The 72,089-nt window shown below is 40.2% G+C and overlaps 1 pseudogene across 1 annotated transcript; it reads left to right on the top strand.

The window, feature by feature from the left end:
- The first annotated feature begins 39,167 nt into the window (after nt 1-39,167).
- Nucleotides 39,168-48,932, top strand: LOC308279044 (glutaredoxin-3-like; annotated as a pseudogene). Its single transcript has 4 exons — nt 39,168-39,216; nt 47,267-47,342; nt 47,417-48,311; nt 48,796-48,932. The product of its transcript is annotated as a glutaredoxin-3-like (transcript).
- The last annotated feature ends 23,157 nt before the right edge of the window (nt 48,933-72,089 follow it).

The following is a 72,089-nucleotide window of genomic DNA, read 5'->3' as shown; positions in this document are numbered from 1 at the left end:
CATGGGTACACCACCACGCCCAATATTTATTTTTCTTTTTTGAAACAGGGTCTCACTAATTTGCTGAGTGTCTCACTAAATTTCTGAAGCTGGTCTCAAACCTGGGATCTTCCTGTCTCATTCTCCCCAGTACTGAAATTCCATGTGTGTACCACCATGCCCAACTACCACTGTGTATTTTTATACCATTGTCAAAGTTCAATTGACTGCATATATATGTAGGTTTATTTTGGGATTCTCTATTCTATTCCACTGATCTATATTTTTGTCTTTATGTCAATAACATATCCTATTTTAATTATTGTTCATTTTTATTTATTTATTTTTGCAAGTCTGGGGATGGAACCCAGGGGCATTCTACCTCTGAACTACAGCCCCTGCCCTATTTTTTATTCTTTATTTTAAAACAGGCTCTCACTAAGTTGCAGAGGGCCTCACTAAGTAGCTGAGGCTGTCCATGAAATGCGATCCTCCAGTCTCAGCCTCCAGAATGCTGGGAGTATTACAAGTGTACACCACCATGCCCGGCTAACTACTGTTCATTTTTAATACTGTTCATATATCTCCAGGTTTATTCCTCTTTTTCAAGATCACTTTGGGTATTCAAAGTCATTTTGTTGCATATGATTTTTTAGGATGTTTTTTTCATTTCTATAAAATGACATTGAAATTTTAATGGGAACAGCATTTCATGTGTAGAGCACATTGGACAGTATGGACATTTTCAAAATATTAAATCTTCCAATCCATTCACACAGAATTGACTGATTGATTTTTGGTACCGAAGGCGTAACCCAGGGTCATTCTACCTCCAACCTACGCCAGCACACCTATTTATTTTTATTATTTGTTTTGAAACAGGGTCTCACTAAATTCCTGAGGTTGATCACAAAGCTGTGATCCATCCTTCTGTCTCAGTCTCCCAAGTACTCAGATTAAAAGTATGTACCATTGTGCCCTAATCAGGAAGTCTTTCTATTTGTTAGTGTCTCTTAATTTTTTTCATCCATTTTTAAAACTTCCAATGTACAAGCATTTCACCTTTATGTTTATGTTTTTCTTAAGTATTTTATTCTTTTTGATCTTATTATCAATGTAATTATTTACATGAATCCCTTTTTGGAATGGTTCATGTTTTACGGTAATTGGGATTGAACCCAGGGGTGCTCTACCACGTAGCTACACCCTCAGTCATATTTTTTTATTTTGAAGTAGATTCTTGCTACATTATGACACACTGGCCTCAAACCTACGATCTTCCTGTCTCAGCCTCCCCAGATTCTACCTCTTTCTTTCATGATTTTTTGAGGGTACTGGGTATTGATTGAATCCAACAGCATTCCGCCTCTGAATTACACTCATCACTTTTTATTTGTTATTATTTTTTGTCCTGGGGATTGAACCCAGGGGCATTCTCCTCTAAATACCACCCTTAACCCTTTTTAATTTATATTTTGAGATAGGTTTTCACTAAGTTGCTGAGGCTGATCTCAAACCGTGATCCTTCTTTCAGAACCTCCCAACTACTGGGATTATAAGTGTAAAGCATCATGCCTGGCTGAAATAGTTTGTTTTTAAGGGGTAAATTAACAACTGATTTTGTACCTTACAATTTCACTTAATTTGTTTACTAGTTTTAACAATGTTTCTTATTGCTTTGTTTTCTTTTGATCTGTTTTTGTGGCATCTTTTTGGTTTTCAACATAACAAAATAAGATGTACCCACGCCAGATAAATAAAATGGCCCTCCTTTTCTATTTTAGATATTTCCATTGATCTACTTTAAGTTTACTGATTTCTTTCTTCAGCTGTGCCTTATTTATTTATTTATTTATTTATTTTGAAAGAGTCTATTGCTGAGAATCTATCTAAATTGTTGAAGCTAGCCTGAAATCTGTAATCTCTCCAAGTACTAGAATTATAGGTATGAGTCAACAGGCCATGCCACCAAACTTTTTAAAAGGGATTAACACCAATTTTTCTCAAACTAATCCAAATATTTGAAAGGGAGGAATCCCAACAAAATTCAACTTATGCAGCATTATCATTATACCAATAACAGACAAGGACCAAAAAAATGAACAGTAGAGACCAAACTCTGTAGTGAACCTAGGTGCTAAAACTCTCAATGAAATACTAGCAAATCAAGTCCAACAGCACCTCATAAAATTATTCACCATGATCAAATTAGATATATCCTAGGAATTCAAAATGGTTTAAAATCAGTAAGTATAATATATCACATGAACAGAACAAAGGGTAGTTTGGGTGTGGTGGCACACATTTGTAATTCCAGTTTTGGGGAGGCCAAAACAGTTGATCAAAAGTTGTAGGCCAGCCTGGGCAACTTAATGAGACTCTGTTTCAAAATAAAAATTAAAAGGGGCTGGGAGGCCAGGCATGATGGCACATGCTTGCAATCCCAGTACTTGGAAGGCTGAGACAGGAAGATAGTAGGTTCAAAGCCAGTCTTGATAACTTAGTGAGGCCCTTTGCAACTTAGTGAGACTCTGTTTCCAAATAAGAAATAAAATAGAACTGGGAGTTTAGCTCAGAGTGTCTCTGTCTCTAATGCTACAAAAAATAAAAAAATAAAAAGAGCTGGGAGTATAGCTCAGTGGTAGAACACCAGTGGGTCTAATCCCCAGTACAACAAAAAAAAATAAAATAAAAAGGAAAATAATAAGGGTGTCAGGCATGGTGGCGCACACTTGTAATCCCAGCATTTGGAAGGCTGAGACAGAAGGATTACGGTTTGCAGATAACCTCTGCTACTTAATGAGGCCCTCAGCAACTTAGTGAGACCTTGTTACAAAATAAAGAATAAAAATAGGGCTGGGGGTATAGCTCTGAGGTAGAATATCCCTGGGTTCCATCCCCAGTACTGCAAATAAATAAATAAATAAATAAATAAATAAATAAATAAATAAATGTAAAAATCAATCCAGGCATGGTGGCGCACACACCTGTAATCCCAGTACTTGGCAGGCCAAAACAGGAGAATCACAGATTCATGGCCAGTCTCAGCTACTTAGTGATGCCCTTTGCAACTCAGTGAGACCCTGTTTCAAAACAAAAAATTAAAAATAGGGGTGTATCTTAAAGGTAGAATGACCCTGGGTTCTACTCCCAGTACTGCAAAATAAAAAGAAAAATGAGGATAAAAATCAAATGATCATCTCAAGAGGCATAGAAAAAATATTTAATGAAGTCCAATAATTCTGCATGATAAAAGATCCACTAGAAAATAACCCACACAATATGTATATTATAAAAGGGGATTTGTTGAATTGGCTTGCACTCAGAAACTACTTCCAAAATGGCTGCTGGCATGCCAGAGAGCCAGGGAAAACAGCAGGTACTCAGTTCAAGGAGATAAAACCTCTGAATATGAGGAACCAATGATGCAGCCCTAGTCCAAGAAGAAAAGGCCTAGAAACTCCCTGGAGGATCACTGGGGAGAGTCCAGGTTATAAGAGTGGACCCCACTATTTTCACACCAGAGCAACAGCGGCTGGCACTCCTGCTCTGGAAAAGTCGAGTTTACCTCCTAGCTGCTTCCTCCTCCTTCTTCTGCCCTTTGTTCCACCAGAACCCAAGACCTACTGGATGGTGCCGCCCACACTGAGGACAGGACTCAATATACTGTCTCAAATGCTAATTGTCTCATCAACACACCCCCAAATCTGTTAATCCTACGTGTCTCTCAGTCACATTGAGTTGATAATCCAGATTAACCATCACTAATCTACTCCTTATCAACTTGACACTCAACCACAGGAAAACAAATACTCATATTCGTGGCAGTTATAAGTTCTTGTTTCTGTAAGTGGTCTGTGGTCATAGTTGGTATTTATAACTACCTTCTCCAGTTACCTGGTCTGTATTCCCTCTGCCTTTAGCAAGCACCACATCGGATCTTGGTTCTTTACCTGGAGGAGTGTCCCACAATGCCTGGAGGGTCTGGATTTGCTATCCTTCCTAGATTAGGATCTCCCATTTACCAGGCATACTTCTCATTACCTACATTGTGGAATAATTGTCCAATTTCCCTTTGGTAATCTGAATAAATCTCCCAACACCATACCTTCTTTCTTAGCTTGTTGACTCAGAGGCATGAGGAACCTAAAGGGGCCAGGGGCAAGACTTAACTTCCAATTCAATGGAATCATTGTTGTGCCTCCTGTAGAAGCATTCACCCCTCTAGAACTGAGACTTCTAGGCAATCAGGGTATAAGGTTGCAGGGACAGGAAGCAAAAATTTTGCTAGTAGGTCACTAGGGGTAACGGTAAGTGGAATGATTCTGGATTTTACTCTTTTATTTCCTGGACCCATGAATTCTGGGTATAGAAAAAGCAGAACATAGAGTGGATGCTGACTCAGAGAATATACAGCCTTCTGCATACCATCATTAACATCATCCCAAACCTGAAAGGCACTGCCACCTAGCTGGTACTGTAACTGTGTCTTTAAAAGGCCAATCTAAGCCGGGCATGGTAGTGCATGCTTGTAATCCCTGCACTTGGGAGGCTGAGACAGGAGGATGGCACAGGTTCAAAGCCAGCCTCAGGCACTGAGTGAGGCTCTCAGGAACTTAGTGAGACCCTGTTTACAAATAAAATATAAAAAATAGGACTGGGAGTATAGCCTGGAGGTAGAAAGCCCATGGGTTCCACCCCCAGTACCACAAAAAATAAATAAATAAAAATAAATAAAAGGCCAATCTATCATACCAAGTTCTTCAGGATAATGGGGAACATGGTAAGACCAATGGGTCAAATTAGATATAAAGAGAACATACATCAATAATTAAGGCTTTATATAAAAAAACATAGCCAACATCATACTGAATAGGGAAATGTTTACAATATTTCCTCTAAGATCTAGATTACAAGAGTATCTCTTCTTACCACCACAGATTCAATCAAATACTGGAAGTTTTAGCCAAAGAAATTAGAGAAGAGAAAGAAAGAAAATCTGGGCATGGTAGTACTTTCCTGTAACCTCAATTCTTAGAAGGCTTAGAAAAAAGGATCTCAGGTTTGAGACCAGCCTCAGCAATTTAGTGTGCCTCAGCAACCTAGTAAGACCATGTTCAAAAAATAATAATAATAAATAAATAAAAAGGGCTGGGGACGTATGTTCAATCCCTAGTACCATGATGAAATAATAAAATAAACACAAATACAAAAGGAGGAATAAAATTTCCCTTGTTTGCAGATATGATACCATATATAGAAAATCCAAAAGATTCAACAAAAAGTTTATTAGAAATGATAAATTCAGTAAAGTTTGAGGATACAAAATCAACATATGAAAATCAGTAGCATTTTAGTACACCAGTAACAATATTGCTGGGAAAAAATTAATGAAACCAATTCCATTCATAAGAGCTACAAAAGATAAAATAAAATACCAAGAAATAAATTTAACCAAAAAGTGAAATACCTTCACAATGCAAATTATAAAACACTGGTGTATTAAAACAAAAAAATACACAAAACAGTAAAAAGACTTCCAATGTTGCTGGATAGGAGCATTAATGTCATTCAAATGTTATAGTAGCAAAAGAAATTTACAGATTCAATGTCATCCCCATCAAAATGCCAATGACATTCTTCAGAGAATTATAAAAGACAATCCTAAAATTCACGTGGAAACACAAAAGGCCCTTGATAGGCAAAGCAATCTTGAACAAAAAGAACACTTCTACAGGCATCACATACCAGAATTCAAGATGTACTTCGAGCTATATTAACCAAAACAACAGGGTACCGGCATAAAAACTAACACATAGACCAAAGAAACGAAAGAGAGATCCCAGAAATAAACCTGTATATATACACAGCTGTCAAATTCAATCAACTCAAAATGAATCAAAAAACTAAATGTATGAGCCCAAACAACGACAAGTCAAGGAGAAAACAAGGGCAAACACTTTAAGACATAAGTATAGCAATGATTTTTGGACAGCCACAAAAGCACATGCCACAAAAAAGCAAAAATAAAAAAGTAGGTTATATCTAACTAAAAAGCTCTGGGCACCAAAGGAAACATTGAAGTAACAATATACATAACAGGGAAAATATTTGCAAAGTATTCATCCGACAAAGGATTAATATCTAGAATAGGTAAGAAACTTTAAAAACCCTCAACAACATAAAAAGCAAACGGGTAATCTGAATATAGGCATCTCAAAAAATAACAAGTACAAATGGTCAATAATATTTTTGCAATTTTCAGTAGTATTAACTACCAGAGAAATGCAAGTCAAAACAATAAGCCAGGCACACACCTATAATTGAAGAATTTGGAAGGCCAAGACAGGAGGGTCACAGGTTTGAGGCCGGCCTCAGCAACTGGGAGATCTTGTTTCAAAGGAAAAAATAAAATGGTGCTAGGAGTATAGCTTCAGGGTAGAATGGCCCTGGGTTCAATCTCCAGTACCAAAACAAACAAAAAAAAATCAAATCAAAACAGAAAGAACTGCAGTGAAATAACATTTCTCCTCACTTTTAATGGCTATCATGAACAGTAATGCATGCTGGTGAGGAGGCACAGAGGAAAAAAAAACCTCTTATATAATATTGTCAGGAATATAAATTCTATAGCCATTATGAATAACAGTATGGCTGTCCCTTGGAGAACTGAAAATAGATGTATCATATGATCCAGCTCTTCTGCTTCTGGGAATACATCCAATGAAATGAAAGCAGTATAAGGAAGACATATCTGTACTCCCATGTTTATTGTAGCACTCTTCACAATAGCCAAGATTTGGAATCAACCTAGGTGGCTATGAATGGATCAATAAATAAAGCAAACAAATACACACATATATGCACACATATATGCACACACATATATGTATACATGTGCTATATATGTGTACACACAAATATATACATATACATATATGTGTGTACATATATATGATGAGATATTATACTGCTAGAAAAGTGGATGATAGAACTTGCAGACATTAAGTTAAACGAAATAATCTAGACACAAAATAGACAAAAACCTTATTTTCCTTCATATGTGGAAACAAAGAAAAGTCGATCTGGCTGTAGAATAAGGGATACTATAAGTTAAGAAAGATGAAGACAGAGTGGATAGAAGTGTAATGGGGGCCTTTTTCTGACCCTGGAAGCTAATACATGGCCAATCTTAAAGCTAATAATTTTCTGCCTCTTCCTCCTGTCCCTCTCCTTCTCCCCTTGTTAACAAAAAAACATGTTCTTGTCAGTTTACTGACCAAAGGGCTGAAGACCTATGTCTGTGAGTCTGAGAAAGAGCCAACTCAAGGACAACTTAGACACGAACTGTGTCCCTTCTGACAAGCTCACATGCCACGGAAGAGCTAACTCTTGAAAGGGACTTGATTCCTTTGTTTGGGAAGAACCCAGGGTTTGGTTCTGAACTCTTAAGTTCACTAACTTCTCTGATTTGGTAGCAAATCAATAAATTTCTTTTTCCTTCTTCCTGAAGACTTTTTCCAATTTTTTCATTTGGCAAATTGGGGCAAGTAGCAGAATTCAGTTTCAAAGGAAGGATAGAAGCAGTACCAAAATACTGTTCAATGGAAGGTATGGATTCTAGTGTTCTATGAAATACTGTAATGAATAAAGTTCACAGTGTCTTGCTGAATGTTTTATGAAGAACTAGATGAAAGCTTGAAGCCTCAAAACATAAAGAAGTTATGAGTTGGAAATACTGACTACCATAATTTGATCACTACATGCTGAATACATGTATATACCTTTGGTCTTTTTTGAGTTGTTTATGTGTTAGCTTTTCATTTCAGTGACAATACCTGACATAGACAACTTAAATGGAGGAAAGACTGATTTGAGCTCACAGTTTCAGAGATTTTGTATTTATTTATTTATTTATGGTGCTGGGGATTGAACCCAGTCATTCTACCTCCAAGCTACACCCCCAGCCCTATTTTATGGTTTATTTGGAAAAGGGTCCTGCTAAGTTGCTGTGAGCCTCACTAAATTACTGAGGCTGCCTTTGAACCTGTGATCCTCCTGTCTCAGCCTCCCAAGTACAGGAATTACAGACATGTGCCACCACAACTGGCTACAATTTCAGAGGTTTTAAACCAGAAAATGGGGCTCCATTGTCATAGATCTATGGTGTGGCAGAACATCATGGCAGAGAGGCCAGGGTTAGTAGAGCATAGCTGCTCATCTAATTATGGTCAGGAAAGAGAGAGAGAGAGAGAGAGAGAGAGAGAGAGAGAGAGAGAGAGGGAGGAAGAAGAAGAAGAAGAAGAAGAAGAAGAAGAAGAAGAAGAAGAAGAAGAAGAAGAAGAAGAGGAAGAAGAGAAAAGAGAAGAGAAAGAAGGAGGAGGAGGAGGAGGAGGAGGAGGAGGAGAAGAAGAAGAAGAAGAAGAAGAAGAAGAAGAAGAAGAAGAAGAAGAAGAAGAAGAAGAGGGGGAGGGGGAGGGGAGAGGGGAGAGGGGAGAGAGGAGAGGGGAGAGGGGAGAGAGAAGAGAGGAGAAGAGAGAGAAGAAGAAGAAGAAGAAGAAGAAGAAGAAGAAGAAGAAGAAGAAGAAGAAGAAGAAGAAGAAGAAGAAGAAGAGAAAAGAGAAGAGAAAGGAGGAGGAGGAGGAGGAGAAGAAGAAGAAGAAGAAGAAGAAGAAGAAGAAGAAGAAGAAGAAGAAGAAGAAGAAGAAGAAGAGGAGGAGGAGGAGGAGGAGGGGGAGGGGGAGGGGGAGGGGAGAGGGGAGAGAGGAGAGGGGAGAGAGAAGAGAGAAGAGAGGAGAAGAGAGAGCTCCCACAAACCTCCTATTTCTTCCAACTATGTCCTACTTTCTATAGTTTCCACAGCCTCCCAGTAATCCATCCAGCCATCAGCAGATTAATCCAATTATGAGTTCAGACCCTTTATGATCCAATAGCTTCCCCAAATCCCCACCTCTGAATATTGCTGCATTGGAAATCAATGTTTCTGCACATAAGCCTTTTCAGGACATTCTATAACCAAATCAAATGATAACATCGTGTGTATTCTGGTGCCTTAAGTTTTCACATGAATTTTGCAAACACTTTGTTGATATCTGCAAAAACATTGTCAACTTGGATTTTGATAGAGGTCATCTGTAGGTCATTTGGGGGTTATTCTAATTTTAATAATGTCAACTATTCTGCTACATGGAAGTGGGATATTTTTCCATTTAGTTCTTTCAGTGGTGATTTGTAGTTTTTCATGTAAAAGTTTGAAGATATATTCTTATTTATTTATTTATTTATTTATTTATTTATTTGTGGTACTGAGGATGGAACCCAGGGGCATTATATCTCTGAGCTACAATCCTTTTTGGGTTTTTTTTTTTTTTTTTTTTTTGCGGTACTGGGGATGGAACCCAGGGGCGTTCTACCTCCGAGTCACATCCCCAGCCCTATTTTTTATCCTTCATTTTGAAACAGGGTCTTACTGAGTTGCAGAGGGCCTCACTAAGTACCTGAGGCTGTCTGCGAACTACAACCCTCAGGTCTCAGCCTCCTGAATGCCGGGATTACAATACTGCACCACCATGCCCGGCTATTACATATTCTCTTTTATATACACTTTTATTGGTGCATTGTAGTCTCATATCATAAAAGTGATAGTGACATACATTCACACAGCACTTGGGCTCCCTCCCCAATTTCTCCAACTGTGTCCTACTCCCTATAGTGTCCTCCCTCCCTTCCCTACACAGGATATTGAGATTGGCATTGATATCCTCACATGTGTGCATAATGTCAATTGAAGTATATTAATTCTCACTACCCTCCCCTAGACCACCTCCCTTGCTCCACTGGGATTTCTCCTTCATTATCTAAAGTCCCTCTTATACCCTGATTACTCACTGGCTTCTGCATTTGAGAAAAAACATATGACCCTTCACTTTCTGTGACTGGCTAATCTCACCTAGCGTAATGTTCTCCAGGTCCATCCATTTTCCTGCAGGTTTATTCTTTTTGATGCTATTGTCAGTGGAAATATTTTCTTAACTCTATGTTGACTTGCTCATTTCGATTGTATAGAAAATTGATTTGCACACTGATCATCCATCCTGAAAACTGGCTGAATGTGTATGTGTGTGTGTGTGTGTGTGTATGTGTGTGTGTGTGTGTGTGGTGTGGTACTGGGATGGAACCCAGGGGCTTTCTACCTCAGGGCTACACTCCCAGACCTATTTTCTATTTTACTTGGAAACAGGGTCTCACTAAGTTGCTGAGAACCTCACTAAGTAGCTGAGGCTGGCTTCAAACCTGCGCGATCCTCCTGTCTCAGCCTCCCAAGTGCTAGGATTACAAGAGTGCGCCACCACACCCAGCTTGAATTTTTTATTATCACTAGTATTGTTGTGTGCAATTTTCTGTACACACTATTATGTCACTATAGCAACACAATTCACAACAGCTGAATTATGAAACCAAATTAGGTGTCAGTCAACAGATGAATGGATAATGAAAATGTGGTACATAGACACAATGTCATTTTACTCGGTCATAAAGAAGAACAAAATTATGTCTTTTGTGGAACAGATGAATAGAACTAGAGAACATTATGCTGAGTGAGATCAGCTAGTCTAAGAAAGTCAAGGATTATACGTTTTCTCTCATATACAGAAGCTAGAGAGAAAATAGGAAACAAAATAGACTTCAGATAAACAAGGAGAGAGAGACCAGTAGAATAGTGGCAGGGAGTGGGGGATAGAGGTGGCACAAAGGATTGCTGATGAAGGGAAAAAATAATATCATGCCTATATATGAACACATCACTACCACTCTCTCTAACATGTCTGGGGAAGAGGAAAGTGGGGTGAGAGCCAAGAAAGCCAAAGGTACATACCAAGTCCTGTGTTCATGTATGTTTATCACGTTGAACCTTACTATAATATACAATTACAATGCATCAATAAAATTATATTTTAAAATGAGGAAAGTGAATATCCTTGTCTTTTTTCCGTATCTTGGAAGGAAAGCTTCTTTCAGTACTGAGTGTATGAGCTATGAGTATGTCATAAACACTCTTTATTACATTAATACATTTCTCTTATATTTACTGTTTGTTTAGAGTTTTATCTTTAAAGACTACTGAATTTTGTCCATTGATTTTTCTGTGTCTATTGAGAATATCATGGTATTTATGCTATTAGTATGGTGAATTATTTTATTGATTTTTGTCTGTCAAATCCAGCTTATATTCCTGGGATAAATATCACTTGGCTGAAATTAGATAACCTAAATTAAATGGATAAATCACAGAAACACACTATCTGTGGAATTTTTATGTGCACTTAAAAAGAATTTATGTTCTGCTATTGCTGGGTTGAGTGCCTGTTTGGTCCAGCTGGATTGTACCATTTTTGAAATAATTATTCTTCTCCTCTCCTTCTTATTCTTCTTTATCTTCCTTCTCCTCCTCCTCCTCCTCCAACAGCAGCTGCTTCTCTTCTTCTTCTTCTTCTTCTTCTTCTTCTTCTTCTTCTTCTTCTTCTTCCTTCCTTCCTTCCTTCCTTCCTTCTCCACTGGCCCTTTGTTTCTGCTTGAGCTCCCATTTGACATTGATTTTTGGAGGTGTCAGTATCACCCAATATCTGATGGACTCTAATTGGATCCAAGCAAAGAATGAGCCAGTGTGGGCTACCTTCTGTTTCTAGGTCATGAATAAACCAGTACTAGGTCTAGATCATCTTTTTCTGTTGAGTTGTAGGACGGTGGAACCAGTTCACCTTCTTTTTCCCATCATTCATAGATCTCTTCTGATTTTCTTTTGGGCCATTTCCAAGATTTATAATTTTTAGCAAGGAGAAGAAAATGGATATATATATATATATACATATATATGTATATATATACATGTATATATATACATATATATGTATATATATGTATATATACATATATATACATGTATATATACATGTATATATATACATGTATATATATACATGTATATATATACATATATATATATATTCTTGATAGGAAATATATATATATATATTCTTGATAGGAAATATCCATTTATTGTCAATAAGAAAAATATTTGCGGAAACAGAAAAAGTAGCATACACAGAGTGGTAATATTAATAATAACACTGATATTATTTCTATAAAAGTAAAATTGAAACTACAAAATCAGTCATCATTGCAATAATAAGCAGGATACTTGATTCCTGGGTTTGATTTCCAGCCTCTTAGCTGGTGACACTGGGCAAGTGACTTGAATTCTGTTAGGCTCACTCTCCTAGACTTAAAATCAATATTCTATTATTTTAGTATTTGTAATCAGATAATATAAATTTTATATTTAGTACAGTGTCTGATCAGTTCTCAATAGATAGGAGTTATCAAACTATTTAGGTCTTTTTTGGAACAGGGCCTCAGTAAGTTTTTGAAGCTGACCTCGAACTTGTGACCTTCCTGTTTCAGCCTACCAAGTACTGAGATTCCAGGCATCCCCCACTATGCCCAACAACTCCTTATATACTAACATTGGAGTTGTTCTAGTACTCCATTCCCTTCTATGTCAAAGGTCAACCTCTTGGCCACTAATTTTTTGAGTACTTTCTCCACTCTTGAAGTAAACTTTAGTTTCTTCCTTCTAAAGACGACCAATTTCCAGTCTGTGGGCTGATGTTGGCAAAGACTGTGCATGCCATACTGTACGCAGCTGTACAAGTGCTTTTTCTCTCCTTTGTCTGTTGAAAGTGGGGCTCCCTATTTCAGAGTGCCAGCAGATGTTTCTTTATTTAAACTGTATTCAGGGAGAGGAAGGAAAGAGAGACAGACACACACAAGGAGGAAAGAGGTCTGGGTCATAACACCACATTTATTCAGAGGCCACTGTGCCAGGAAAAATGTGCACAGCAATTGTAATTTGTTTTTTCCGTTTTATTTGATTTTTTTTTCAAACAGGAATTTCTTGTTTCCTTAGATACTAATTAAATCTCAGTTGCTGAGAACTGGCCAGCCAGTAGACATTCAATGTGATGGTGGATGACCAAATACTGTATTTATTGTAGGTCTGTAGCAGGAAATTTTGGTCTCAATGTAGTGGCTGGTTTTGCCTTCAAATGTATGTGCCTGTGTTGTATGCAAAGAATTCAAAAACATATACCATAGGAAAGATTAAGTTTAAGGTAGTGGTTTATTCCTGAATTTGGGTCTTTTATAAGCTTCTACTTACCAAATTGATTAGCATACAAGTTGGATTTGGAGAATCGTCATCTTTTTATTTTTTTAATTTTTTAATATTTTTTAAATTTTTTATTGGTGCATTATATTCATACATCATATTGGGGTAAACAACTTGTGTGAACATACATGTACACATCACCCATTTAGCCCCTACCCAATTCCCATCCTCATCTTTTTAAACATATACGTTATTCTATCTAACTCACTATCTTAAGAGATGGCCTTTGTTTAGATTCTTATTTGCTCAGTGTTCTCAACCACAAGTTTTAACTTTAGATTCTTTAGCACAATGCTTGACAACACTGGTTGAAATAAGGAAAGCTCTGTTAAACCAGCGATTGTGTATCAAATAGAACAAAAATGTATCCCAAAAGTCAGACTAGAATGAATGTTTGTAACTAAATTCAGTCACTTTGATTGTTAGGAGAATGTTAAGTCTCAAGAGGGGGAATGTACAGAGGAAAATTCCTGGAGAGCTAACCAGAACGATAACTCTAGCAAGCTCTCGATTACAGGCTCATTCTCTTGGAGTATTTGGACTTTGCATGAGGCCAAGAATAAAATGGACCAACCTGGTTAGCAAAAACAGCTACGTGGCTTAAGCATGCCTGAAGATAACGGATTGTGGGAGTACCACTAATCAGGAAGACAAGTGTTCAGTTGTCTAGCAAATACCATTATCTTTTTTTGTGGGGCAGGGTACTAGGGATTGAACCCAGAGGCATTTGACCTCCGAGCTACACCCCCAGCCCCATTTTTTATTCTTTATTTTGAAACAGAGTCTCACTAAGTTGTAGAGGGCCTCATTAAGTAGCTGAGGCTGGCCACGAACCTGTGATTCTCTTGTTTCAGCCTCTCAAATGCTGCCCAGCTACTATTATCTTTAAAGGCAACAGGACATGGTAGAAAGGACAGGCCTTTGGAGTTAGGCAGACCTGACTTTGAATAATATAACTCTGTCTTTGATGAGGTTACATAATCACTCTAAATCTGTCTCTTCTCTGCAAAATGGAGCTAATCAAACCTATCTTAAGGCAGATGTGGTGGTTTATGCCTGTAATTCCAGAAATTGGGAGACTAAGGCAAAATGTTTTCAGATTTGAGGCAGCTTCAGCAACACAGTGAGGCCCTCATCAGCCTAGACTCTATTTAAAAATTTACAAAATCATAAAATAGGGCTGGAGTAGCTGTGTATAAAGCTGTTCAGACATAGAAAATATCACAAACTTGGTGTCCTAAAATAACAAAAATGAATTATTTCATAGTACTGGAGGTTAGAAGTCTGGAATCAAGATCAAGATTGGTTCTTTTTTTTCAGTACTGGGGATGGAACCCAGGGGCATTCTAACTCCAAGCTGCACCCTCAGCCCTATTTCTTATTATTTATTTTTAAACAGGGTCTCACTGACTTGCAAAGGGCCTCACTAAGTAGCTGAGGCTGTCTGTGAACTGTGATCCTCCTATCTCAGCCTCCTGAATGCTGGGATTACAAGCATGTGTCACCATGCCCCGCTCCAAGATTGTTCTTGATTGGGTTCTCTAAAGGAGAATCTGCTCTATTTCTTCTCTTGGGTTTGAGTGGTTGCTAGCAATCCTTGGTGTTACTTGGCCTATAGACTCAAGCAGTTGCCTCATATTCCCATGATATTATCCAGTTGGGTCCCTGCCTCTGTGTCCATAGATCATTCTTCCTATAAGGGCACCGGTCACATTAGATTCAGGGCCCGTTCTACTCTATTATGACCTCATCTTAACTGCAGATTACAACTACAAAGTTCTCAGGTAAGTTTACATTCAAAGGTTTTAATAGTTAAGGCTTCAGCATATCTTCTGGAAGTACCCAGTTTCATCCATAACGATAACTAGGAGGGAGGATAATGACCAAGGGCTAAAAAGCTTTCTGGGGGAGGCAAGACCAGAAGTCTTGATTTGAGCAGGTAAAGAGGAATATGTAAAGGAAGGAGAATTATGGCTATGAACATAGGAATAATCAGAAATGGTATCTGATAAACAAGTGTACTTATTCATATTCTTCTTTATCTCTATGTAAATTTAGTGTCTGGGACTCACATTAGACCTGTATTAACCTGTATGCTCCTTATTAGATTGAAAGCTTTTGATGGGTGGAGATATTTATTTCTTAACCTGTCTGTCTCCCCTACATCACCTTCCTTGGGGCATGGTATAAAACATGTACACAATAATGGCTTTCTGAATTGAACTTGTTTGGCTGCCAAAAAGTTGGCAACTGAAATAGTCTCACACATAATGCCATGACCTTTTTCTCTATATATAAGAGCTTCCCAAAGTAAATCTTTTTCAGAGATCAGATTCAAATATTATGCCTTTCTTAAAGATCTAAGACACTGAATCCCTATCAGATGATAAGTTCTCTCTACCATCAGTGGCTGCCAAATGTAGCTTGGATGCCTTCAAGAACTTAAAGCCAGGAATGTTGGTGCATGCCTATAAACCTAGTACTTCGGAAACTGAGACAGGAGGATTGCAGGTTCAAGGCCAGCCTCAGCAACTTATCAGGACTCTTGACAACATAGCAAGACCCTGTTCCAAAACAAAAATTTAAAAAAGGGCTGGGGATGTAACTCAGATGTAGAATGCCCTTGGGTTCAATCCCCAATACTGAAAAAAAAGAATAGACAATTTAGTATGCCCCATAATTCTAATTGTTAGGTTTTGTTTACATATTTTTATTTTTGTGGTCCTGGGGTGGAACTCAGGGACCTTCTATTTCCAAGATTTTTTTTTTAATTTGGAAATAGAGTCTCACTAAGTTCCTGAGATCCACACTAAGTTGCTGAGGCTGCCTCTGAACCTGTGATCCTCCCATCTTAGCCTCCCAAGTACTGGGTTTGTAGGTGTGTGCCACCATGCCTGGCTTATATATTTTTTCATACTTTTATTGGTTCGTTATAATGATACATCATAGTGAGGTTCAAAGTGGTACATGTGTACAGGCACACAACACTTGGCATATTTCCCTCCACATTCCACCCTGCCCATCTTCTTCCTTCCTGGTATCTGGTAGTGTGTTTGATAGTGTCACCTTCAAATTAGGACATATTACTTGAATTGTTTCCTTCCTCAATTCTCCTTTTCTCCCCTCCCCAACCCCCTTCAACTATTTTATTGATATTTATCCTTGTTGATCTGAAGTCCCTTTTATCTTCTATGTTCTCTCCAGCTTCCACATACAAAAAATCATGCAACCCTTGACTTTCTGAGATTGGCTGATCTCATTTAGCATAATATGTTTATAGCAGCACAGTTCACAATAGCTCAATTATAGAACCAACCTAGGTGTCCATCACAGATGAATGGATAAAGAAAGTGTGGTATATATACACACAAGAAAATTTTACTCAGCCATAAAGAACAATATTATGTCATTTGCAGGGAAATGGTTGGAACTAGAAAATAATCGTTAAGTTTTGTTGTTGTTTTCCTTGTTTGTTTGCTTATTTGCTTGCTTACTTGTTGAAATTCTTAGGTCAAATGTCTTTTTCTGTAATTAAGATATACATTGGCCTTAGCCCTGCCTTGTGGAAATACACAAATTAAGTTCTGTTATGAAACCACAGGTCAAGAGCTCAAATTCAGTGCTAAAATCTAAGGTAGAAAAAAAGCAATGATACCATCAGCATTCCCAGAGTAAATAATTTCTTTTTATATATCTGATTGCTGAATACATGCATTTTACCTACCCTGCCCTTGTGGTTTCTTTGAATTTGATTTGGAAGACCAAACAGACAAAATTTCTGTTTGAATCAAGTCCAGGACATATGCTGCATGAATATATTTTTAAACATAATATGTTTAAACTAGGTCAGTGGTCTAGCATTGGAAAATGCCTGCTTCTCTCTTCCTCTCTCTCAGTGCCCCTGCACACTGAATATGGCAGGAAACAGGTTTCAGTTCCTTCCTGGGGGGGTGTAAATCATGTCATTTCTTTCCAGGGGAGACAAAATAGCCCTATTTACCCATTACATTTTATGATTACATGTTACAGATGAAGATATTGAGGCACAAATGAGTTAAGGTACTCAGGTCACAAACTGGAATAGTAGAGTCTATAACTATGTACTGTGAACTGAAGAATACACAGAAATCCTATTACACTAGCAAAGAAATTTAAATGAGCAATTTTACAGTGAACTGACTATCATTAGAAAATTACTTGTGATAGCCAGGCATGGTGGCACACACTTGTAATCCCAGCATTTGGGAGGCTGAGACAGGAGGATTGTGTAGGTTCAAAGCCAGCCTCAGCTACTTAGTGAGGCCCTTTGCAACTCAGTGAGATCTTTTTTTCAAAATAAAGAATAAAAAATAGGGCTGGGGGGTTTGCTCAGAGGTATAATGCCCCTGGGTTCCATTTCCAGTACCACAAAAAGAAGAAAATTATTTGTGATAGAAAAAAGACATTATTGGTGTTATTTTTACTACTGGGGATTTAACCCAGGAGCATTCTACTTTTTTTTAAATTGGTATATTGTAGTCATACATCTTAATGGAGTAAAAGATGATGGAGGTATACATGCACACATCACCCAATTAGCCCTTACACAATTCCCAACCCACTCCCTCCCCCTCCATCCTTCTCATACTTGGCTTAGTGATTGACATTGATATATTTGTTAATGTACATCATAAACATTAGAGAATTTTCCTTTTCCCCCCTCCCACCCCCTTAGGTCACCTTACTTGCTCATCTATAGTATCTCCTTCATCTAGAGTCCTCCTATGACCCATTTCTCCCTAGCTTTCACATATTAGGGAAAGCATCCGATTTCTTATTTTTTGTGACTGACTAATCTCACTTTCATAATGTTCTCTAGTTCCATTTATTTCCCTGTAAATGATGTAATTGTGTTTTTCTTTATGACTGAGCAAAATTTCATTGTGTGCATATCCCATAGTTTTGTAATCCATTCATCTGTTGATGGACATCTTGGCTGGTTCCATAGTTTAGCAATTGTGAATTGTGCAGCTATGAACATAGATACACATGCATTAGTTTGGTAGTTTGGTTTCCATTCTTTGGGGTAGATACTCAGAAGTGGTATTGCTGGATCATATGGTAATGAGCAACACAACCAGCTCTATATTTTTAACCTTGAAACAGGATCTCTTTAAGTTCCTGAGGGCCTTGCTAAATTGCTGAGGCTGGCCTCAAACTTACAATGGTTCTGTCTCTGTCTCTCAAGTACTGGAATTAGAAGTGTGCACCACCACACCTGGCTAAAAGACATTATGTCTTAAAAAATTATCCCAGCAAGTTTTTCCAGTCCCTGGGATTTAATTTTTTTAGATCTCTGTTACCTTTGAGAAAGAATGGAGTCTCAACCAAAATAACATTAGACATATCCCTCCTCTTCAGCATTTTTTTCAAGATCTACCATCCTTCAGATAGCACCCTCTGGATGCCCACCTCAGAGGTTATGCGTTCTGTGCTTTATGCCTATCTCAGAGTACCAGTCACCATATTCCTTTTCTTCAACAAGTATTGTATCATGAAGAGAATTGAAGGTCTGCTTCTTTGGTCAACTGTTTTTTTGCAGTCATGGTGACCACTAACAGAGTCTCAGTCTACTAGGCCTCCTTGCTGTCCAATCCACCTTGGTCATTTCCTTTAAAAAGAGGAAGCATGATTTTTATCACATAGCAATACTTTGTTTCCATGACAACATAATAGTTGGCTGTGGCTTTGAATAGAAATGCAATACTGTAATCACATTTCTAGTGAAATTTTTTAAAAACTTGATTCTTGCCTTGGTATCAAATAAAGTAAGTGATTAACAAGATTTTATTGTTACCCTCAGGAAGGAAGTCTTAGATCTTGCTTCCTATTAGAAATTATTCTTCTCCTTCCCTAGTTACATTTCCATTTAACTTATACATTCTCTGTGGACTTTGCCAACACATTGTAAAGAACAGGCTTTTTAAAAATCAATATTGTATTTTGTCTGAGAAGAATTTGTTTAATAATAATAGATCAACAATAAGTTTTGTATAATACATCTCATTTGAAGTTATATGAAATCCATTTCATTACTTTATGTAATCCCAGAGAGGGAAGAATTACCAGAAAATTCATCCAAGGAACGATGACACACAAAATCAGGGCACTAGAGCTTCATTTTTAAGATGGCTTGATTGGACTTCAAGAAAATAATTCGATGAGGAAAATTCTGGTGCTAAGAGTTACACCATAATGCATTGACTGAAATTTTAACAGTAGAAAGAAGAATAAGATACGCTTAACACCTCAGGTGTTGGATTGCTCTCTTGGAAGAATTTTTTGGGTTGATGACATGTTGCATCACTTAAATGTTCAACTCAATTGTCTCAGTTTCTTCAAATCAGTCCTCTTAAGTAGTGGGTAGTAATTCAGTATGGTGGTGTGCATGTAATCTCAGTATGTGAGAGGTTGAAGCAGGAGAATTATAGGTTTGAGGATAGCCTCAACAACTTTGTGAGATCCTTAGCAACTTAGCAAGTCCCTGTTTCAAAATAAAAAATAAAATATAAACTGGGTATGGTGACACATACCTGTAATCCCAGAACTTGAGAGACTGAAATTGGAAGATCACAGGTTTGAGAACAGCTTCAGCAACTTCGTGACACCCTCATCAACTTAGCAAGATCCTGTTTCAAAATTAAAAAAAAAATTAGAAGTGAGGTGTGGTGGTGTGCACCTGTAATCCCAGTACTTGGGAAGCTGAGACAGAAAGATGGCAGGCTCAAGCTGGATTCGGTACCTTATGGAGACCCTGAGAAATTCAGTGTAATTCTGTTTCAAAAAAGAAGAAAACTATAGGGTTTTGTAGGTAGCTCAGAAATAAAATGATCTTGGGTTCAATCCCAAGTACCAAAATAATTAATAAATAAGGTTCGAGGTGTAACCCAGAGTTAAATTTTGCTGTTACTTATTTGTCTATAATTTGAGAAAGTTTGCTTAATCATTCTGTGCCTCGATTTGCTTTTTCAAAAATTGAGATGAGAAGTATTCATTATACACACAATGGAATTCTACTCAGCACTCAAGAGCAAAATGACGTTACTTGTAGGAAAATGGATGGATCTGGAGAACACTGCGTTAAGTGAGATGAGCCAGAAAGCGAAGGGTCATCTGTTTTTTCACACATGCAAAAGCTAGGGAATAATGAGAATACCAGAGAAACTTCACATAATTGAGGAGGAACTTCACTGGAGCCAGGGAGGTGGTCTAAGGAAGGAGGAAGGAAGACGGAAGATCGATGAAGGAATCACTGCCATCGACATTATGTTCATATGTGAGCATACCAATGTCAATCTCAATACCCTGTATGGAGAAGGGGGAGGTGGGGAGGGAGCCTGGGAAAGCCCACGGAGTGCAGTGCGCATGTCTTTCACTACCACTGTGAACTGCATTATGATGTGAGACGATAACGCACCAATAAAAGTATATACTTATTTTTTGCGGTTTGAGGATGGAACCAAGGGACGTTCTACCTTCAAGCTGCATCCCCAGCCCTATTTTTTTATTCTTTTATTTTGAAATCGGGTCTCAGTGAGTTGCAAAGGGCTTCACTAAGTAGCCGAGGCTATCTGCAAACTGCGATCCTCCGGTCTTAGCCTCCTGAATGCTGGGATTGCAAGAGGGTGCCACCACCAGACGTGGTGGCACACGCTTGTAATCCTGGTACTTGGGAGGCTGAGACAGGAGGATCGCACAGGTTCGAAGCCAGCCTCAGTTACTTACTGAGGCTCTCAGCAACTTAGTGAGACCCTGTTTCCAAATATAATATGAAAAAATAGGTCTGGAATGTAGCCCAGAGGTAGAAAGCCTCTGTGTTCCATCCCCAGCACCACAAAAACAAAATAAAAAACAAGAGTGCACCACCAATACCGGCTTTAAATTTTTTAAAAAGAATTGCTATTGTGAGAAAAATGAATCATATTAACTGATCCCCATATTAACCTCTCAATAAATCATAGTTATCACTTTTAGTCCCGTTTCTTACCATACAGTTTATAGGCCTTAAATATTTCCTTTAATGAAGTTGTGATAAATAATATAATGGGTTAAGAAGCTGTATACTGAAGGCTGGGGTGTGGCGTCCAGCATGCTCAGTTCCCTGCATTTGAATCCCAGCACCAAAAAGCAAAAGAAAGAAGCAAAGAAACAAACAAACAAAAAAGAAAGTGTAAACTATCACACAAAGATTAATTGGTTGGTAAAGAATAGGATGTTAAATTCAATATAACCAAAAAAGACAATATCTATAAATGTCTACAAGTCTGGCAACATAGTAGTGTGAAATCAATTATCATATAGGTCCAATTTTGATGACAGATATAATTCTTTAAAGAAAGTATCATCTGAAACATCTGCTGTTTTGTGTGTGGTACTATGGGTTGGACACACATGGGTATTCTGCTTCTGAGGCTCACCCCTAGTCCTATTATTTCTTTTTTTTAAACAAGTTCTCACTGCCGGGCGTGGTGGTGCACTCTTATAATCCCCGCGCTTGGGAGGCGGAGACAGGAGGATCGCGCTGGTTCAAAAATGTAAAATAGGTCTGGGAGTGTAGCCCGGAGGTAGAAGGGCTTCCAGGAACCCCAGTACCACCAAACAAAAAAAAACGTTCTCACTAAGTTGTTGAGAGTCTTACTATTTTACTGAGGCTGGCCTCAAACGTACAATCCTCCTGTCTCAGGCTCCCAAGTACTGGGATTACACGTGTGTGTCACAATTCCTTGCTTGTTCAAACTGCTTTTGAAAAGTTTCAAACTAAAAATTACATTCTGAAGCCAGGGGTGGTGGCACACACTTGTAATCTCTGCATCTGGATCTCAGTTCATGGACAGCCTCAGCTACTACTTAGTGAGGCCCTTTGCAACTCAGTGAGACCCTGTTTCAAAATAGATAATAAAAAATAAGGCTGGTGATGTCGCTCCGAGGTAGAATGCCTCTGGGTTTTATCCCCAGTACCACAAAAAATTAAATAAGTAAATAATAAACTAAAAATTACATTCTGATTATATAGACGATGGTATGTGAAATCTTTTCGTTGGATGGGTGTGGAATGTAGAACTCTTTGGAAGTATTTCTGAGTAAGAGAAAGACATAGGTAAAACCTTCAAATGAGTAACAGATATGCAAAAACCATGTCCCAATAATTTTCGGAACCAGCCGCATGTAATCTTGGTAGCCCTGAACTTCCCTTGCCCATAACTTCCTGCCTTTTTTTGATCTTCAATTTATTCAAAGATTTCAAATCTTAGCCTCATATACTTATGATCAAAGTTTATGCATTCACTTATGAATTTAATAAGCATTTAATAGGCATTATATGCCATACAGTGCAATACAAAGACCTACAAGATTCAATTATTGCCAAGTGGAAAAGAAGTAGGAAAGAGAATTCTGAATACAAACACTAGAACATAAAAAGACTCAGAGACTTACAAACTGTAACTTTTATGAAAGGCCGAATGATGCAGGAGAGCCAGACAGAGGCCTGTGTAAGCCCCAATGTAGAGCTGGAGTCTATGGCTATACAAAGTTGTCAAGCAACGCATGATGGTACTCCCCTGTAATCCCAGGATTTAGGAGGCTGAGACAAGGGAATCACAGGTTCACAGCTAACCTCAGGAACTTAGTGAGGTCCTCTGCAACTTAGTGAGACCCTCTTTCCAAAAATAAAAAATAACATAGGGCTGAGGGTGTAGCTCAGAGGCAAAATACCCCTGGGTTCAATCCCTAGTAACACACACACACACACACACACACACACACACACACACTTGTCAAGGAATCTTTTTTTGCTGAATAAGGTAAATGTGTTTATTCACAAGCTAAGTGCATATAACAGTATTAGATTAAAAATAAAATTATAAACTAGACATGGTGGTGCATGCCTGTAATTCCAGAACCTGAGTTACTGAGACAGAAGAATTACATGTTGGAGGCCAGTCTCAGCAACTTAGTGACATCCTGCTTTTAAAATAAAAAAAATAGGGTTGAATGTAGCTCAGAGTTTAAATGTCCCTGAGCTCAATCCCTAGTACCAAAAATTAATAAATAAATGAATACTATGATAGATATACTTTGACCTATTTTATTATAAAAAGCTTCATGTATGGATACATAAATTTCTAAGCTAATCAAAAATGTTAATAGTAATAGAATTAACATTGGATGGGAGTAATATTTTATTGTCTCTGCTTCTCTCCATATTATCTAAATGTTTAAATAATATTACTTATTTGCTTTAATGTTTTCTAAACAAATAGGTATTTCCATTTTGGAAAACATCAATAAAACATTAAAGCTACTGTTTTTCTGTCAAAAAACCTCATTTGAACCATCTCATTTGGCAGAGAATATTGAATTAGTTGCAAATGGTCAAAGTTCATGTTTTCTCTCATACACAGAAGCTAGAGGGAGAATAGGAAACAAAAGGATTTCAGATAAATGAGAAGAAAGATAAATAGAATAATGGAAGGGGATTTAGTGTGAGAGGTGAAGAAAGGGAAAAGGAGGACTGAGGAAGGAAACAGTTCAAATGATGTTATGTTCATACATAAAAGCATCTCCTATCACGACCAATGTCACTAACATTTACAGGGTGGGGTGGATGTGGAGGTCAATGCACCAAATGATGCGTGCAGGTACATTTGTATCACTTGAAATCTCACTACTACATATAATTACACTGAAGCAATAAAAGTATAAAATATATCCTATAATAATTTATGCAAATAATAGGTTCACTGATGAGCTCTAAAGAGCAAGGTAATTTTTTTTGGTAGTACTGGTACTCCTGGAAGCCCTTCTACCTCCGGGCTACACTCCCAGACCTATTTTTACATTTTTATTTGGAAACAGGGTCTCCTAAGCCAGCGTGTGCGGCTGGCTTCGAACCTGCACGATCCTCCTGTCTCTGCCTCCCAAGAGCGGGGATTACAAGCGTGCGCCACCACGCCCAGCCTGAGCAAGGTAATCTTAAGAGGTATGTATAAATGAACCCATTTTATACAAAAATTGCTGCAATGGTTGAAATAAGAAGTATTCTTTCACATAAACTCATTTTCCCTACCAAGAATAGTTGAAAGAGAATTCTTTTTTTTTTTTTTTTTTTTTGCAGTACTAAGGATTGAACCCAGGAGCATTCTATCCCTGAGCTACATCCCCAGGCCTATTTTTTATTCTTTATTTTGAAACAGGGTCTTACTAAGTTGTGGAGGGCCTCACTAAGTAGCTGAGGCTGATCACAAACCTGTGCGATCCTCCTGTCTTGGTGTCCCAAGTACTGGGATTACAAGCATGCGCCACCATACCCAGCTGAAAGACACTTTTCGTAAGAGTCAGTTGGTCCTAAATTGAAGGTACTGCTAGTGGTAGAGCATTTCTCTACCACACACAAAGCCTTGTGCTCCATCAGTGGCATCACACACACACACACACACACACACACACACGCAGAGTCAGTCAGTTAATCCACAAACAGAAGAATGAAACTACACCAACTCTCACTAGTTACAAAATTCAATTCAAAATAAGTTAAAGACTTAAGTGAAATATGTAAAACTATAGAACTACTAAAAGAAAGTGTGCTCCAAGACATTGGAATGGACTAGAATATTTTGGAAAAAACATCAAAAGTATAGGAAACAAAAACAGACAAATCAGATTCCACCAAACAGAAAACTTCTGCACAGCAAAGGAAACAATCAACAGACCAAAGAGACAATTTGCAGATTAAGAGAAAATAATTACAAACTGTGAAGTTGCCAAGGAATTAATATCTAGAATATATGTGTAACTCAAAAACTGAAACAGCAAAAATATAAAAAAGTTTAAATACCTGGCAACAGACCTAAGTAGACATTTCTCAGAAGACATATCAATAGCCAGCAGGTAAATGAAACAATGCTCCACACCAGCAATTGTCAGGGAAATGCCAATCAAAACCACCATGAGTTATCACCTCAGCCCATAATGATGTCTATTATCAAAAAGACAAAAGCTAACAAGTGTTGCTGAGGATATGATGTGGAAAAAAGAAACCCTTGCACAATGATGATGGGAATGTAAATTACTACAACCATTATGGGAAAAACATTGTGGAGGTTCCTCAAACAATTAAAAATAGAACTACCATATGATCCAGCAATGCCATTATTGGGTATTTGTCCAAAGGAAATGAAATCAGTATATCAGAGACATATGCACTCCCATGTTAGCTGTTGCACTATTCACAATAGACAAGAAAGGGAAATGGCCTAAGTGTCTAGCAACTGATGAATGCATAAAATGTGGTACATACACAATGGAATAGGATTCCTCTATTAAAAATGAGATCCTTTCATTCGGAACTATATAAATCGAACTGAAGATCATTATGCTAAGTGATAAATAAGCCTGGCTCGGAAAGGCAAGCATTGCATGATCTCACACAAATATGGAAACAAAAAATTTGATGTCACTGAAGTTGAAAGTAGAATAGTGGCTCCCAAAGGCCAAGAGATTAAGGCAGAGCATTCAGATTGCTGAATGGATACTATGAAACAGTTAGCTAGGAACAAGAACCTCTGAGGTGCTATTGCACAGAAAGTTGACTGTATATAACAATAGTGAACTGCACATTTTAAAGAGCTAGAAGAAAGGATTTTGAGAGTTTTTACCATGAAATAATAAATGGGTGAGGAGATAGATATATCTAACCTGATTTAAACATTATGCAATGTACTTATGTATTAAAACATTACATGGTACCCCCTAACTATGTACATTTTTTCTATTTTTATGTATAAGTTAAATTCAATTTAATAAAAGATTCTATTTAAAAACTAGAGAAAATACCGAATGCAGAAACCTTTGGTAATATTAATGCCATTGTTCTTACCAGTTTCAATTCGTTGACATAAAAACATTGACAACATATATTAGAAAGCCACACACTGACCTATAAAATTTGATAGTCCATTTTGTACTATGACACTGGGGAAAGGCCTCAATAATTTCATAGATTCAGATGCTACTTCAGGTAGCCATACAAGTTGTTGAGTTATAGGTACCACATTTGGGTCAACATCTAAAAGTTTAAACTTAGCAATTTATCTAGGACTAGCAGTAGTTGTTTTCAGCAACTGATGGGGATGACTATACTTGAATAAAGGCTAGCCAAAGAGACACACATATGTATCTTGCCTTTCAAACATGCTACATGTTTGAAAATGTCTAAAAAAATCAGTTCCTCTTCATTCTGATTCCAGATCCTTCTAACTTGTCCTGTATCAAGCAGTTTTAAACAAAGGAACAGCAAGAGTATACATGCCTTGTCTCATTGGGATAGTCTGGTAGCTAAACGGAATTTACTCCCAACTCTGCTTTTGGCTTTACAAACTTAATTTGAATATCCTATCCAGACTCTTGAGCACCCCAACTAATCTCACCTGTTTGAGGCTTTGTGTGCTTCCAAGTCAGAACTGACAGCCTGTCAGGGACCCACCCAAGCTAAAACCGTTGATAAGAATCTCTTCTTCTGGGCCACACCCATTTCCAGAAAACACTGGGGAGATGACAGAGGTACTTCACACTCTATGCAGAAAACTCCACCCTCCACCTGGAGAACAGAGCTCCGTGGCCCAGGTGCGGAACTAAGCAGATGGAAATACTGCAGGACAGGGTCACTGAGTTGGCAAACACATGGGATGCACCATCTGGCATCTGCCTTACCATTTATGAAGCTCCCCAAATGATTTAAAAGTGTCCCAATAGCACTGACTCCTTAAAGTTATCCTTTGCAAATGTGTGGTCTCTTAGGCAAGCAACAGAGGTAGACAGCTTCATATAAATTTAAAATGTAGAGGTTTCTAGCTGGGCATGGTGGCACATGCTTGTAATCCCAGCATTTGGGAGGCTGAGACAGAAGGATCCAGGTTTGCGGATCCTTCTACTATGAGGTACTTTGCAATTCGGTAAGACCCTGTTTCAAAAATAAAGAATGAAAAATAGAGCTGGGGGTGTAGCTAAAAGGTAGAATGCTCTGGGTTCCATCCCCAATACCACAAAAAATAAATGTAGAAGTTCCCTAATGAGCTCAATGAGGAAATAAGAACTAATGAAAAAAAATTCTGCATTGTTAGGGGCATGATTTCATTGGTACATACTCGAATGTATTTATTGCTCAGATTCATAATAGAGCCAATCTTAAGACGTCCACTGAGGTGGACTGGCCAGACATAAGCAATCAATAATTTTCCAAACCCCGGTACTAAATAAGCAGCTGGAGTAGTGGCTCAGCATGTAACAAGAAACACTCTAGACATCAACCTAACAGTTTGAAACCTTTTACCTTTCTTTCAATGCAAACCAAAGTCAACAACTGACTGTGGTGTCACCAGAGACTAGGATTAGGGTTGGGAAACTATACAGATCTTACTATAGTGTAGGATCTATAGTCCAACTTTTTGACTTTTTGAGTTCAAGTACTTGCTGTCATTCTCCCTTGGAAAGTTTTTACACACAGACACACACACATACACATACACACACACACACACACACACTTATTTGGAAACATTATGAGAATTTAATGCAATAATCCTTGTAGAGAATTTTTCATGGTACTCATTTAGATGCATCTTTCTAGCTGGGCGTGGTGGCACACGCTTGTAATCCCAGCATTTGGGAGGCTGAGACAGGAGAGGAGGATCTCGGTTAGCAGACAGCCTCAGCTACTTAGTGAGGCCATTTGCAACTCAGTGAGACCCTGTTTCAAAATAAAAATAAAAAATAGGCCTGGGAGTATAATTCGGAGGTATAATGCCCCTGTATTCCAGCCTCAGTACCAAAATAAATAAATAAATAAATAAATAAATAAATAAATAAATAAATAAATAAATATCTTTCTGTCACTAATTTCATTGGCTCAGCACATAAGCTTGATAAATGCCAGGCATTGTGGTGCAGGCCTGTAATTCCAATACCTAGAAGGCTGATATAGGAGAATTATAGGTTTGTGGCCAGCCATAGCAACTTACTGAGACCCTCAGCAATTTAACAAAACCCTGTTTCAAAATAAAACAGGGCTGGGGATGGAGCTCAGAGGTAGAATGCTACTGTGTTCAGTCCCTGATATCATAAATAAATAAATAAATAAATAAATTCCTGATCAATTAGATGGAGGAGTGTCTATTCCTTTGCTGTGATCAAAATAATCCATAACCTAAAAGCTTCTGAACCCAAAGCTAAAATACTCCCATCTAGAGTGTATATCCCAACTCGCTAAAGAGGTGATACATAACCAACCCCATTTCTCTGCCACCATTTTCAAAACATGTCCTAGGATAATAACTAGCTATGTTCCCCCATTATATAACTCTACCAATAACTTTGTGAACTTGAAACCTCTAAAAACTTCACTCCATATATTTTAAAGCATATGCCCTCTGGAATTAAACCTACATTTGTTTCTCTGATACAAATAAAATAAAAATTATCACTAGGATCCTCATTCATAGAGCCTATGTCCTCCAACTCCCAAGTATAAGAAGTTAGGATGCTTGTCAGACATTATTCAGAATCCACTTTAACTTTTTGCTTTTTCCCTATTTCCCCTTTTGCCAGGATATTGGCTTGAAACATGTGGAACACTTAGGTTGTGACATCTGCAGCCAACTAATGCAATCATATTTCCAGTACACAGTCTAAATTGAGGCAACCATAGAGAAAGTCATCCAGGATCCCCTTTCTCTGGATTGTACTGCAAACATGCATGGGTGACAGTTTTGGAAAGTGAAAATATGATTTTAATTGCACCATCACCCTGAGTCCCTGGGTATACATCTTTGCCAAGAGGGTTTATTTTTCAAAGCCAAATCACAGCATTTTGAAAGCTTCCTAAATGTCCCCCGCCAGTGAACATCATTTTGAAAGATGAGTAAAAATTCTTGAGATGATGGATTGTAGGAACCCCTTTCTTATCTAAGGGACATGAGGTACTTTGTGCTACATGCTATTTATTTATTTATTGTGGTACTGGAGATGGAATTCAGGGACATTCTACCTCTGAGCTATACTCCCAGCCCTATTTTTTATTCTTTATTTTAAAAAGGGTGTCACTAAGTTTCAAAGGGCCTCACTAAGTAACGGAGGCTGTCTGTGAACCCGGATCCTTCTGTCTCAGCCTCCCAATTGCTGGGATTACAAGTGTGTGCCACCATGCCCGGCTACGTGCTCTTTTTTTATTTTGCTTATGAAAATTCCTTTTCTGAGCCAGGTGTGGTGGTGCATGCTTGTAATCCTCGTGCTTAGGAGGCTGAGACAGGAGGATTGCACAGATTTGAAGCCAGCCTCAGCTACTTAGTGAGGCTCTCAGCAACTTAGTGAGACTCTGTTTCCAAATAAAATATAAAATATATCTAGAGAGTCCCTGAGTTCCATTCCCAGTATCACAAATAAAAGAAAGAAAATTTCTTTTCTGGTAGACTGCCTCATTGCTGACTTTATGGATCTGGGTGGTTTCTGTTTGGGGCCCCTCCCATTCTTTGAAGGATTTCCCTCTTCCCAAATAAACAGGATCACAATGAATAGTGGGCATCTTTGTGCTCCATTCCTATCATTTTGGATATGTGAGCATAGCCTGATGACACAAATGACAGATTAATAGCTTGAGTTCAGTGAGGAGGAGCAACCTCTGCCATCCTCAGGCAATCTTCCACCCTTGCCACCTACACAGAGCCATGTCCTGCCCAAATGGAGAGAGAGAGAGAGAGGGTATGAGAGATGGGACCTGTTAATCACTAAGCCAAGCATGAGAAGGAGGGAGCAAGGAGGGGATGGGGTGGGAATTGGGGAAGGTAGTCCTTCCCCAATTGGGTGATGCGTGCATGTATGCCTCTACCATCTTGTACCCCATTAGGATGTATGATTACAATACACCAATAAAATATGCATTTATGCATGAGAAACCTTTAAAAAAAACTGGCAGAGGAAGCTCAACTGACCTGCTGCTACACACGTGTCATCCCAGTATTTGGGAGGCTGTGATAGGAAGATCACAGGTTGGATGGAGGCCAGCATTGGCCATTTAGAGAGAACCTAAGCAAGTTATTGAGGACTTGTTTCAAATTTTTTAAGGAAAATTAAAAGGCTTCGTGATATAGCTCAGAGGTAAAATGCCCCTGGGTTCGTTCTCTGGTACCACACACACAAAATGGCGAGAGGAACTTTCACACCATCACCACTAATGCCACCACAACAGAATACAGGTATTTGTCTAGACTGCTCCCCAACTGCTCTAGGTTACCTTGTTGAGCTGTGCCCCCAACCTTTGCTAACTTGCACCAAGGGCTTGCTCACAGACTTTTACTTTGTACCCTTATGACACTCGAATTTGTCATCTCCTCTGATAACTTGGTAGCTGAAGCAGGGCCCTCATGCTTCTGGCCCTTACCCCAACACACATCCTGAATTTTAGCATCCTACTCAAGATTTCTCAGAACTCCATCTCAGCTTGCTTTTATTTTTCTGCTTCCACGCTCCCAGCCTAGCATCTGCTGAAAACTACAGCTCCGCTCAAAACTGACATATCTGAAATATGACAGGATATAGATAAATCCCTGTACAATTTAGAAAATTACCTAGAGGCAGAGTCAGAGATCAAATGATCTTTCACGGGCTCTTCTAGATCAAATAGCATTTTAGTAAAGGTGTGTGTTAAAATATTTGTATTGAGTTCAAAAGTTTGTAGATGCCTCATTTGTTGTCAGAACCCCTTACCATACTTAATGAAGTCTGCTATGAATTTACAGAATGCTTTGTGTATTCTTAATCCATTTACAAAATCTGTGAAGGCAGGAATTATGGTTGGCTGCATTTGCCTGACAGTTTTAGTATTTGGAGCCATTAAAAGCACATTTCACAAGCTCATGCAGGATAACCCTATGATAACACAGATAATCACACCCTCCTCTTGGAAATTGTTACTTTGTTTTTTATGACATCAGTAATTCCCTTGGTTCTCTATCTCTTATTCTGGAAAGTCCTTCTCTGTTTCCTTTGATGGCTCTTCCCTAGAACATCCCTTCACCATTACTGTTCTTGAGGGCTTTGGCCCTGGCTCTCATTTTTATGCTATGCTTGCTCTCTGTGATCTCCTTGGTGCTATAACTTTAAGCATCATTAACACATAACTAACTCCTATATCCAACCATGAGCTTGCTCCTTAACTCCAAAAAAATAGCTAAGTCAACTTGTCCAATGTTGAATTAAACATTTCCCATTCACATTCTGAACTGATCTTCTTTCATCTCCTTCATACTTTTTTTATATGAAGTAGCATCTACTATCAAAAGACTCAAGCCAGAAAATACTGTATAGGTTTTTTTCCCAAACATTCAGCAATTCTTTTTGGGTTTTGGTTTAGGATAGGTTTCTAGAAATAGTTTATTGATATGCAATAAACTATAAGGCCAGAAGTAGTGGTACATGTAAGGTTTGAGTCGCCCCTGCCCCACAGGGGGCAGGGCCGGAAGCTAGGAGGTGGAGCTCTGCGATTCCGGGAGGGAACCAGGCCTCCCGGGTCCGGAAGAAGAGTGTGCAGAGTTCAGAGAGGAGCCCGAGAGGGAGGGACGCACTCTCTCCCCCGCCACCAGCCCCCCACGTGGGGGGCTGGAGCCCAATCTCCCACGAATAAAGATATCCATAATATTTACTATGGATCTCCGCGTGTCTCTATGCGCCAGTGGGACTCGCCTAATAATAATATATTATCATTCATTTGGTGCCGATAAACCCGTATCGGACTTATGGGACTTGGTTTGGATCTCAGCTTATTTAACTACATGCGCGGCCTCTGCGCGCCCGCCCGCCCGGCCCGCGGGCTTCTACAAAGAGCTGAAAGGAGACTGGACCTCACCGCCCTCGCCGCACCCCAGCCCGAGCCACCTGGATGGGCTGCACCACGTCCCGGCCCGAGCCGCCCGCCCGCCGCCTGGACAAGACTGCGCCGCCGCCGCTGCCTAAAGGGGCCATGCCCGCCCGCGCGGCGTCCGCGGACCCCGCCGCACCGGACTGTGCTGCTTAGCGCGCCTTGGCTTTCTATGCGCCTGGCGTTTCTTAGACCCGCCCGCCGCCTTATTGGCCCGGCTGCGCCCGCCTCTGCGGCCTGGATGGGCCGCGCCCAGCATCGTCCGCGGACCCTGCCACACCAGACTGTGCCGTGTAGCGCGCCCATGCCTTCTCTGCACCTGGCGTTGCTTAGATCCTCCCGCCGATGCCGCCGCCTGATGACCCGGGCCCTGCGCCCGCTCTCTGCTGATCTCCCGCGCTCCTGCTGATCCCTTCACCCTCTGCCCTCCCACCCCCGCTGCCCGGGCCCGGCCATTCCGGTAAGCACCCACATGGGATCACTGTGGGGGGAGGCCACAAGCTTTGGCCCGCCATCTTTGGCCCACGTGTAATCACTGGGGAGCCACCATCTTTAACCCCTCCTATCTCATGACCTCGCTGGAGGTCCGCCATCTTTAACCCCTCCCACCTCATGGCCTCGCTGGAGACCTCAAATCCCTCCCACTTTCCACTCCTAACCAATCCTAGGAGTCGGTGGCCATTTTTAAAAAACTTTTCGCAGCCATCTTCAGGCCAGATCTCCACAGCAGCCTCTCTCAGTGGTAAACTTCCTCTTAAGGGAGTAAGTGGGTTCTGCCTAACTCGGAGGATTCTGACTGACTGACTGACTGACTGCTATTAAACCCGGTATACCGGTATCCTCCAGTTCTCCAATCGTTCAGGACGATTGCGAGGTGTGTACAGAGACAAGAGACGTCTTCTCTCTGGCACACCTGATCTGTATTACCGAACTAGGCAAGGCCCTGGGACGCTGGGGGTACCTGCCTTTGTTCTTGCCCACTTACAAGTCATGGGGGGAAGTCAGCCATCAAAGATTGAGATTGACCCTCAGTCTCCGCTGGGCCGTATATTAACTAATCTGCAGGCTCTGGGATTCTTTGGGGAACTGTCCCCTGAAAAACTCGTATCTCTTTGCACTAAGATCTGGCCGACATATGACCTAACCAATAACTTTCGATGGCCTCCCATGGGCACGCTAGATCCTAGGACGCTGATGGCTCTCAGTGAATTTTGCACGCGGTCAGCAAAATGGTGTGACCTCGAGTATGTACAGCCCTTCTGGCGGCTGCATTTTCTGTTTTCTCCATCTACCGGCTCTACTGCTGCCCAGGGCATGCTGGCTGGAGTATCCCGTCAGCCACAGCCGCCATCTTGGACACCACGTGGCAAGTCACAGGCGCCACCTGGTGGCCCTTCTGGGTCACAGGCTTACAATTCTGCGGACCCACAGCCGCCATCTTGCGATAAAACGTGGGGGCCGGGGTCTGACCCAGCTGGGTTACAAGCCCCATCTTCCTCTCTCCTGGCCCCACTTCGCGAAGTGGCTGGGGCAGAAGGGGTGATCCGGGTCCATGTCCCCTTTTCCCTTCCTGACCTCACTCAACTGGAAAAGAGACTGGGGTCCTTTTCTGCCAATCCTTATGGTTTTATCAAGGAATTCCAGCATATTGTGCAGGCATATGACTTAACGTGGCGAGATTTGCATGTCATTCTAACCTCTTCTCTAAATCCAGAGGAACGTGATCAGATCCTGAAGGCAGCCAGAGAGAGGGCTGACCAGACTCATTTAACAGATCCAGGGCTTCCTATCGGTGCAGCTGCAGTTCCATCTGAGGAGCCCCACTGGAATTATAATGTAAAGGAGAGAATAGAAATGAGAAATTATATGATACAATGTCTTCTTGATGGTATGCGAGATGCTTCCCATAAGGCGGTTAATTATGATAAACTTAGGGAAATCACCCAGGGTCCAAATGAAAACCCAGCAGTTTTTCTTAACCGGTTGTGAGAGGCCCTTACACGCTATACCCGTCTAGACCCATCCTCTGAGGCAGGCTCGATCATATTGGCCACCCATTTCATTGGGCAAGCGGCTCCTGACATAAGAAAAAAGCTAAAGAAAGCTGAGGATGGTCCGCAGACTCCTGTTCGAGATTTGATGAACATGGCATTTAAAGTCTTTAATTCCAGAGAGGAACAGGCCGAAGTGGAGCGTACTCTCCATCTTCGTCAGATGGCGGACTTACAGTCCCTGGCCCTGATAGCAGCCTTGAGGCCGGAGGAGGAAGGGCAGCTTTCCGGGTGGCAAGCGCCACCCAGGAGAGGACGACAGTAAAGACAACCACCTCCAGGAGCCTGTTTCAGGTGTGGAGTATATGGCCATTGAAAAGGCAAATGTCCTTTAAAAAGTGGTGGACCTCAGGTACCTCACTACAGGGGGTCTACCCTTCTGGACAAGGACCCGCCGCTGGCCCTATTTGGTCTGACCAAGGACTGACAGCTCCTGGGATCCCTCATCCTCCTTCCTCCATCTTCCTTGCTGGCCCAGGGTAACTGCAGGTACAGGGTAAGCCAGTTTCCTCTTTGGTGGCATGCTCGATCTTTCAGACCTTAGTCTCCTTCTCACAGGGTGATGACGGCAGGGACAAATTCTCTTGCACGGTGTTGGGACCCACTAAACTTTGTTTCTCTCGACATAACTCTCTTTGATGTTTATATTTTAGCAGGTCCACTTGTTTACATACTATGGTGCTCTCCCTCCTCGGATGCCAAATTGCCTAAGTATTAAACTTCTAAAATGGGCAACTGATGCTCCTAATGCAGTAACAGGTGTTTGACCAGACAAATCCATACTCACTCAATGCTGAAAAGAGTGGTGTGGGGTCTGCTTAGGGAGTTGCTGCTATTAATAACTCTGGTCTAATGAAAAACTGCTAAAGGGGCGGTAGACATTCTCCTCAGGAAAATGTTGCTATTTAAGTTAATAGATCTAGTGACTGCCTTGCATCTAAAAGGGCTTCTGCCCAGCCTGGGTTCCGCTCTCACGATTTTCTGTTTCTTTAATAGCACCTTGCCTGTTAGTCTCCTCAAAGCAAACCAGTCACCGAGCTCTCCAGGGTAACCTCCAACTCTCGCTGCGACCACAGCCACCTGCTCCCTTCCAGCGGCTCAGATTCCGATTCCTCCCGACCTGGGGCCCTTGACTGACGTCGCCCTTATCAGCATGAAGTCGCTAGATGAGCAAAAAACCCCGCCCTTCTGCACCCCTTAGTCAAAGAGGTCGGAATGTAAGGTTTGAGTCGCCCCTGCCCCACAGGGGGCAGGGCCGGAAGCTAGGAGGTGGAGCTCTGCGATTCCGGGAGGGAACCAGGCCTCCCGGGTCCGGAAGAAGAGTGTGCAGTGTTCAGAGAGGAACCCGAGAGGGAGGGACGCACTCTCTCCCCCACCACCAGCCCCCCACGTGGGGGGCTGGAGGCCGATCTCCCACGAATAAAGATATCCATAATATTTACTATGGATCTCCGCGTGTCTCTATGCGCCAGTGGGACTCGCCTAATAATAATATATTATCATTCAGTACACACTTGTAATTCCAGCATTTGGAAGGCTAAGACAGGAGAATCTCGGTTCCAGGACAGCCTCAGCTACTTAGTGAGGCGCTTTACAACTTAGTGAGAAGCTTTTTCAAAATAAAGAATAAAAAATAGGGCTCAGAGGTAGAACGCCCCTGGGTTCCATCCCCAGTACCATAAAAAAAAATAAAACAACTATACATGTTAATAGTGCACAGCTAGAAACACTCGGTATATGTAAACTCATTATCATAATCAAAACAATGAAGACCTCCATCATCCTCCATCAAATTTCCTTATGTCATATGCCTCCCAGTCCTCTCCATATGCCCAGATTCACACCATTAGATTGCTTTTTATCACTATAATAATATCTTGGGCTAAAGCACACAATGTACTTAAACATATCGAAGTCAACCACTAAGCCAAGCATGGAAAGGAGGGATGGAGAGGGAATGGGATGGGAATTGGGTAGGAGCTAAATGGGTGATTTATACATGAATGTCCACACAAGTGTTTTACCCCATTATGATGTATGAATACAATACACCAATAAAAATTTTTTAAAATAAATAAAAATATTATGGGTTGAATTGTCTCCTCCCTCCTAAATTTATATATTGAATTCCTAATGCCTAGTACCACAGAACATTACCCTATTTGAAGACTTGTCTTCATTTTCACATACATAATAAACATTACTAATGGCCAATAAATACATGGGAAAATGTTCATCATTAGCAATTAGGGAGATGTAAACAAAACTACACTGAGATTCCATCTAACCCCATTTGAAATGCTAGTCATCAATGTACCAGTATTGGGAATGGCCTAGGAAGATTTGAGAAAGCTCTGATTATTAATAAATATGTTTCAAAAGTTGGGTGAGGGGCAGATCTGTGGAAGGACTTGGTTTCTACCAAGAAGCAGGCAACTATTGTAACATAAATTAACCTAGCTAAAGGTAATTAAAACAATAAGATTCCTCTATAGGACTCCTGAGTATCTTCCCAAAGGGACTGAAATCAAATTATAAAAATACTTACATATCTTATATTTATACCAGCACAATTAATAATAGCCAAATCATGGTACTGAGGGAGGATAGAAAAAAATCAAAATAGGCGATAACAGAGACAAAATGAAAAGGAAAAAAAACCCTATAGTTTTAAAATCTAGAAACATAGTAATCCTTTTCTTCACCCAACTGGGCCTGTTCTTTCTTAAGCAAAAATTCTCAGTAAGCCCACACTCTTAATCATAATAGCCAGTCTCCCCGCTGAGATTCCTGAGATGCTTAGGAAACAAAGGATCCATAAGGAAGGTCAAGCTCAGAGGCCACCCAGCCCCCATCCACTGCTGCCTGGAAACTGAAGATTCTGAGACCTCCACTCCTGTTGTGTGTTCCTACCGACCCCCTCATAGGGCTCTCCTATGAAATAACAACTGGAAAGACACAAAACTGTTCTTTCTCTTGAGATGGCCCATGTTCTCCCTTGAATGCATATCCCCCACTTTCCTAAATAAACCTCTGTGGTTGTTTCTTACTGGCTTGTGTTGAAATTCATTTCTGCCAGGAAAGTCAAGGACCTTGCCAATCCTGAGGTCCTGAGGTGAGAAATCAATCCCACCCCCACCCTGGACCGTACCAACCCAGGTGCTGGACCACAGTGGAATAGATTATAAAATTATAGGATAGACACACAATGGAATTGTACTCAGCAATAAAGAATAGCCAAATGATACCATTTGCAGGAAAATAAATAGACCTGGAGAACATTATGCTAAGTGAGATTAGCCAGTCACAGAAAGTAAAGGGGCATATGTTTTCTCGCATATGCAGAAGCCAGTGAGTAATGGGGATACAAGAAGGACATTAGACAATGGAGGAGAAACCCCAGTGGAGTGAGAGGATTGGTCTAGGGGAGGATGGTAGGGGGAGGGAGAATTAATAAAGGAATCACTTCCAAGTACTAATTATGTACATTGGTTAGAATACCAATGCCAATCTCAATATCATATATGGGGAAGGAGGTATGAGGAGGGGCCATGGAAAAGCCTACCAAGGGTTATGTTCATGGATATCATTATCACCATGAACTTCATTATGATGTGAGATTTTAATGCACCAATGAGAGTATATTAAAGAAGCCACGCTTGTAATCCAGCATTTGGGAGGCTGAGACAGGATGATCGCAGGTTTGTGGACAGCCTCAGCTAATTATGAGTCCCTTTGCAAATCAGCAAAACCCTGTTTCAAAACAAAGAATAAAAAATAGAGCTGGGGTGTTGCTTGGAAGTAGAATGCCCCTGGGTTCTATTCCCAGTACTGAAAAAAAATTAGATAGATAGATAGATAGATAGATAGATAGATAGAGACAGAGAGAGATTAGGATGGGCTCTAATCCGTTATGACTGGTATCCTCATTTAAAGAGGAATTTGGATACAGAAAAAAAAAAAGAAAATGTCATGTGGAAATTAAGACAGAGATAAGAATAATCCTTCTACACCCCCCAAAATTCCAAATATTGCTTCCAAACAAACAGAAACTTGGGAAGAAGCATGAAACAGATATTTCCTCATAATCCCCGTAAATACTAACCCTGCAATAACTTCATCTCAGATTTCTAGTCTCTATAGATACTGAATTTCTATTGTTTAACTTGCCCAGTTTTCAATACTTCATTGTGGCAGAAAATAGAAAACTAGTGTATTTGGTTTGCATTTTTAAATTTTTATATAAATGAAATTTAACAAGTATATACTCTTTTTTCTAGTTTTTGTAGTTTAATTATTTTAAGATTTGTCATGTCTTTAAGATATCAGTAGTATTTTTTTTTGCTGAGTAGTATTTCTCTGTATGAAAATAGCAAAATTTGGTTATCTAATCACATGTTGATGGGCTATTAGATTGCTTACAGTTTGGATTATTAAAATTAAAGATGCAGCCGGGTTGGAGGTGATGGTACACATATTTAATCCTAGTACTTAGGAGGCTAAGTCAGGAGGGTCACTAGTTTGAGGACAGCCTCAGCTACTTAGTGAGGTCCTCCACAACTTAGTGAAATTCTGTTTCAAAATAAAGAATTAAAAGCCATACATGATGGCACATGCTTGTACTCTCAGCATTTGGAGGCTGAGACAGGAGGATCTGGGTTCGCGGACAGGCTCAGCTACTTAGTAAGGCCCTTTGCAACTCAGTGAGACCCTGTTTCAAAATAAAGAATAAAAAATAGTGTTAAGTAAAATAAAAATGTGGGTCAGGCAGAGTATTAAACACACGAGAGAGGTCCGGTACACGTGGCATTCACTTTAAATGCACAGCTCTCCTGGGAATCAGAGCTGGGCAGTTCCATGGGGCCTGCACACCCTTCCGAGGCTAGAAGAGGCAGGCTGTTCTTTTTAAGGTATGCATCTCAGGGGGAGAGGTTTACTCATGGGAACACATGCTTCTTGCGAGATGCCGCCCTTCTCGCGAGATGCTGTAGATGCTGCTCATGGGGCAGAGTGTGGAAGGGACCCCAACCAATCAAATAGGGCTGGGAGTGTAGCTCAAAGGTAGAATGCCCCTGGGTTCCATCTCTAGTACCACAAAAATAAATAAATAAATAAATAAATAATTTTAAATTAAAAAAATAAAAAATAGAAAGAACGTAAATAATGTATCACTGCATCTCAAATAACTAGAAAAACAAGACCAAATCAAAGCCAAAATTAATTGAAGGAATTAAATAAAGAAGTTGAGATCAGAAGTAAATGAAATAGAGACTAATTTTTTTTTTTTTTTTTTTGGTGGTACTGGGGTTCCTAGAAGCCCTTCTACCTCCAGGCTACACTCCCAGACCTATTTTTACATTTTTATTTGGAAACAGGGTCTCCTAAACCAGCAGGTGCGGCTGGCTTCGAACCTGTGCGATCCTCCTGTCTCTGTCTCTCAAGCGCGGGGATTACAAGCGTGCGCCACAACGCCCGGCCAGAGACTAAAAATTTAATACCAAAAAATCAATACAAAAGATTAACCAAAGTGCTGCTTCTTTGAAAATATAAACAAAAGTAAATACACCCTTAGCCAGACTAAGAAAAAGAGAGGAAAGACTCAAATAAAACTGAGGACAAGCCAGGCGTGGTGGTGCACGCTTGTAATCCCAGCATTCGGGAGGCTGAGAAAGGAGGATCGCAGTTCTTGGACAGCCTCAGCTACTTAGTGAGGCCCTCTGGAACTTAGTGAGACCCTGTTTCAAAATAAAGAATAAAAAAATAGGGCAGGGGGTGTAGCTCAGTGGTCGAATGTCCCTGGGTTCCATCCCCAGACCACCACCCCCCCCCCCACACACACACACACATAATTGAGGACAAAAGGAAGAAGTTACAACCGATACCACAGAAATAATGAAGATCAGGTAGACCTGCTGGTCAATTCCTGTAATACAGTCCTGGCCTGCAGTCACATAGCTAGAGGCAATAAGTGAACATATCAGCTCAGATCTTCTAGCCCCACAGACAAGAACGCATCTCACAAGACCAGACTGACTCTATTTCCATGGGTACATGGGTATTCCTCCAAATGGATGGGTAGAAAAGTACCAAGGAGTCAGAGAGAGGGGGGGGGAGGAAAGTCTGGTTTAGTTGCAAAACAGTGAAGGTATTTATTATTGGTCAACAGGAATTTATGAGGGATACAGAATATAGTCGGTTAGAACAGAAGGTTATCATTGGCTGAGTAAGGTGATTCATGTTCTCTCTCAGAGGTTCCTCATGCCAGGTGGCTGAGGACACTATAGCTGCTTTCATATGGAGCTCCAGGAAATTCTCCAGAGTTTATTCCGGACCCTGCCATTTCGTGGAGTTTATGCCTAACAGTTAGCCTAAGGCTGTTATCCGCTTCTCACACTCTATACGCTATTCCCCAAAGGCTGAACTTTTAGTTCTTTCCCTGAAGAAGTGCACAGGATTATTTATTCCCAAAAAAAAAGCAAGAAAATATGTGGCAGGAAACACATTAGTATACCAAGTACAAACCTGGGAGTTAAAGTTTCTGAATCCTCACCTTTGTTCTCCCGCTGATTCAGATTTAGAAAAACAAGAAGTTTCCAGAATAAACGTTTACCTTGGGTCAATTCAGGGCTAGACTCACCATTAGGGCTTACTTTTACATGTGAAAGAGCAAATGTGTTGGCATTTATACAGAATGGACACCGTTTAATGAGTTCTTTCAATAGATCATCTCAGCAGAAACATTGGTTCTGGACAAATTATTTTCCAGAACCTACCCTGTAGAAGTCCTGTCCCTGAACTAAGTGACTGCATATTTACGATCTACTTTTAATAGGTGTTGTTGATTCCACCAGAGTTATGATGTCCCAAGTAGAATCATAGCAATCTAAATTATGGAGTGCTAGACTGGACCACTATAGCAGACATGGACCCAGCATAAGTTTTCGCTCGTCACTGTTCTCAGGGAAAAGACAAGTAATATCTGGGTTTTATTAATTTATCCAAAGAACTTGGGAAATTTGAGGATTGAAGCCTGACTGACCTATCAAAGCACTTAGTTTTCCACCATTTCCACGACTCATATGCTGACACATTTCTTCCTGACCTTTACATCTGGGAAAGTGACAGCCATAAAAAAAAAAATGTAGGATCGCCGGGCGTGGTGGTGCACACTTGTGATTCTCGCGCTTGGGAGGCGGAGACAGGAGGATCATGCAGGTTCAAAGCCAGCCGCACTGGCTTAAGAGACCCTGTTTCCAAATTTAAAAAATATATAAAATAGGTCTGGGAGTATAGGCCGGAAATAGAAGGGTTCCATCCCCACCCAGTACCACCAACCACAAAAAAAAAAGGTAGGATAGCTGGGTTTAATAGCCCATGCTTGTAATCCCAGCATTTAGCAACTAAGTGAGGCCCTCCGCAACTTAGTGAGACCCTGTTTCAAAATAAAGAATAAAAAATTGGGCTGGGGGTGTAGCTCAAAGGGAGACTGCTCCTGGGGTCCATCTCAAGTAGTGAAAAAAAAAATGGGATAACTTCCTTAATCTTTCAGGCTTTCATTCTGGTTAAAGAACAGTACAGCTTTTTATTTCGTAGTTCTCTAGATTAGATGTAGTTCCCAACGTGAGGTCCTCAGATCAAGAGAATGAGAGTCATTCAGCAATTTGTTACAAATACAAATTTTCTGGCCCTACTCAGATCTACCACAAAATCAGAAACTCTGAAAATAGGGTCTAACAGCTGATACTATAACAATGTTATAGACATTTCCATTGATGTGGTTTCATGCAATGGAGAACATCTACCTGCTTTCATAAGGATGGTCTCCTCATAGTCTTCAATGAATCGCTGTTTTTTCATCAGGGTCTTTGCTCATGCTAATTGCCTACTGCTAACCCCACCTAATTTTATCCATACTCAACTTTTAGTCACCTTCGTCCATGAAGTCTTCTCTAATAATTCTACATTGAGAATATATATATATATATATATATATATATATATATATATATATACTCATCTGGAGATGGAACCCAAGGGGGTTCTACCTCAAACCTACACCCTCAGATCAATTTTTTATTCTTTATTTTGAAATCGGGTCTCACTGAGTTGCAAAGGGTCTCACTAAGTAGCTGAGGCTGTCCGTGAACTGTGATGCTCCTGTCTCAACCTCCCGATGCTGGGATTACAAACATGCACCACCACGCCTGGCTTCAGTCATTTTATTATGGTCAAGGTTTAATAGAATGTGTGTGTGTTTGTGTGTGTGTGTGTGTGTGTGTGTGTTAGTGTGGGTGTGTATGTGTCACTGGGAATTGAACCAAGGGCGTTCTATTTCTGAGCTACACCCCAACAATTTTTGTTTGCCTTATTTTGAAACAGGATCTCATTAAGCTTCTCAGGTTCTTTCTAAGTTGCTGAGGCTGGCCTCCAACCTGAGATCCTCCTGTCTCTGCTTCCCAAGTACTGAGATTGTTTACTTCCTGATTTCAATACTGTATATATCTGTCGCATTTTCCCCATTTGTTTACAATGAACAGGACCAAGATTTTCTTGTTTCTAAATGCTAAAACAGCGTTGAGACTGTGAGGAGAAAATGAAGTTAAGCCACTCTCAGAACTTTGATCATGACCTAGTGATTTCTGCTTCTTAAGAATGCAGTGAAAGTCTTAAGGATAATAGATGAGATTATTGTCTGGATTACATTTCCCTTTAATTAAGGCAGGGAAATATATACTTGAAGAAGAAGGAATGTATTTAAGTGCAACATGCCCCATCCTCCACTACTGTCTAGAACTAAGGTAGATTCTGAAAAGAAGCAACAGAAATTAGGGGGTAAAACAAGGCATACTTGTCTATGTACCTAACTATAATAAATAAACCTAGGCATGGTGGAACATGCCTTTAAGCTCAGTACTTGGGAGGCTAAGACAGAAGGATGGCAGATTTGAGACCAGCCTCAGCAACTTAGTGAAAGTCTCAGCAACCTACTTGTTTCAAAACCAAAGAGTTTTTAAAAGGTATCGCTCAGAAGTATAATGCCATTGCATTCAGTCTCCCATACAAAAAAAAAAAAAAAAAAAGTCCAGCCAGGCATTGCGGTGCACGCTTGTAATCCCAGCATTTGAGAGCCTGAGACAGGATGATCTCGGCTCGCTGACGGCCTCAGCTACTTAGTGAAGCCCTCTGAAACTCAGTGAGACCCTGCTTCAAAATAAAGATTAAAAAATAGGACTGGAGGTGCCACTGAGAGGTAGAAAACACTGGGTTCCATCCCTGGTACCGCAAAAAAAAAAAAAAAAAAAAAAAAAAAACAGTGTGACTCTTGATCCATGTATCTCTTCTTAAAATGTTGAGGCTGGTTCAAAATGTCTCTAGTTAGCAACAACAGCTTTTAATTAATAAATGTCTGGAAAGGTGCTAAACAGAAATAAACATTCAGCCTCACACCTGTGGAAGTTCTTGCCCACTCAAGGGGAAAAATAAGCTTATATAGATCTTGGTTCCTATGAGAAATTAATTCTGAGAAGAAGGACTAATGAGGTTACTAAACCCTTGGCCAACTGAATGTAGACCAAATGTCAAAGGCACCAAAATGAAAGGTAAACACACTAAGACTTTGAAGTTTTCCCCTCAGAGTCCCACCTTGTCTCACTGAGTGTATAACTCAGATCACAAGCCAATGCTGGCAACATCTGGGAGGTTCCACACACTTGGTTTGGAGGAAGAAGTTTATTTTCATATGGAAAGAGGAATTCTCTTACTCTCTGAATTCCATGGGAGCTCTTTGAAGCTATCAGACCCACAGATTCCCAATTTCAGTAGAATTAAACAAAATGCTTTTTCTTCTTTTCCTTAAATTCCAATTAATACTTCCTAAAGTAATTAGGTTATTACCATAAAGTAAATGAAAACAGTTTTGGATGCCAACTCTCCATCACTGAAACCTGTTGAAATAATAACTGGAACAAGGTGACAAAATTAAGGCATTGTGTGTTGCTTTTATGATTTTTAAAAATTTTTACCTAGCACTATATGTGTAAACTAATGGTTTGTTTTTCGGTTATCAGACCAGTTGCTTGACTGAACTGACCATTTTTTATAATATGCTTTTATTGGTATATTATAGTCTCATATCATAATGTAAATATTAGATTGACATTTACTATCCATTTAATAAGAGACATAAGACAAAAAGTACATGGATTACATTTGGTTATGTATATTGTCATAAATAGAGAACAAGAAACAGATTGCAAATATTTAAGAGAGTACATTTTTTTTAAAATCTTGAAGAAAAAGCACTCATTGGTAATTGGCACCCATAGTTTTTATAAAAGTACTGACGCAAAACACAATTGTAAAGTGAAAAAACGTTTCTCCTTTGCCCTTACAGTTTAGCCACATAAAATGGAAATGTTTCCTAGGATCCAGTTCTTTTAATAGCTGATATTATTAATTTATTTTTTTTCAGTACTGGGAATTGAACTCAGGGATATTCTGCCTCCAAGCTACACCGCCAGCCCTATTTTTTTTGTGTGTGTGATACTGGGGTTTCTTGAAAGCCCTCTACCTCCAGGCTACACTCCCAGACCTATTTTATATATTTTTTTTAAAATTTGGAAACAGGATCTCTTAAGCCAGCAAGGCTGGCTTCAAATCTGTGCTATCCTCCTGTCTCCACCTCCCAAGAACGGGGATTACAAGTGTGCACCACTACACCCAGCTTATTTTTTATTTTTTATTTTTGAAACAGGGTCTCACTAAGTTGCAGAGGGCCTCACTTAGTAGCTGAGGCTGGCCACAAATCTGTGATGCTCCTTTCTCAACCTCCTAAGTACTAGGATTACAAGGGTCCATCACCATGTCTGGGTTGTGTTGTAGTAGTGATTATTACTATTATTATTATTAATTACTTTACTAGTAGTAGTAGTAGTAGTAGTAGTAGTAGTAGGGATTGAATTCAGGGGCATTCTACCTCAGAGCTTCATCCCCAGCCCTATTTTTTAAAACAAGGTCTCACAGCCGGGCGTGGTGGCGCACGCTTGTAATCCCCACACTTGGGAGGCTGAGACAGGAGGATCGCACAGGTTCGAAGCCAGCCTCAGCTACTTAGTGAGGCTCTCAGCAACTTAGGGAGACCCTGTTTCCAAATAAAGTATAAATAAATAGGTTTGGTAGTATACCCTGGAGGTAGAAAGCCTCTGGGTACCACTCCCAGTACCACAGAAAAAAATAAGACTAAAAAAAGGCTAAGGGTGTAGCTCCGAGGTGGAATGTCCCTGGGTTCTATCTCCAGTACAACCAAAATAAATAAATAAATAAATAAATAAATAAATAAATAAATAAATATCCCTATGAACAATCTACCTATTAGCTTGATAATTTCTTGGTTATTTTTTGTTTACTATTTTATTTTTGCTGCTAGGGATTGAACCCAATGTCATTTTACCTCTAAGCTACCCCCAACACACACACACACACACTCTCTCTCTCTCTCCCTCCCTCCCTCTCTTTTTAGGTACTGCGGATGGAACCCAGGGGCATTCTACCTCTGAGCTACACCTCCAGCCTATTTTTTATTCTTTATTTTAAAACAGGGTCTCACTGAGTTGCAAGGGCCTCACTAAGTAGCTAAGGCTGTCCCGGAACCATGATTCTCCTGTCTCAGCCTCCCAAATGCTGGGATTACAAGTGTGCACCACCATGCCTGGCTCATTCCCCAACCTTTTTTATTTTTATTTTTTTTATTTTGGAATATGGTCTTGCTAAGTTTCTGAGGCTGGCCCAGAACCTGTGATGCTCCTATCTCAGCCTCCCAAGTACTAGGAATACAAGCATGCATCACCATGCCTAGCTTTTTTGGTCTTATTTATTTATTTATTTATTTGCTGCAGTGGGGATAGAACCCAGAGGCATGCTACCTCAGAGCTATACTTCAAGCCCTATTTTATTATTTATTTTGAAACAAGATCTCAGTAATTTGCAGAGGTCCTCACAAGTTGCTGAGGCTGGCTGGGAACTAGTGATCCTCCTGTCTCAGCCTCCCAAGTAGTAGGATTACAAGTGTGCACCACCACACCTAGCGCCTTCATAATTTTTAATAACAATTCTGTGTGTGTGTGAGTTGGAGATTGAGCCCAGGTCTTCTACCTCCAAGCTAAATCTCTAGCCCTGTTTTATCTTATTTGGAGACCGGCTCTCACTAGGTTGCTGAGAGCCTTGCTAAGTTGCCAAGGCTGGCTTTGAACCTACAATCCTCCTGTCTCAGCCTCCCAAGTACTGGGATTACAAGCATGTGCCACCACCCCTGGCTACAAAAAATATTTTTACAAACTGCTTCTGCCACATACTGCCCTAGCCACATCTGAACATCACCACAAGGCAAAATGGTTTCAATCATAAAACATAAAGTAAGGCGCTTCGCTAATAGACACCAAGAAAATGTACCCCCGGCCCCTTTTTCTGACTATGCTTATTTCCTGGTCTACAGTCCTGCATCCTCCCTTTATCTGAGTGCACAATTTATTCCTGCTTTACTTCCTTCTCTATGTAGACTGGACACCATGGGTCTCACTTCAATTTTCCTTTGCCCAGAAACAACCATTTTCTTTCATCCTTGACTCATATCTACCCTGCTAAGCCCCAGTCCTAAAGCGATGAATACACCTTCCTAGCCTAGCAGGTGGTGCACATCTGTTATCCCAGTTATTGGAAGGGTGAGATACAAAGATCACAGGTTTAAGGCCAACCTCAGCAACTTAACAAGACCCTCTGCCACTTAGCAAGAACCTATTTCAAAACGAAAACTGTAAAAGACCGAGATGTAGCTTGAAGGTAGAATGCCCCTGGGTTCCATACCCAATGACCCCTACAAAGGAACTTACTTCTCTGCTCTGGCACCCAAGAACTTGAGTGCTGCCAAAGGAGAAAACTACATAGCCACATCGAGAGGGACCACACTATTTTTAATAGAATTGCACCACAGTTCATGAACTCTTCTATCCAGGTCCACACTCAACTGTTCCTGGCTGGAGGCAGCAGCATGATGGTGGGTGGTGGGAGCCACTGAGGCAGCCTGGGTGATAGTGGAGATTGGCTCAGTTGGGCAGTTTGAAGAGCTCCTGCGTCTCAACAACAAGCATATTTATTATCCGAAGATGGAGAGAATACTGGTACACATAATCCAAAAGAAGATGGTATCACTTGTTTCAGATCCATCCTTGTGGTTGGTGCCTGGGCACCCTGGGCTCCACAGTGTGTGCAGATAAATAGCAAAATAGCGGAGTTAGCTAAAAAATATCCTCAAGTTTCATTTGCAAAGTTGAAAGTGGAATCTGTTCCTGAAGTACCTGAAAAATACAAAATTAGTTCTGTTCCCACCTTTCAGTGTTTCAAGAATTCTCAGGAAAGCGAACGATTTGATGGTTCACATGCCCCAGAGTTGACCAAAAAAGTTCACTGATGTGCACCTAGCTGCTCCTTTCCACCAAGTGGTAATGGGGATCTCAAAGACCTTCACCTTCTCCTGAAGACATTAACTCATGCTGCCCCCTGCGTGCTGCTCATAAAAGGAACTCCCCAGGAAGCACACTGTAGGTTCAGCAAGCAGATGGTGGAAATTACTCACAAACATAATATTCTGTTGAGAAGCTTTGATATCTTCTCACATGAAGGAATTCCGCAGGGGCCCAAAACCTATTCCAGTGGGCCTACCTCTCCTCAGCTTTATGTTTCTGAAGAGCTCACAGGAGGCCTCAATATAATTAAGGAGCTAGAAGCATCTAAAACTAGATACCATTTGCCCCAAAGCACCCATATTAGAGGTAAGACTCAAAGTGCTAACAAACAAACAGACAAACAAACAAACGTGTGTGGTACCCTTTATGAAAGGAAACAAACGGGAAGCAAAATGTGGATGCAACAAACAAATTCTGAAAATTCTGACTAGTACTGGTGTTGAATATGAAAAAAACATTTGCTATATTGGAAGACGAAGAAACTCGACAAGGATTAAAAACATACTTCAACTGACCACCATATCCTCAGCTATACGTAAAAAGGAGGCCTGTTGGAGGACTGGCTATTGTTAAGGAACTAAAAGAAAATGGTAGTGTGTTGGTGCATGCTTGTAATCCAGCATTTGGGAGGCTAAGACCTGAAGATCGCAGGTTGGTGGACAGCCTTAGCTACTTAGTGAGGCCCTCCACAACTTAGTGAGACCCTGTTTCAAAATAAAGAATAAAAAATAGGGCAGGAGGTGTAGCTCAGAGGTCAAATGCCCCTGGGTTCTGTCCCCAGACCCACAAAAGAAAAGAATAGAAAAGAAAATGGTGAATCTCTGTCTATACTGAAGGGAGAAAATGAATTAACATTCAACAGGGTATTCAACTGTTGTACAAAATAATTATGGTGGAACCGTTCATGCTTTAGTCCTCAGAAATGAACTAGGAATAGAATAATGCTTATTACCCAGTTACTCTTTATGCATTACACAAGGTTGTGCTAAATAAATATATGTTTCATGTTTTTTTTCACTGAAAATAGACTGCTATAAACATTTTTAAATTAAAAAAATAAATTCTTCTATTTAGCACCTCTGCTATCATCCGTGGGAGCAATTCCAAATCTTTCTTTTGAATCCTCACCACAACCACCCTCTTTTGAGAAAATTACATCATCTCCTACTTACTGGAGAAAAATCAAGGTCATCAGGCAGGAACTTCCATGACTTCCTGCCTCAAACTATACAAATGTATCTGTGCCTGTAGCTGTCCTTAAATCTTTTTCCTTCCCCTCAACAACTCAGTGGGAAGGAGTCCTCCTTCTGTTCAATGTTCACACCACCCTTTTCAGCTTTCTTCATGAGCTTGCTCTTACCCTCCATCTACTTTCCTTCAGTATATGAATTTAAATATCTCCATCTTAAAAACAACCACAATGCTATCAATACCAATAACTCCCTGGACCCTACTTTTCCCTCTAATTGAATCAATCATCATTTTCTTTCATAGACTCTTTTTTAAAAAAGAAAAAAAGAGACTAGTCTAGTCTTTCTCCATATTCTTCTATCAATTCTCTCCTCAATGTAATGAATTTGGCTTCCATTCCAAATACTATTCCCACAAAGGCCACTGATGGCTTTGTAGTTTCTAAAGCAACTAGATCATTTTAATCCCAAGACTACTTAACCTGTCTGGTCATTTACAAGTAATCAAAACATGTTCTCCTCCTCGTAAATTTTTTTCTCCCAATCTCTCTAGCTATTATTTAGTTTCTTTCACAGTCTCCTCCTTCTGAGGTACCCTACAGTTTTATTCTCTAGTCATTTTTATTAAAAAGTCATTAGGTCAACACCCTAAAGTTTATTTTCCAGGTTCCAAATTGATTTTTCTGCATATGAGATATCACCACTTGACTGAACAATGACACTTCAATCTTAAAATTTCCAGATATTTAAACCAGGCATGATGCCTGTAATCCCCATACTCAGGAGGTAGAAAAAGGAGGATTACAGTTAAGAGGTCAGCCTCAGTAACTTAGTAAGACCCTCAGCAAATTAATGAAGCCCTGTTTCAAAATAAAATAGGGCTGGGTGTAGCTCTGAGATAGAATACCTTGGATTCAATTCCTAGCACAAAAAAACACACCAAAAACCCAAACATATAAATTTCCCCTGGCTGGGCGTGGTGGATCATGCTTGTAATTCCAGCATTTGGGAGGCTGAGACAGGAGGATCACAGTTTGAGGACAACCTAAGTTACTTAGTGAGGCACTTTGCACTTAGTAAGACCCTGTTTCAAAATTTTAAAAAAAATAGGGCTGGGAATGTAGCTTGGAGGAAGAATGCCCCTGGGTTCAATCCCCAGTACCCAAAATAAATAAATGCATAAATGCATAAATTAATTAATTAATTAATTAATTTCCCTACATCTATCTCAATTCAATGTTCTTATTCTAATACTTCCTGTCTTTGTATCAGCACAATCACCCATGTTAGAAATCTTGGTATCATTCTGAACAATTTTCCCCTTTCTTCTAATTGGTTATAATCTAATTGGTTATAAACAGATCTATTTTGCTCCCTCTTCTTCATTTACCTTACTTTTAAGACCTCAACATTTGTCATTTACACTAACAACAGCTACTTTTTCTCCTCTTGATAATCTGTCATCCACAGAGCATTCAAAATACTCTTTTTATAGTCTCCAAATGATCATGTCAGTTAACAGTTCAAAACTCTTCAGGGTCTATGAATTAGGTACAAAATAACTTCTAATCCATTTGAATAGGAATGCAAAGCCTGGGTACTAGTTTTATCTATCTGTCTTTCACAATGGGGTAACATAGGTATTCAAGAAATTCTTTCTGAATTGTATTTTTAAAGGAAAGTATAATCATTTCACCAATTATGTTTATTCCAAACAATATGAATAATATGAGGATATTGATTTTCTAGGACAGCATGTGATCTATTTCATCATTCATAGATCTCAAAGCCAAGGACATAAAGTCATCTAAAATTTTTAACAAGTGAATTAATAGAACCATGATATTAAGCTTCAGATTTTTTTAAATGGTGATGGAGATGAGACACATTTCATATTCTGGGCATTGATCATTATAAAATATCATAATGAAATCTTTAGCACTGTTTCCTCTCTGTAGACCATGAAAATTAGCATTAAGAAAGCTGTACTTGAGCTGGGCATGGTGGCACACGCTTGTAATCCCAGCATTCGGGAGGCTGAGACCTGGAGGATCGCGGTTCGTGCACAGCCTCAGCTACTTAGTGAGGCCCTCTGCAACTCAGTGAAACCCGGTTTCAAAATAAAGAATAAAAAAATAGGGCAGGGGGTATAGTCCGGAGGTCAAATGCCCCTGGGTTCCATCCCCACACCTGCAAAAAAAAAAAAAAAAAAAAAGCTGCACTTATCTGGGCATGGTGGCGCATATTTGTAATTCCAGCATTTGGGAGGCTGAGACAAGAGGATCACGGTTCGAGGACATCCTCAGGAAGGAAGGAAGGAAGGAAGGAAGGAAGGAAGGAAGGAAGGAAATAAGAAAGCTGAACTTAGCCAGGCAGGGTGGCACATTTGTGTAATTCCATGGAAGGCTGAGACAGAATGAACAGGGTTTTGAAACCAGCCTCAGCAATTTAGCAAGATCCTCAGTAACTTAGTGAGACCTTGTTTCAGAAATAGAAAGCCCCTGGGTTCCAACACCAGTACCAAAAAAGGAAGGAAGGAAAGAAGGAAGGAAGGAAAGGGAGAGAGGGAGGGAAAATAAAGCTTAACTTAGATTTGATTCAAGGTATCTCAAGAAGGCACTAGCCAGGCGTGGTGGCACATGCTTGTAATCCCCACACTTGGGAGGCAGAGACAGGAGGAGCACGCAGGTTCAAAGCCAGCCATGCGCTGGTTTAGGAGACCCTGTTTCCAAATAAAAATGTAAAAATAGGTCTGGGAGTGTAGACCGGAGGTAGAAGGGCTTCCAGGAACCCCAGTACCACCAAAAAAAAAAAAAAAAAAAGAAGGCACTGAGTATTTGGAATGTACTAAATTTTGGAAATCCATGTTGATAAATGACATTTTTTTCTGGGAATATAAGAGAAAAAGAATAAGCATTACAGTCATACACATGTGTGAGTGAATCATGACAGCTGCCTACAAATTGTGTGGTCTTACACAAGTTATTTAACCTCTATGAACTGAAATTATCTGTAAAATGAAAATGCTGATACTTACACTACTTTTATCAGAAGAATGTCAGAATGATTAAGAGATAAAATCATGCGTGGAAGGAGCTACCTGGTACATAGCAGGGGCCCAGCAAATTTTGCATACCTTCACTACAAAATGATCTGAAACCTGACCACTAACTTCAACAACTTTTATAAATCTTCTGGAGATATAAATAAGGACATACAGAGATCATGGGAAAGAAGCATATGACAATGTTTAAAGAACTGAGGAATATAGATGCAAAGGAAACTTAACAGAGACACTTTTGAGATACTGAGGGAGCAAATTCAGTGTACAGCATGTTATAAGTTTCTTTCACAATCTGTTTTAATGGAAATAAAAGAAGAGAGAGAGAAAAGAGGAGGGACGCAGCCTAACCAAACATCCCCAGATGGGTAGATCATGTGCCAGCATATGCCACGTTGTGTCAATGAAGTGTCCATTTTCTCACCCCTGATCTCTGCTTATACCTTCAGATTCCCAGTATCAGTTCTCCCAGATGGTGCCTTCCAGAATCATCTTGTTAATTTTTTCCCTGTTATCTTCCCTGAAACACTGACAGTTATCTTGCCTTTTAGAGCGCAGACCATGGCACCACTGATTTATATCTCTGTCCAGTTCTGGTACTACATATGGCAATGGCCGTGAGCATGGCACAGAGCATATCTACTTTGTCCTAAGTTTACCCTTAATATGTGCTCACCATTAGAGTAATGCTAAGAAAGGGCAACTGAAACACAGAAAAAGATATGTATAAAGGCCAGATGCCACTGCACATACCAGTAGTCCTAGTGCTTCAGAGGCTGAGACAGGAGGATCACAGGTTCTTGGCCAGCCTTGTCAAATTTGCAAGGCCCTCGGCAATTTAGTGAGACCCTGCTTCAAAATACAGAATAAAAAATAGGGCTGGGGTGTAGCTCAAAGGTAGAATGCCCCTGAGCTTAACGCCTAGTACCACCAACAACAACCACAAATAAATTAAAATAAAGTAAATAAAAAGGTCTAGGCATGTAGCTCAAAAGATTATTCCAGACATATTCGCATTGCTGGATATTACCAGGAGATTATAAACCCTGAGAATGCTCTAATGACCATAGTACAAGGGGTGGAGATCTTGACAGATTTTGACATATGGTTCCCTTAATTTCCACTTTCTATTTCTTCATCAAACCACACCCAAACTGTTGACAATCAGTGTAGTCATTAAGTTCAGCTTCTCTAGGCTGGAGTCATTGGGAAGAAGCTGTTTTTATTCTAGTATTATTTGGTCTCCAAAATCATACTACTGAGTGCTGGTGTGTTTGGGAAAAGATTGCCAAGGCACCTGGGGTTGGGGAAGGGATAAAAGGATAAGCCATATTCCAAAATTCAGGCAGAATCGGATAGAATTATTCTAGATACCCAAGTGATAATAACGTGGGGGTTCAGGGATGTAAAGACAAAATTCGAAGTTAGATGATTATACAGTGGCCATCATCCAATAAATTTTTTTTGGTGGTACTGGGGTTCCTGGAAATCCTTCTGCCTCTGGGCTACACTCCCAGACTTATTTTTTTTTTTTGGTGGTACTGGGGTTCCTGGAAGCCCTTCTATCTTCGGGCTACACTCCCAGACCTATTTTTCTACATTTTTATTTGGAAACAGGGTCTCCTAAACCAACGCGCACGGCTGGCTTCGAACCTGCGCGATCCTCCTGTCTCTGCCTCCCAAGCGCGGGGATTACAAGCGTGCGCCACCACGCCCGGCTCCCAGACTTATTTTTTATATTTTTATTTGGAAACAGGGTCTCCTAAGCCAGTGCGGCTGGTTTCAAACCTGCGGGATGCTCCTGTCTCCACCTCCCAAGCCCGGGGATTATAAGCGTGTGCTACCATGCCCAGCTTTTTTCTAGAAAACAAATGCAAGATTCATGTAAGCTTTTTGCATAAACTCTACCCATCTTATGATTACCACAGGGCCTGGCGTATAGTAGAGGCTTAGTAAAATTGATTGTATGAATGAATGAAGCTTAAATGAATTTCTTAAGAATAAATACAGTTACAACATTCTTGTATTTATTTTTTAAATAGTTTGGTACTGGGGATTGAACCCAGGGGCATTCTACCCCTGAGCCACACCCCCAGAATGCTTTTTTTTTTTTTAAGAGTTTAACTAAATTGCTGAGACTCTCTTTGAACTTGTGATCTTCCTGTCTCAACCTCCCACATACTGGGATTGCAGGCATGTGCCACCACACCTGTCTTGGCAACTATATTTTACCCAAAAACATCGCCTGAATGATTTCTTCCATTTCCAATGATTCAGCTGCCAGCTCTAAGATTAATTTCCATATTCCTAATCCAGATCTCTTTCAAAGGTTCAACTGGAGCAGGTGTGGTGTCACATGCTTGTAATCCTAGTACTTGTGAGGCTGAAACAGGAGGATCACAGTTTGTGGACAGCCTCAGCTACTTAGTGAGACCCTCCACAACTTAGTGAAACCCTGTTTCAAAATAAAAATTAAGAGCTGGGTGTGGTGGCACACACTTCTAATCCCAGCACCGTGCAGGTTCTTAGTGAGGTCCTTTGCAACTCAGTGAGACCCTATTTCAAAATAAAGAATAAAAAATCTAGGGCTGGTGGTATAGCTCAGAGGTAAAATGTCCCTGGGTTTCATCCCCAGTACCACAAAAAAATTAATAATTAAATGAAATTTTAAAAATAGGATTAAGGGTATAACTCAGAGGTAGAATTCCCCTGGGTTCAATTCCCAGTATTACAAAAAAAAAAAAAGGTTCAAGCTGGGCATGTTGGCACACACTTGTAATCCCAGCATTCTGGAGGCTGAGACTGGAGGATCCTGGTTCACGGACAGCCTCAGCTACTTAGTGAGGCCCTCTGCAACTCAGTGAGACCCTGTTTCAAAATAAAGAATGAAAAAAAAATAGGGCTGGGAGTGGAGCTCAGAGGTAGAATGCCCCTGAGTTTCATCCCAATACCACACACACACGCGCGCGTGTGCACACACGCACACACACACACAGAGGTTCAATTGGACATACAGAACTGCTTCGTATACATCCTCCTTCGTAGACCCCCACACACATCCCAAATTGAACATATTCAAAACTGAAATAATTTCCTCCTCCCATGCTCCCTAGCTCATTGGATGACACAGTTATGGACCTGGTGTCCATGATTCCCCAGGTTCCTCACATGTCACATCCAATGACTAAATTTAATAATAAATATTAAACAAAGGTATACATATATCTAAGAGTTGCATTTTATCCAGAGAATGGTTTTCAATTATTGATCTTAACTGTTAGTTACCCCAACTCAGCTCAATTATGATTTAAGCTCTTGTTTATTAAGTATCTATTAGGCACCAAACATTGTGCTAGGTGCTTTACATTTATCTCCTCACTTGAGCCTCATGACAACCCCCAAAGTAGCTCCATTTTGCAGATGAAGAAAATGGTGTCCAGAGAAGTCAAGTTGGTGATCTAAGACCACGCAGCTAGCTGTGTGTCCATAAGTGGTTTCAGATCCAGATTATTTTTAGATTAGAAAGTATATCCACACTTTGTGTTTGGGCTTAACAAGATTAAATGTCTAAAAGGTAGGTACTATGAGAAAACCCCTTTAAATACCTGCAGAGAAAAAGAAAAAGATAATTGAGACCCCGCCTCCTCATCCTTAGCTTCTAGAAATATACTCACTTTGACATTAATACAGAGGCCACCCTTTGAGTGCTTGCTAGTTGGGTACCATTCTCCTCAGAAAATGCCTTTGAATTGTTTGCCTAACGTTTCCATTTCAAATTCAGATTTTGCTTGGTAACTGTTTCAGTCAGCATTCTCACTGTTGTGCTCCAATAAGCCTGATCACACAACTTAGAAGAAGGAAGATTTATTTGCTCGCAGTCTTTGGAGATTTCAAAGTTTCAGTCCATATGAGACCGGTCTGTGGAGCTCAGGACATGGCAGCGAGAAGCAAAGAGAGGAAGAGCACCAGGTCCCGCTCTCACATCCTGGAGGCTGGAAGTAGAAAGAGAGCAGGGGAAGGAGGAGCCATATAGTCCCCAAGGCCACGTCCCCCGGAACCCCTCTTTAGCAACCAAGCCTCGCTTCCAACATGCTACATTATTTCTGTGAGAGCTAGGAGGGACATTCTAAATCCAAGCCATTATATCGCATAACTACTAATTTAAAAAGTTGAGGGTCGAACTTAGGTCTGCCCAATTCCAAGATAGATCCTTTCCTGTTGTGTTTTTTTGGCCTCTCGCATGGTAGTCAATTAGCCAGTACAACTGCTCAGCAAAGACCACTTTTTCAAGCCAAGCAGTCTTGTATAAAAATTGTTTCAACCAGAAGGAAGTGATTGTACTCATTTGTAACCCAGCACAAACACCCTTGTGCTGAATGCTTCCTTTCACCAGATCAATAAAGCTCTCTCTCATAATCCATTGCCTGGGTTTTGAAATGGCTTCTGATAGAATGAATACTTCACCACAGAAATGAGTCATTCCTTATGGAAGGATCTGATATATGAGCGAACAGTGCCCGCAACATGTCTTGCAAGAACACACACACACACACACACACACACACACACACACACACTATTGACAATTTATTATGGGAATCCCATAGGCTAAAAAAATCAGTTAACATTAAATGTGGAGACAAAGCAAGGAGAGAGAGGACTTGTGAGAACAGTTGTGCTTTTTCCTTCCATTTTTCATCTCCTATTCCTGTACCTGTGTGTGATTAGGACTCTGATCACTGAAATGGGAGATGCACAATAAGAATTATACAGGCACTTGCTTCTCATAAAGCATCAATTTGCAGCTACTGGTTTTGGGATTTTGTTTCTCCTTGAGAAACAAAACATAAACTCTGCATGGGGGAAAGAGGTAATTTAGGAACAGACTTTAGGGAGAGTGAAGCCATGTGTTGCTCTTTGCACGAGCCTTGCACACTTATAGAGGCCTGCATGCATAGCTCATAAAGCTGCCTCCAGAAAAATGTATAGGTAGTGAATTTTCAGAGGTTCAGCCCTCCATCTCTTCACCATTTCTACATCTCCATGATCCCAGCTGCACAGCAATCTTCAGAAACCACCTCAACCTCCTGCCAGAACATTACATACTCCCTAACACTTTGGATCACTTGCTGAGGTATAGCAGTCCAATATCAAGCTCCAGGAGCCTAACAGTACTCTGTTCTTCCTAAGAAAACTTTTCCTGGACAGCTCCAAGGTCAGAGAGAAGGCAAATCGATGTGTTCTGGACCCTACAATCTCAATGACATTAGATACATGATGCAAGTATATGTAATAGACAGCCTTAATAGCAGTCTTATTCCTGGGCACTGCTGAGAATTCACTGAATCCTGTAAAACAAGGAAAAGATACCTTCATGTAGGAGGTAACCATGCCTCTCCTCAGGAGCCCAAGAGGCAGGTGTGGGTTCAAAATTACCGAAGGAGGCCAGGTCTTTGGTAGAATACACAGTACATGAGTATCTGTAGCAAATGTTCAAGCTGTCATTATAAGCTGTACTACTTGAGCAAGTTAGTTAACTTTTTAAATCTTTGTTCTTTCTTTTTGGTACTGGAGATTGAACACAGGGGCCCAAGCTATACTCCAAGCCTGATTGATTGATTGATTGATTTAGAAACATGGTCTTACTAAATTGCTGAGGAACTCACTAAATTACTGAGCCTGCAATTGCTTGAACATGCAATCCTTTTGTCTCAACCTCCCATCACTGGGATTGCAGACATGTGCCACCACGCCCAACCATTTTCTTTTGTTCAGCCTAAGGAATCTCAATTCCTCTAGGTATAAAATTAAGAAGATAGTCCTTATCTTGCAGGGTCGTTGTGAGGACTTACATTAGGTGTAGTTAATATGACAATCCCTATCTCAACATTCAATATATTAGTAGTTTCTTTCTCTTTAATATGTTATTATGTTAATTTGATTTGTTCCGTAGTCATCCAAGTGCAGTGACTAGATAGATTATAATACTACAAGCCAGCTTTGATGTCTACCTCCACCTTTATGACGTGAGTTAGAATTCCAGTTTCATCCCTCTCAAATCTTAGTTCAGTGATCTTTAAAATGTGATTTTAGGCCAGGAATGATGGCATGCCTGTAATTACAGTACTTGGGGGAGTAGGACAGGAGAATGGAATGTTTGAGGTCAGCCTCAAAAACTTAGTGAGACCCTCAGCGATTTAGCAAGACCCTATTTCAAAATAAAAAATAGAGCTTAGAGCTAGAGGTATAGTTTAGAGGTATAATGGCCCTGGGTCCAGTCCCTAGTACCAAGCACACACACACACACACACACACACACACACACACACACACACATGCTTATAGTCAGACACATTGGTGCACACCTGCAATCCTAGTGCTTGGGAGGCTGAGACAGGAAGATCACAGGTTTGAGGCCAATCTCAGCAACTTGAGGAGATCTTCAGCAACCTACCAAGACCCTGTTTCAAAACAAAAATGGCTGTGGATATACCTCAGAGGTCAAAAGACTGTAAGTCTTATCCCCAGTACCAAAATAATGTGATTCTCTCTCTCCCAGGGACTTGTTAAAAGTATTATTGAAATAAGGTGACATTTGCTAGAGTCTCAGTGCTACACAAAATAGACATTCAATAAATATCTAGTCGCCACAAGCTATGACTATCTGACTTATTATTGAAAATATATGGGAAGCCGGGTGTGGTGGCGCATGCTTGTAATCCCAGCATTCTGGAGGCTGAGACTGGAGGATCACCGTTTGCAGCCAGCCTCAGCTACTTTGTGAGGCCCTTCTCAACTTAGTGAGACCGTGTTTCAAAATAAAGAATTAAAAAAAAAACAGGGCAGGGGATGTAGCTCGGAGGTCAAATGCCCCTGGTTTCCATCTCTAGACTCACAAAAAAAAAAAAAAAAGAAAAGAAAAAAAGAAGAAAAAAAGAGAAAATATATGGGCACTCGATAGTCTGTGCATAGTTTTATGTTTAATTTTCTTCTGTCTGTGTAAAAATATTTCAGAGATGAACATTTATCAGAGCAAGTGCAGACTCTGTAATTAAGCATTCTTAACATCTTATGTCTATGGCAATCACACATGAGGTTTTTCAGGACAGATCTAATTTCAAGTATTAGTTCCTATGTCCCTATAAATCACTGGTAATTACTGAAAAAGCCTGAAAAATACAATACTTAGGATTTCAAGATACATCTCCTACTTCTGACATTCATACCCAGAAGTAGGATTTTAAAAATCTGAGCCGGGCATGGTGGCGCACGCTTGTAATCCCAGCATTCGGGAGGCGGAGACTGGAGGATCACTGTTCACAGACAGCTTCAGCTACTACTTAGTGAGGTCCCTTGCAACTCAGTGAGACCCTGTTTCAAAATAAAGAATAAACAATAGGGGCTGGGGGTGTTTCTTGGAGGTAGAATGTGCCCGGTTTCCATCCCCAGTCTGCAAAAATAAATAAATAAATTAATTAATTAATTAATTTAAAAACTGAAACTGATCATTTTTTCTGAAATTATAACCACCATTCCCAGAATTCTTTGGAATATATGCTCTCAATGTGACAGCTTCCCACTCATTCTTCCATACAATGAACACCCACTATCAGATGAATGATACCACAGCAGTAAATATATTCAATAGGAAAGGCAAATATAGCTGGAAAGAAAAAATTTTTTGCAGTACTGGGGATGAAACCCAGGGACATCCTACCTCTGAGCGACACCATCTGCCCTATTTCTTATTCTTTATTTAGAAACAGGGTCTCAGAGTTGCAAAGGGCCTCACTAAGTACCTGAGGCTGTCCACGAACTGCAATCCTTCTGTCTCAGCCTCCCAAAATGCGCCACCATGCTTGGCTTAAGACTTTTTTTTTTTTTTTTTTTTTTTTTGGTGGTACTGGGGTTCCTGGAAGCCCTTCTACCTCCGGGCTACACTCCCAGACCTATTTTTACATTTTTATTTGGAAACAGGGTCTCCTAAGCCAGCACGCGCGGCTGACTTCGAACCTGCGCGATCCTCCTGTCTCCACCTCCCAAGCGCAGGGATTACAAGCGTGCGCCACCACGCCCGGCTAAGACATTTTAATATATATAATATGATAGCTGGGAAGTAGGTAGTTATAAAAAAGATGCTTATTTAGGTCACAGTTCCTTGAGGCTGAAAATCCAAACAACCCTCATAGTGTTGCCTCTGATGAAGGACCCCTGGCTAGGTCACTTCTTGGCAGATGGCATCGGGGTGGACATGCATGGCACAGGAAGCAATGAATGATGGGGCAAAACAAGAGGCAAGGGGGAGTGGCCATCTTTTACTTTCAACAACACCCTTTCATGAGAATCCTCCCATGATCTCAGGAGATCTACCTAATCCTTTCCGAGGGCACACCCCCATGACCTTTTGGTAGGCTTCCCCAATTGAAGATTTCACCACCTCAATACTGCCACGCTAAGGACAAGCCTCCAGTGCAGGACAGCTTGAGGGAAGGTATTCTTTGTTTTTGTTCTTTTTTTTCTTCTTTCTTTGGTTTTTGTTTTTGTTTTTGTTTTTGGCGGTGTTCTTTGTTTTTGGGGGTTTTTTTTTATTCTTTGTTTGGTTTTTGTTTTTGTTTCTGGTGGTCCTGGGGATGGAAACCCAGAAGCTTTCTACCTCCAAGCTACACTCCCAGTTCCTATTTTTTTATTCTTTATTTTGAAACAAGCTCTCACTGAGTAGCAAAACGCCTCATTTAACTGGCTGAGGCTGTCTGTGAACCGCTATCCTCCTGTCTCAGCCTCCCAAATGCTGGGATTACAAGTATGTGCCAACACACCTGGCTAAAAGATATTCTCTTTTATTACTGACTTCCATTTCAACAAGTAATATGATAGTTCAGATAATTCAGTTTCTCTAGGGAGCAACAAAATAATTCCCTATTAGAATAAACTAACATTTATTCCTTTCTTTCATAAAAGAGGAACTTATAACACCTACTGTTTTGTGGTCATCTAGTGGCTGAATTTACATTCCTGTTCACAACCATTCTTTTCAAATATCATTGCCTAATTGAAAAATGTGAGGCTGGGCGTGGTGGCGCACGCTTGTAATCCCTACACTTGGGAGGTTGAGACAGGAGGTTCTCAGACAGCCTCAGCTACTTAGTGAGGCCCTTTACAACTCAGTGAGACCCTGTTTCAAAATAAAAGAATAAAAATAGGTCTGGGGGTGTAGTTCAGAGGCAGAATGCCTCTGGGTTCCATCTCCAGTACCACACAAAGCAAGTGAGTCTTAAAGAGAGACATTTAGCTGTTCATAGTGACTCACGCCTGCAATCCCAGTATTTGGGAGGCTGAGACAGGAGGATATCAGGTCAGGGCCAGCCTCAGTAATTTAGCAAGATTCTCAGCAACCTAGAGAGACCTTACTTCAAAACAAAAAATAAAAAAGGGTTGAAGGTGTTGCTCAGAGGTAGAAGGCACCTGTGTTCAATCCCTAGTACCACACACAGAAAAGACATATAATAAAAATACTCACACATAGACTACATAAAGCCATTATATGTGATATGTAAGTCTATGAACATGCGTCCACACCACCTCCTTCACACACACACACACAAACACATTCATGCATAATAAGCTGCATGCTCAGAAACCAAATTGGCAGCCAAGACTGCTAGAGTACAGGGCTCAATCTGGGGCTTGGAAAACACTGAAGTTGATTGTTAAATGCTAGTTTGAGTTTATAAAAAAATCAGCTCCCAAATAATGACATTCATAAAAATGGTTCGATGCTTCTGAACTCTATGACTTTATAAATAGTATTAATTTCATTGCTTTTTAACTCACCATCTGTTAATTCAATAAAGATGGCCCTTTTAGATTCGCCTTAATTGTTGTGCCCTGTTTTTCAACTCAGTAAAAGAGGTTTTCTTTTTTCTTTTTTTTCCATTTACCCTTTTATTGCAGGAGAGCCTCAGCTCCAGCTTGCTGCCTAGCAAAAGCATGCCATTTGTCACAGAGGAGGGGGAGGGGCAGCAAGAGCGGGTGAACAGCTCATTGAGATCCATCTCAGCTTGTGAGAACAGCTAATCCCCAGGCACGTCCTGCTTCAGGGGGAGCCCTGTCAGGCACTCCCTATATTAAGGCTTAAACACAAAGCCAAAAATGGCCCCAAACCAAAGCTATGGACAGAAACATAACTGCAAGTGTTTCCGGAATAAACAAACCAGTGAGTTAACAGCAGAATAAAAAGCCTTTGTGAGTAACTAGATACAACTGTTGGTTTTGCGATTTTCACCTTTCTTTCCTTGAGATGAATCTTAGAGCAAATGGGACACTTTGATCAAAAAATACCTAACTTGAGCCAAGTGCAGTTGCACATGCCTGTAATCCTAGTACTTAAGAGGTTGAGACAGGAGGATGGCAGGTTCAAGGCCAGTCTCAGTAACTTGAGACCCTCGGCAACCTAGTGAGAGCCTATATTTCAAAATTTTAAAAGTGGGGGTGGCTGGGAGTGTTGCTCATATGTAGAATGCCCCTGGATTCAATCTCCAGTAACACACATAATCTCTCTATTTTCTCTTCTCTCTTCTCTTTTCTCTCCTCTCTCCCCTTTTCTCTCTTCTCTTTCTCTCTCCTCTCTTCTCTACCTTTCTCTCGTTCTCTATTTTTCTATCTCTCTCAAATAGATTAACTCCTGCTTGGTGTTCAAGAGCAAAACACCTTCACCAGTCTGCAAAGACAGCCAATACAGAAGGGGAGAGAAGACTCCAAAATCACATCAAACTGCTTAACCAGGATGGGATTTGTCTGTTCCTCAAGCTCTGGCCAGCTCACAATCCACCTTTGTTAGGAAACAGGCAGCTATACATTTTTCCATATAAATTCCAACTAGCCACTGCTCATTTACATTTCCCTCCTTCAAACCAAACCATCCCAGTTCCTCTGAGGTTAGCTGACCAGCATCTAAGAGTCCTTTTCTCTATGAATGAATAATTGGCCATTGATGAACACACAGGCACTCACTCAGTCTACCTGACCTAGGAAAAAAAATCCCTGACCATCACCCCAGATGTCCATGTCAGTCAAAACAATCTCCATATAATTTATAAGGTATTAAATATCAAAAATAATGGATCTTTTCAGTTAGCATCTTGGCAGATGATGATAGCCGTACATTTTATTTAAGAAGTCAGCACAAACTTCTCCCAGTAAAACTGCAAACAGAAAACTGTGAACATTGGCCCCAGATCCTCCAAGAAAAAGGCTGCCATTATACTCCATTACAGTTAAAGCTATGTAGGTACCTCCTGGATGACATCCAATCACACAGCAATTTTCCCTCTTTTCTTGCTCACCCATTTCTTTCTTAGTAAAAACATGTTCTCTCAATGGCTAGACCGTGGTTTCTAGTAAAGAAATAGACTGCAAATCAGCCGGGGCTGTATGTGCCGAAATCTCCAGGAGAGATTTTTCAGAATTACCAGTAACAGGATACTTGTTTGTAGTGAACTTTACGTGCTATGTGCCATGCCATGTGGACTGAAAGCCGCAGTCTAATGTATAACTCAGAGGTGCTGGCAATTGCAGACAGGACAAATTAAAGGAGGGAAAACTGCTCCAGGAAAAGTGTAGCTATTTACTTGGGACCTGAATATAACTTATGAGTTTTAAATATGCTCAAGATTTTTCTTCTTTCTTCGATCTTTTTCTTGAACATTTGGATATTTAGGAACCACTATATTCTGAAAACAAACAAACAAACAAAACCAAAGGTAAAAAGCTAATGAAAGTAGTTTCTCTAGGAAGTTACTTTGCCCGTTGTATTATAAGTAAAGACATTTTGCTCTTCTGCATTCAGGTTCTGATGAAAGTCAATGTAAAGTAATTGGGAAATGTTGCATGTTGGAATGAAAAGAGGTTCTAAGCTGGGCATGGTGGTACCTGCCTGTAATCCCAGGACTTGGGAGGTTGAGACAGGATGACTGCAGGTTTGAGGCAGGTTAGTGAGATCCTCATCAATCTAGTAAGACCCTGTTTCAAAATTAAAAGGCCCTGGGTGTAGGTCAGAGGTAGAATTCTGTCTCCAGTACCAGAGAGAGAGGAGAGAGGAGAAAAGAGAGAGAGGAGAGAGGAAATAGGAGAGAGAAAAGAGGAGAGAGAAGAGAAGAGAGAAGAGAGAGGAGTGAGGAGAGAGAGATCAAAGAATAAATGCTCGTCTAAGCCTGGATTTTGTCATTAATAACAATAATTCTCAATAAATACATTTTCAGATGTTCAATATAAGGCCATAGCAATTACTATTTTGTGTACTACTTCCTAGGCACAGCTGAACTTTTTTTTCTTTTTCTTTTTCTTTTTCATTTGCAATACTGGGGATGGAACCCAGGGAGGGACATTCTACCCCCAGCCCAATTTTTTTTATTCTTTATTTTGAAGCAAGATCTCACTAAGTTGCAGAGGGCCTCACTAAGTAGCTGAAGCTGGCTGTGAACTCGCAATCCTCTTGTCTCACCCTCCCAAGTACTGGAATTACAAGCATGTGCCACCATGCCCAGCTATTGAACATTTAAAAATATATTTGCTAATGTTATTATTGTTATTACTCAAACATTTTCTGACCTCACATATAAAAGAATTGACAGCCATTTTGTGAAATATATTTGAAGGAACTTGGAAGAATCCCTTATCTCTCTTCTCTTCAGTGGCTAAAATTCCACCATTAACAATGTGTACATAGGTACAATGCCCCTGGGTTCAACCCCCAGCAACAGGAAGAGAAGGAGGAGGAGGAGGAGGAGGAGGAGGAGGAGGAGGAGGAGGAGGAGGAGGAGGGCCGTGGAGACTAATCATAAAACCATCACCAAATTCTTGAGAAGTAACAAAGTGCATTCTCGTTCATATCAATATTATGGGGTTTTTTCTTTTTGCAGTACTGGGGTTTGAACCCAAGAGTGCTTCTATGCCTTTTTTTTTTTTTTTTTTTTGCTGTACTTGGGATGGAACACAGGGGCATTCAACCTCTGAGCTACACCCCCTGCCCTATTTTTTATTCCTTATTTTGAAACAGGGTCTCACTGAGTTGCTGAGAGCCTCCATTACTAAGTAGCTGAGGCTGTCCATGAACTGTGATCCTCCAGTCTCAGCCTCCCGAATGCTGGGATTACAAAATATTTTATTTTGAGGTAAGACTTCAAACTCGTGATCCTCCTCCTGCCTCAACCTCCTGAGTAGGTTGGGGAATAGAGGCATGTGCCACCATACTCAATTCGTATCACCATTATTACTAATTATTGTGAGGTTTGGGGTTCTTTGGGGGAGTACTGGGATTGGACCCAGGGGTATTCTACCTGCAAGCTATACCCTCGCCACTTTTAATATTTTGCTTTGAAACAGGGTCTTATAAAGTTGCTGCAGGTCTTGCTAAGTAGCTGAGGCTGGCCTTGAACCTGTGATCCTCCTGTCTCAGCCTCCCAAGTACTGGGATCATAGGTATGTGCCATCACACATGGCAATTAGTATTAGTTCTGACTCCACATGAATTAGTTTGGTGTTCCAGTTTTACAGCTCTCAAGGATATCATAGATGACCAAGTCCAACCTGCTTCTTTTGCTAATAGGGGAACTCGGAACAAAGAGAGGAAGGGGCTTGCCCAAGTTTACACAGTGAATAGGAGAACTGACTGTGAAAACAAGATCTGGACTTTCAGCTGGGACCTCTTTATTGCCTCATGGTTAGCATTCAGAGCCCTGTCTGGGATCAGGTTTTACTCAAGAGAAAGTGATGGGAGAGGGAAGAGTGAGAAGAAAACAAGAGGGAGTGTGGAAAAAGAAACCAGTCTGCAATGTGAAGGAAGTTGAGGAAAGGAAAGGCTAGAACCAGACCTGATCAGCATTGCTAATGAAAACCTAGGCCTAGGTTTTCAGGAGCCTTTAAGGGTCCCTATGACTGGAACCAGAGCATAAATACCCAACAGTATACAGACTAAGAACTGATTTTGTACAACAGCAATTCTGAGCTTCATAACCCATTTTATTTATTTATTTTTGCGGGTCTGGGGATGGAACCCAGGGGCATTTGACCTCCAAGATATACCCCTGCCCTATTTTTTTATTCTTATTTTTGAAACAGGGTCTCACTAAGTTGTGAAGGGCCTCACTATGTAGCTGAGGCTGTCCACGAATCGCAATCCTCCAGGTCTCAGCCTCCCGAATGCTGGGATTACAAGCATGCGCCACTAAGCTTGGCTTCATAACCCATTTCAAAACACATTTGAAGGCTGGGTGTGGTAACACATGCTTGTAATCCCAGCATTCGGGAGGCTGAGACCGGAGGATCATGGTTCATGGAGGACAGTCTCAGTTACTTAGTGAGGCCCTCTGCAACTTAGTGAGACCCTGTTTCAAAATAAAGAATAAGGAATAGGGCTGGGGGTGTAGCTTGGAGGTCAAATGCCCCTGGGTTCCATCCCCAGACCCACAAACACACCAAACACACACACACACACACACACACACACACACACACACACATTTGAGCCAGGCATGGTGGCATACGCTTGTAATCCCAGCATTTGGGAAATTGAGACAGGAGGATCACGGTTCACAGACAGCCTCAGCTACTTATTGAGGCCCTTTGCAACTCAGTGAGACCCTGTTTCAAAATAAAGAATAGGGCTCGAGGAGTAGCTTGAAGGTTTATTCTTCATTTGGAAACAGGGTCTCTCTAAGTTGCAGAGTATCTTCACTAAGTAGCTGAGGCTTGTCACAAACCTGCAATCCTCCTGTCTCAGCCTCCCAAGTACTGGGATTACAAATGTGTGCCACCACGCCTGGCGGGCAGTTCGTGTTTTTGACTCAATGGTACACAATATAATAGCGACCTTCTTTCTCTCAGAAGGTAACACAGAAGACAATTAGTGCTAAAAGTTCTATTCCTGCCTTGATGACACATATCCAGATAGCTAAATTTTTCCCCTTCAATCCTCTTGATTGTGAGAGTATGCTCTACCTGAAGAACAGGAAATTGCACATTCCCCTTGAATGCAATGCCTCTCATGATCCTCGGCAAAGAGGGAGAATTTGAAAAGCTGTTACATCTGGGTTCCATTCACTTCTGAAAGATGGCTCCTCTACCACGAGTATTTAATCTCTCCATGCTGGATTTGAATTGCCACTCATTTGTTACCAAATAGATTATGTATGCATTTATCCATTTACGTAGTATTTAGTTCTGGGGATTGAACCCAGGGATGTTCTACCTCCAAGCAACAGCCATAGTTCTTATTTTTTTTAATTTTGAAACAGGGACATGCTAAATTTCTGAGACTCACCTCGAACCTGCCACTTTCCAATCTCCGCCTCAGAAGTACTGGGATTATAGACTTGCACCACTATGCTAGGATATGACATAGATATTTAAGTTTCTTAGTGCATTATGGTTTGTGCTTATTTATATTAATGAAGTACTTCTTTGTCCAAAACAAAAGAGAGAGGGAAGATTATAAAGTGGTAGTGTAGAGGACCTACTATGAGGCAAAAGAGACCAATTTTTTTTGTGTGTGTGTGTGGTACTGGAGATGGAACCCAAGGGCATTCTACCTCTGTGCTACATCCCCAGCCCTACTTTTTATTCTTTATTTTGAAACAAGGTCTCCCTGAGTTACAAAGGGCCTAAGTAGCTGAGGCTGGCCTTAGAACCCAGATCCCCCTGTCTCAGCCTCCCAAATGCTGGGATTACAAGTGTGCGCCACCACGCCTGGCTGAGACCAAATTTCAATAGATGATTCATCATTTACTGTCATCTTACCCCATCGCTCCCCTGTTTCCCACATTCATCTGAATTCATGAGACTCCTTTTCTGAGATGCAAACACCAACTGGAGAGAGGTATAAAAGCAATTGGGGGGGGGGGGAGAAGGTTAAGTCATTCCCACCTTAGTGTGAATCTGTTCAACCTGGCACTGTCTTGACAGGAGTTGCCGGATTGGCTCCACTCCTGGAAGAAGCAGTGCTTATTTAAGGGCTGGAGAGAAATGTTAGCGAGGCCAGGAGCCACAGAACAAACTGGTAGAGAGCACAAAGCTTGGGAAACCATATTAAAAATAAAGTGCAAGGGTATGGTGTTGGAGACAGATGGTGAACGAGGACATATGGGGATGTGAAACAAATGACCTTCGCCCCCATTTTGTCTGTGTGTGTGCACCTGGCCTAGAAAGCCATTAATGAAAAAGTTCCATTATTATTATTATTAGTAGTAGTAGTAGTATTTCCTTTTGCAGCACTGGGAAATGGAACCCAGGGGCTCTTCTACCTCCGGGCTACAGTCCCAGACCTATTTTATATTTTATTTAGAAACAGGGTCTCACTAAATTGCTGAGAGCCTCACTAAGTAGCTGAGGCTGGCTTCAAACCTGTGTGATCCTCCTGTCTCAGCCTCCCAAGCACTGAGATTACAAGTGTGCACCGCCAAGCCTGGCTGTTCTCTAATTTTTTTTTTTTTTTTTTTTTTTGGTGGTACTGGGGTTCCTGGAAGCCCTTCTACCTCTGTGCTACACTCCCAGACCTATTTTTTACTTTTTTATTTTTGGAAACAGGGTCTCTTAAGCCAGCTGGCTTCGAACCTGTGCGATCCTCCTGTCTCCGCCTCCCAAGCGCAGGGATTACAAGCGTGCGCCACAGCGCCCGGCTAGTTCTCTAATTTTTAATGTAGCATGAGGTTGATCATGTCGCTCATTTCAGAAAAGGATGTATTTGCTACCATTTCATGAGGAACAAACATGCCAATAATGCTTTCTCTGAAAACTAAGAGGCATGAACAAGCACGATGGATGGGAAGTTGCTGTGTGGCCACCCTGAGATAAACACCTGCACTAGTTACTGACCTGTCAGCCATTTAGCTCTATTCTGATATTAGAGGTCGATGCCCTGTGTGCCCAAGCTTTCTCCACGCCTCCCAGTTGTGGTTCTAGCATACTTCATCAAATCCTAGAATCAGATTCAAAATTCAAATAGATTAGTCTTGCACATCTTCTGGGGATTGTTTCTAAAACCCTCCATTGACTTCAAAATCCATGAATGCATCCTGGGTGTGGCGGCGCACGCTTGTAATCCTAGCACTCCGGAGGCTGACATAAGAGGATCGTGGTTCATGGCCAGCCTCAGCTACTTAGTGAGGCCCTGTTGAGATCCTGTTTCAAAAAATAAGGAATAAGCCGGGCGTGGTGGCGCACGCTTGTAATCCCCACGCTTGGGAGGCTGAGACAGGAGGATCGCACAGGTTCAAAGCCAGCCTCAGCTACTAAGTGAGGCTCTCAGCAACTTAGTGAGACCCTGTTTCCAAATAAAGTAGAAAATAGGTCTGGGAGTATAGCCCGGAGGTAGAAAGCCTCTGGGTGCTACCCCCAGTACCACCAAAAAAAAAAAGAAAGAAAGAAAGAAAGAAAGAAAGAAAGAAAGAAAGAAAGATAAGGCTGCAAGTGTAGCTCAGAGGTAGAATGCCCCTGGGTTCCATCCCCAGTACTAAAAACAAAATCCATGAATGCTCAGGGCAATTCTACCTCCGAGCTCCACCCCCAGCCCTATTTTTTATTCTTTATTTTGAAACCGGGTCTCACTGAGTTGCAAAGGGCCTCATTGAAAGTAGCTGAGGCTGGCCACGAACAGGGATCCTCCTGTCTCACCCTTCCAAATGCTGGGATTACAAGCATTCACCAACAGGCCCCGCCCCTCCTGTATATTTTAAATCATCTGTAGATGACTTACAATACTTAATACAATGGAAATATATTTAAACAGCTGTCATACCATATTATTTAGGAAATATAGACAGAAAAAATATCTGTAAAAGTTCAGTATAGATGCAGTTGTTTTCAAATCTTGACCTGGGGCTGGCTGCTTGAATCCATGGAAGCAGAACCCAGGGGAAAAAAAGACAGCTATAAATCACAGCCAAGTTGTAAAAATCAGGGGAAAAGGCAGTTAAGTTTTTATCATAGTCCTTGGAAAGTCATCTAGGGATTTTTCATCTGCCAACTCCACATCAGTCTTCAAATAACCTCAAAAGATAATGTAATTTGGATTCCAGAGCAAGTATCCTTTAACAAGTTCTTTCGTGAAGGATAGAGGAAAGACAAATGAGAGATGCCTTTCAGTGCCCACAAATACATAAAAGTAAGTAAATAAATTTTGGCCAAAGGATAACTGATAGATAATCCAGATATATTTTATTACATTTAATAAGCATTTGAAGTCAACTTTTAATTATAGCAGAATTACCTTTGCTTTTAAGTGTAAAATAAAGTCCATTTTATTTAATTATACATTATCTTTTTGATGGCTAAATTGTTTATGACCAAGTTGTTATTATTATCAAGTTATATCAGTGTAAAAATGGAAATTAACCAAAAGGAGGTGAAAATATGAAAAATTAAACACAACTAAATATGGAAATTATATAAAACAAAAATGATCTAATGATACATTTTATGTAAACTTGGTTAACATATTCCAATAAATGATTTGGTGCCATGACCCTAAATTTTCATAATCTTAAGATCTACAGGCACAAATAATAGTTCACATATAGTTACAAAAATGGAAAAGAAAGAATATTGAAGAAACAAAGATTATGCACAATTACTAATTTGATTTTACAATATAATCTAACCAAACTTAATCTAACTTAACCTAACATCATCTAACTGAACCTAATACTTTACAGATTCCAACTATAACCTTTTTTCAGAAGACAACATAATGCATGATTATTTTTAGGACTTTAGATCATGTGGAAAAATTAGTCCTGGTTTTGAGAATTCATTTTTACTATTGTTCTATTGTTTTCGGTTAGTTCTTAACCCAAACACAGATTCAGCAAGTTTTAAAGTCACATTATGCTTACAGATTTTTACTTTAAAATCATAGTATTTTTAGATCTATATAGCATCAAAAAGAAAAATAAAGATTAACAAGTTTCAAGAATTAACTTATTGTTTTCAAATTTTTACTTTTTCATTATTGTTTACTTTTCATTGTTTCATGGTTATGAATTTGTTAACCACTCCCTGGCACATGCTCAGCAAATCACAAGATGCATTGTTATGAGAAATTTTGCTTTAAAATTCTTGGCATTGTTATAATACTATATCATCTATATATTTTTAAACTGATTAATGAATATTTTTATTGTTACTCAGGGTTTTTAAATGTTTTATGTTTTTGTTATTGCTATTATATATGTATGTGAGGGTTTTTATTTCCCTTGTGTGTGATCTCAGCACAAATGTAGCATATTTTAAGCAACATTTTACTTAATATATCTTAATGTATTTAAATCCACTATCTAAAATTAGCAGGCTTTCAAGGATTATTTTGTTTATTGATGTTTTTATTATAAAGAATGTTTTTCTTCTTTGGTAGATTTTAAAATATTGTTTATAATTGCTCCTGAACTCGGTGTGAGGTCAGCAGCTTACTAGTTATATTTTGATTCAAAACATGATATAAAAGTTATAGATGTTTATAAATTTTAGATTCTGAAAAAATGCAAGTTACAAAATTTTCTTGTGCCTGTTTTGCTTGCTCTATAGGAGATTTTTCTTGTTTTATTTTAATTTTATGGGGTTTTTTCTCAACAAATTCCTGAGCTAGGCTCAAATTTAGCAGATTTCTATCTGAATTATGGATGAAAATTTTATACAGATAAAATAGTATTTTTAAATTCACAGAGTTTCAAAACTAAAATAGTAATGCAAGTGTTGTTTGCTTTGTCTTCTTAATGCAAGTGTTGTTTGTTTTGTCTTCTTTTTTTCTTTTCTAGTTTTCTATTTTTTTAATTTGTTTTGCTTTTATTTATTTACAAGTATTTTTTCAAATTGCTCCTGACCTGGGCACAAGTTCAGCTCACTGGCTACATTATGCTCCAAAATGTAATAGGAAAAAATAAGTATTTTAAAGTTACATATCTCTTCCCCCCCCACCACAAAAATGATTAATGCTAGTTTAATTTTTTTGTTGTTTTTTGTTCTATTTTTTTTTTCAATTTGCTCCCGACCTGGGCACAAATTTAGTAGCTTTCTGGCTACACTCTGCCCCAAACTCTAATATGGAGAATAAATATTTTATACAACCCAGT

Source organism: Muscardinus avellanarius, assembly GCF_963383645.1.
Source record: "Muscardinus avellanarius genome assembly, chromosome: X".
Taxonomy (NCBI): Eukaryota; Metazoa; Chordata; class Mammalia; order Rodentia; family Gliridae; genus Muscardinus; species Muscardinus avellanarius.
Note: the sequence above shows the minus strand (reverse complement) of the source record. Positions and strands in the feature narration are given on the sequence as shown.